This window comes from Brassica napus, chromosome A5 (genome assembly GCF_020379485.1).
Source record: "Brassica napus cultivar Da-Ae chromosome A5, Da-Ae, whole genome shotgun sequence".
Classification (NCBI taxonomy): Eukaryota; Viridiplantae; Streptophyta; class Magnoliopsida; order Brassicales; family Brassicaceae; genus Brassica; species Brassica napus.
The window spans coordinates 2,607,444-2,663,787 of NC_063438.1; the positions used below are offsets into that span (position 1 = coordinate 2,607,444).

At 33.0% G+C, this 56,344-nt stretch overlaps 6 protein-coding genes and 1 pseudogene across 10 annotated transcripts; 5 read left to right on the top strand and 2 right to left on the bottom strand.

Moving 5' to 3' along the window:
• Nucleotides 1–11,212: 11,212 nt before the first annotated feature.
• On the top strand, nt 11,213–12,600 carry LOC106450772. Of its 2 annotated transcripts, none has more exons than XM_013892528.3 (5): nt 11,213–11,388; nt 11,475–11,593; nt 11,725–11,795; nt 11,868–11,954; nt 12,036–12,600. In XM_013892528.3, the coding sequence occupies exons 2-5, from the start codon at nt 11,488–11,490 to the stop codon at nt 12,357–12,359; spliced, it is 588 nt and encodes a 195-aa protein (XP_013747982.1). In that variant the 5' UTR covers nt 11,213–11,388; nt 11,475–11,487; the 3' UTR covers nt 12,360–12,600. The 2 variants fall into 2 exon arrangements, with proteins under 2 accessions (XP_013747982.1, XP_013747981.1); XM_013892527.3 differs by having other exon boundaries at nt 11,247–11,388; nt 11,478–11,593.
• A 5,690-nt stretch (nt 12,601–18,290) lies between these two features.
• LOC106450771 (serine/threonine-protein kinase D6PKL1-like) lies at nt 18,291–21,808 on the top strand. 2 transcript variants are annotated; one of them, XM_013892524.3, is made up of 3 exons: nt 18,291–18,542; nt 18,815–20,035; nt 20,698–21,808. In XM_013892524.3, the coding sequence occupies exons 2-3, from the start codon at nt 18,858–18,860 to the stop codon at nt 21,614–21,616; spliced, it is 2,097 nt and encodes a 698-aa protein (XP_013747978.1). In that variant the 5' UTR covers nt 18,291–18,542; nt 18,815–18,857; the 3' UTR covers nt 21,617–21,808. The 2 variants fall into 2 exon arrangements, with proteins under 2 accessions (XP_013747978.1, XP_013747980.1); XM_013892526.3 differs by having other exon boundaries at nt 18,317–18,542; nt 18,823–20,035.
• A 2,003-nt stretch (nt 21,809–23,811) lies between these two features.
• LOC106454561 (ethylene-responsive transcription factor 13-like) lies at nt 23,812–25,240 on the top strand. Its single transcript, XM_013896681.3, has one exon. It carries the CDS (start codon nt 24,522–24,524, stop codon nt 25,218–25,220), a length of 699 nt encoding a protein of 232 aa, XP_013752135.1. The 5' UTR covers nt 23,812–24,521; the 3' UTR covers nt 25,221–25,240.
• Nucleotides 25,241–33,531: 8,291 nt separating this feature from the next.
• On the top strand, nt 33,532–34,732 carry LOC125609584 (pentatricopeptide repeat-containing protein At2g44880-like). Its single transcript, XM_048781102.1, has 3 exons — nt 33,532–33,808; nt 34,150–34,153; nt 34,282–34,732. The coding sequence occupies exons 1-3, from the start codon at nt 33,532–33,534 to the stop codon at nt 34,730–34,732; spliced, it is 732 nt and encodes a 243-aa protein (XP_048637059.1).
• A 4-nt stretch (nt 34,733–34,736) lies between these two features.
• Nucleotides 34,737–36,707, bottom strand: LOC106454560 (homeobox-leucine zipper protein ATHB-4). 2 transcript variants are annotated; one of them, XM_013896680.3, is made up of 4 exons: nt 36,399–36,707; nt 35,834–36,177; nt 35,663–35,742; nt 34,737–35,209 (listed from the first exon to the last, which is right to left on the bottom strand). In XM_013896680.3, the coding sequence occupies exons 1-4, from the start codon at nt 36,589–36,591 to the stop codon at nt 34,963–34,965; spliced, it is 864 nt and encodes a 287-aa protein (XP_013752134.1). In that variant the 5' UTR covers nt 36,592–36,707; the 3' UTR covers nt 34,737–34,962. The 2 variants fall into 2 exon arrangements, with proteins under 2 accessions (XP_013752134.1, XP_013752133.1); XM_013896679.3 differs by having other exon boundaries at nt 35,834–36,198.
• A 6,399-nt stretch (nt 36,708–43,106) lies between these two features.
• LOC106450770 (thylakoid lumenal 15 kDa protein 1, chloroplastic) lies at nt 43,107–44,801 on the top strand. 2 transcript variants are annotated; one of them, XM_013892522.2, is made up of 8 exons: nt 43,107–43,285; nt 43,395–43,517; nt 43,689–43,784; nt 43,880–43,952; nt 44,039–44,100; nt 44,209–44,290; nt 44,391–44,451; nt 44,559–44,801. In XM_013892522.2, exons 1-8 carry the CDS (start codon nt 43,187–43,189, stop codon nt 44,608–44,610), a joined length of 648 nt encoding a protein of 215 aa, XP_013747976.1. In that variant the 5' UTR covers nt 43,107–43,186; the 3' UTR covers nt 44,611–44,801. The 2 variants fall into 2 exon arrangements, with proteins under 2 accessions (XP_013747976.1, XP_013747977.1); XM_013892523.2 differs by having other exon boundaries at nt 43,115–43,285; nt 43,398–43,517.
• Nucleotides 44,802–48,526: 3,725 nt separating this feature from the next.
• Nucleotides 48,527–55,712, bottom strand: LOC111215976 (annotated as a pseudogene).
• Nucleotides 55,713–56,344: the final 632 nt, after the last annotated feature.

Genomic DNA, 56,344 nt, shown 5'->3' on the forward strand with positions numbered 1-56,344 from the left:
TTTATGTTTTATTAATCTAAAACCAACATATATATAAAAATTTAATATTATTGACATTCATTTTTAATTATATACAAGATTCATTAAGGATAATTTTAAATTAATATATTAATGACTCAGCTAATAACAAATAATAAATCAATGATTTATCTAAGACCTAATTAAAACTTGACAAGTAAGCAAAACTACCTAAAATAATGGAGAACATGACAAATAATCAAAATCATTTCATAAATAATAGCATATATATATATATATATATATTAAATGGACTAATTTAGATACTTAATCATTTTAAGAATATTTTAATATATTAGGACTGTTTTAATACTAATAATTTTAAAAAATATCATACACAAACATATAAATTTTTTCTTAACATATAAAAAACTGCTCCATATTTACAGAAAGATAAATAAATTATAAAGTAACATTATACCTACGGGTAAAGACCTAAGAATAAACAAATATGATTACAAAAAAAACGGACATACAAACATATGATTATAAGAAACATAGAGTATGTCGGGTCAACTTCTTAGTTGCTATTATTTTATAAAATATATTTTGATTAAAATGTATACACAAATATAATTACAAATAATAACATAAATATGATGACAAATATATATAAATTAAATTTCTAAGAAAAAAATGAAAACAAAAAGTAAACCCGCCCTTTGTCAGAATCTAGTTCCTCTGTTAAAACAAAACAAAGCATAACTTGAAAATACTGGAATTCAAACCGCCACACATCACTGACTTTTTTTTTGACAAAGGATTTTCAATCATTGAAGTTTTTTTCGCGTACAGTAAACTGTTCATCAATTTTATAATAGTTGGAGTTACATTTATCAAGTCAATAAAATATGGATTGCGTTTCCTATTTTCCTCGTTATTTGTAGAAATATTGAGTTTTTTTTAATAAGAATCTCCGACCACTTTAATTAAGTTATCCACACAAAATTTTTTTGGTTCAGTTGTGACTTTTCTTTGTTCGCGCTTATGCATTTCTTCTCAACAGTGGGTTTAAAATTTTGGCCGGACGGGATTTATAAGAAATCAAAGAAAATTACATTATTGACATGTAAGAAAATCAGGAACGTGGTAAACTAGCGTTCCTATATATATTGTTTATAAAATGTAAGCATATCACAGTTTATTGAGTAAACAAATTGAAGTTGTTGGTAGAACAAAATTAATTTACTTGCTGTATTAGTCAAGGATGATAAAAGTCAAGGTGACAAATTCAAAAACAAATAAAATAATTGTATTACCAAAAAATAACCCCTAATTTCAGATTGTGCGTGGTTCATGTGATATAACAAAAAAAATTTCCAGTATGACATGATAAAGCTTTTAGCCTAACTTTTTATGACACCTTGAAGCTTTCAGCCGATTTTTAAACAAGGACCAACAAAACAATAGTCTATGTATACGCCCTGCGGAGACCACTACAAAGTCTACAATAGTGATATGTTATTATACAGCTATATTTTTAGCCTCACTGGCATATGAAAATAATAGTATAATAGTACTATAATAGTATAGTTTCCAATATAAAACTACAAAATAGACGTTGCACAATATTTATACACACATAAATGAAAGAAAATGGTAAGAAAGAGAGAAAAAAAGAGAGGAGTATGTGTGTATGCCTTTATGCCTCCTACATCTCAACATTATGCAAAATTGCGGCTGCCCAACAACCACCCAAACGAATTAGTCAAATCATCGAAATCAGTAGATGTCGTAATCGCTCTACCCAACTCTCACCTTCATTTCAAGTCCCGTGCACTTTCACGGTCAATCAATTTATAATTATTTATTAGTATTTTGTAAATTTATTAAAAAAAAGATGTCTTGCATATTGATTTTGATGCAATGCAGAGCGTTTTGAGGAACTGTATATGTTCCAGGTGCTTGTTATGTATAAACTGAACCTAGTTAATTAAACTGGATTTTTTTTTTGTTGGGTATAAGGATCTGTTTTCTTTTGATTGAAATTGACAGTGAGACGAACCAGAAAACAAATAATTAAAAATTTAAATATAAAATTTTGCATATAAGTTATAATCAATTTAAATAAGAATCACCCAGAAAATATCTAAAACCAAACCTAGGATTAGCTAAATTTATTATTTATCAATTGATTTCTTTGAAAAGCGTATCATATATTGTTAATATGTCAAATTGTTGACAATACTTGTTTCAAATCTATTTTCACCAAAACCAAAAATAACAATCTGTACACTATGTTCAAAAACTCGTTTAAAAATATTAACCTGATTCAAAATAAGTTAACAGTCATTCCAGTATTAATCTTCTGTTATTATGGTCAATAATTAGTAGTTGTGGAGTTCCACGAGTAAGGCGAAGGTGGTCCTAAAGGATAGCGACTTTAAAAGTAGAATTTAAAATCAATAAGAAGTACGAAACGACACTATTTAACCTGATACAACATTCAACGTTCACATGTTATGGTGTTATTTACTGAAACACATATTCACTGGTCATAAACTAAATTGAATAAATAGCCATTAATGATTTCCTTCTTAATTTTCTCTTCAATTTACTTTTGATATACAGATTGTTGCACTTCCACCGCTGTGATATTTATATGTCACACAATTTGGAACTAACAAGCTACACACCTAATAAATTAATCGCTTGTGAACCAACAAATTTTTTCTAACATAAATTTACAAGACTATAATAATAGATTTTGAAAAAAATTTAAAGATATGAAAATACTGTTTTAAGGCATAGTTGCATCATTCACTAACATATGATGAAGGTCAAAGATGTTTAAAACTTTTGTTGTTTCCGTTTCTCTAGAAAATATCGATTTTGTAATGGTTAGTCCACCAATTTAGAGAGTGTTATAAAGTTTTACTAAATTAATTGACAAAAAATTAAAACGATATCCACGTAACATGAAAGAGAGTTTAATGTAAATTAATACAAATGTAGAATGTGTTTAGAAATTTTAAAACAACACTAAAGATCATAGGCTTCACTATATAGAGCATTTACCAAAAAAATAAATATTTTCATAGGGGTTAACACATAGATTTTGAGAAAAAAAATCAAAAATATGAAAATACCGTTCTAATGCATAGTTGCATCCTTCACTAACATATGATGAAGGTCAAAGAGGTTTGGAACTTTTGTTGTCTCCGTTTCTCTAGAAAATAGCGATTTTATAGTGGTTAGTCCACCAATTTTGGAAGTATTATGAAGTTTTACTAAATTAATTGACAAAAAATTAAAACGATGCCGATGTACCATGAAAGAGAGTTTAATATACATTAATACAAATGTAGAATGTGTTTAAATTTTTTAAAGCAACACTAAAGATCATAGGCTTCAGTATATAGAGCATTTACCGAAAATTTCAATATTTTCGTAGGGGTTAACACATAGATTTTGAAAAAATTTTAAAAATATGAAAATACTGTTGTAATGCATAGTTCATCATTCACTAACATATGATGAATGTCAAAGAGGTTTGGAACCTTTGTTGTCTCCGTTTTTCTAGAGAATAACAATTTTATAGTGGTTAGTCCACCAATTTAGGCAGTGCCGTGCGAAGAGTTTTAGGGGCCTAAGGCAAGTTTTAAAAATAAATTTATTTATAATTGTAATAAAAACAATTTTTTAATATGATATATTATTTTCACCAAATACACAAGTCTAATACTGTAAAAGAATAAGTTTATAACGTAAATATATTATATTATGTCATATAGAAAAAAATGCATAAATCCAAAAAGTGAGTTAATTAATTTTCGTAGAAATGTTTTTTTTAATAAGTCTAAACCACTATACTAAAAATTATTTTAAATTTTGGGGCCCTAAAAATAGTCATATTAATCGGGGGCCTGAGGCGAATGCCTTTTCCAATACACTGTAGGCACGCCTCTGAATTTAGGGAGTATTAAGAAGTTTTACTAAATTAATTGACAAAAAATTAAAACGATGCCCATGTACCATGAAAGAGAATTTAATATACATTAGTACAAATGTAGAATGTGTTTATATATTTTAAAACAACACTAAAGATCATAAGCTTCACTATATAAAACATTTATCGAAAAACTAAATATTTTTGTAGGGATTAACACATATATTTTGAGAAAACATTTTAAAATAGAAAATACTGTTTTCATGCATAGTTCATCATTCACTAACATATGATGAAGGTCAAAGAGGTTTAGAACCTTTGCTATCTCCATTTTTCAAGAGAATAACAATTTTATAGTGGTTAGTCCACTAATTTAGAAAGTATTATGAAGTTTTAATAAATTAATTGACAAAAAAATTAAAACGACGTCCATATAGAAAGAAAAAGAGTTTAATATACATTAATACAAATGCATATAGTATTTAGAAATTTTAAAACAACACTACAGATCATAGGCTTCAGTATATAGAGCATTTACCGAAAAATTCAATATTTTTGTAGGGGTTATAACACATAGATTTTGAAGAAAATTCAAAAATATGAAAATAATGTTCTCATGCATAGTTGCATCTTTCTCAAACATATGATGAAGGTCAAAGAGGTTTGCAATTTTTTTTGTCTCCGTTTCTCGAGAAAATAGCGATTTTATAGTGGTTAATCGACCAATTTAGGGAGTATTATGAACTTCTACTAAATTAATTGATAAAAAAATTAAAATGTTGCCCATGTACCATGAAAGAGAGTTTAATATATACATTAATACAAACTAGAGTTTTTCCCGGGCTACGCCCGGGTTTGAACAAATATCTTTATAGTTGATAATAATACATAAATATTATGATCATAATATAAAATTATAAACCATGATTAAAAATCAAAGTTTATTGAAAAAATCCGAAATATACGTATGGAATAGTGAGAAAAACTGAAATGAATAAAACTTAATTAAACTTAAGTTATGGTCAAATTACTTTTTTATCGTTTTTTTTATCAAAACCTTTTTATCTTATATATTTGGTTTCTCGTAAAAATAAATTGTTAATTAAAATTGATTCATATTTTGGTTTTATAATCAAATGGTGTCATTTTACTAATAATTAAGTACTTATAAAATGATATTAGAGAATAGGTTCTTAGAATCTATGTGTTGATGTTTACAATTATTATGAGAGAGTTCAAAACGTCCTATCTTTTGCGTTACTTCCTGAGAAGGGATGCATCTCTAAAATCCACACTTAAAGAGAAGACAATATTATTTAATTTCTGGGTTATAATACTAATTTTTATTACATGTCTAAAAGATAGATATGATGTGATAATATGTCTTTCTCATATATGAAAATTAGATGGGGTTTTTCTACAAATATTGACTGATTAAATTTTAAAATATATAGTACTAACTTAAAATGTATTAGTTGGTACAATATCAACTCTTTTTCTCAGTTTCTTCATTCCTTTGTTAAATCAAATTTAAGAAATTTAGTAAAGCAACACAACAAACCTGAATATACTGTTGCATACTAAAACCTTCTCCGTGAATGAAGCGTTTTGTTACTGATCTCATGTATATCGTGGCTTTTTGGGACATAGATAGTAAATATGAGAAACTATAAAATGATAGAGAGTTGCACGAATCAGATTCATCAACGTTCAATCATATATAGATTCAGATGGATCACTTTAACTAAACATAAAAGAACTATAACCCTTAAAACAATCCAAAATACTTGCTTTGGTTTTAGTGATGTTCACTATCTATTGTATAGAAGAACTCTATATCACATGACTAAGCATTTCCTCGACTCCAGTTACTCCTTGCTTTTTGTGGTTTAAGAATTCACGAAAATTGAGAGAAAGAACATATACCGAAACTGCATGACCAACCAAAAGCAACATAACTTATTAAATGAAGAATATAATTATGATCAGTCTAAAGAGAATTACTTTTAACAAATTATGAGTACTTACACTTGTCACACAGAAGCTCTGGAAACAACATCTGCTTGTAAATTCTCCTACAGAGCGTGTTGTGGAAGGCAATCCCTCTATTTTCTTGTCAAAAGCATCCCTGAATACATTGAAGACACATAAGCAGTTAAGTTATACTCAATATATGACCAAATAACAACATTCACATACTGACTAAACACAACTTTCTCTTTTGGTTTAAGAGCTGCAACTGCACCACTTGGCAATGAATAAGAGCCACCAATATGGACTTGGGGATACCAGTAGGTGGTTTAACTCTTTTAACATTGTAATTAGAGTTACCATTTGTGGGGAAATGATGAATACAATGTCCTGATACAGTGAATAAAAATTATCTTAGTACCTTTTATCTATTTACTAAAGTGTAAGAAAATTAAAGTAACTCTAAACAAAGCTGACATACCAGCGACATTACAACGATGGCAAATATACCCCGGAGGTGGAGTTTTACTTTCCATTCCAGTCAAGTAAACAAACGAATCTCAGTATCTTAAAACTTGATGCAAATAAAACAAAACAAAAGCTAATGAAAACATTGTAGAATATAATAATAAAGAATACGGAGATTACCAAAACCACATTCGTACCCTATATGTAACCTCTCCCTGCCCCAAAATTATCTTGACATTGCCTATTAAATCTAATAAGAATAAAAGGGTTGATAAATGTCTAAAAACACCAACATTTTCACGTCCACCATTTGTCAAAGATGGCTTACCTCTGCCAGTCAAGTGCCGGGGTGTCAATCGAGGCCTGAAGTTAGCTTTCTTCATATACTTTCTCTTCTGCTGGTGCAAGAACATGACATGGATTATTATGCTGTGCACCTTGGACAGCAGGGATGAAGTAAAAATCATTCCCGAACTCATATTCAATCTATAATGTGAAAATGGGTGAAAATTAGTAATTTTCTAGCTATAAAATGGGTCAAAAGGGGTGCACTCAACGCCAATATAAATGATCACTGTAATCAACTTATAATATTTTGCTGCAGGCGGCAGAGCAACATGAGAATTTCTGGTTTCAGCTTGAACATGTTCCACTTTATTCTCGATTCTAGGCCTGCAACGTTCAGATAATTGCATTATTTAACATGAAAATCCAGGTGTTTCTTCTAACCAATAGCCACACTTTCAACTTATGTTTAGTTAAACATATTTTTGTTGAGCTTACAATAAAATAGCTAAATAAGAGAACAAAGCAGATGGAATCAAAAGATCTGTGAGAACGTACTCTTGTGCAGTGATAAGTCTGACGCGAGGCCGTCCTGGGACTTGATGAATTAGAACAGAAGTGTTCTTTGGTATTAACATCGATTCATCCAAGTACTCTGAAAATTCAAAACAAAGAAAATATAAAGGCCAGGAGTGTAAACACGTTGGCACAACACAATAAGCACTCAAACCTCTTTGTTGATGAGGAGTAGCTCTAACCCAATAAAGCTCCCACCATTTGCAATGTATCTAGCCTCCCAGAAACGGTTCAACCGAAATTGTAGCTCAGATTCTGCTGGTCCTTGAAATAAACGGCGGCGGGAGACTTTCCGGTGGATTTAAAGGCCATAGCTGTTCTTTTCAGTGGATGTTTTGGATTTCGGGTGGTTTTAGGTTTAGACGAAGCGATTTATAGGAATATCAAAGTGAGGTGAAACGTTATCAAGGAGGGATTAAAGAGCTCAGATTGATCAGGTGGTGGTGGTGGTAACGACGATTACAGAACTGAGATGTAGAAGACGAAGTGGAAAAGACAGATTCAATCGATGCATTTGAGATTGGGTTTTCGGAATTGGGCTTGACTTGGTCCATGATAAATATTTAGGAGACAAAACAAAAAGCTCAGATTCTCTTTTCATACGACAAACTATGGTGACGTGGCAGCATAGTCTTCTATCATTGGTTGATTTAATTGGTTGACGTGGATAGGTTCAATGGAGCTCATATATCCCTTTTAATATTGTATAGATGTAAAATGTGTTTAGAAATTTTAAAACAACACTAAAGATCATAGGCTTCAGTATATATAACATTTACCAAAAAACTCAATATTTTCGTAGAACACATAGATTTTGAGAAAAATTTAAAAATATGAAAATACTGTTGTAATGCCATAGTTCATCATTCACTAACATATGATGAAGGACAAAGAGGTTTGAAACCTTTGTTATCTCCGTTTTTCTAGAGAATTGGGATTTTATAGTGGTTAGTCCACCAATTTAGGGAGTATTATGAAGTTTTACTAAATTAATTGAACAAAATAAACCGATGTCCATGTACCATGAAAGAGAGTTTAATATACATTAATACAAATGTAGAATGTGTTTAGAAAGTTTAAAACAACACTAAAGATCATAGGCTTCAATATATATATCATTTACAGAAAATTCAATATTTTCGTAGGGGTTAACCCACAGATTTTGAGAAAAATTATAAAATATGAAAATACTGTTTTAATGCATAGTTGCATACTTCACTAACATATGATGAATGTCAAATAGGTTTGGAACCTTTGTTGTCTCTGTTTTTTCAAGAAAATAACGATTTTATAGTGGTTAGACCACCAATTTAGGGAGTATTATGAAGTTTTACAAAATTAATTGACAAAAAGTTAAAACGATTCCCATGTACCATGATAGAGAGTTTCATATACATTAATACAAATGTAGAATGTGTTTAGAAATTTTAAAACAACATTAAAGATCATATGCTTAAGTATATAGAGCATTTACCGAAAACTCAATATTTTCGTGGGGGTACACATTGATTTTGAAAAAAATTCAAAAATATGAAAATATTTTTTTAATGCACAGTTGCATCATTCACTTACATATGATGAATGTCAAAGAGGTTTGGAACTTTTGTTGTCTCCGTTTCTCTAGAAAATAGCGATTTTATAGTGGTTAGTCTACCAATTTAGAGAGTATAATGAAGTTGTACTAAATTAATTGACAAAAAATTAAAATAATGTCCGTGTACCATGAAAGAGAGTTTAATATACATTAATACAAATGTAGAATGTGTTTAGAAATTTTAAAACAACACTAAAGATCATATGCTTCAGTATATATAACATTTACCGAAAAACACATAGATTTTGAAAAAAAAAACAAAAATATGAAAATTTTGTTTTAATACATAGTTTCCTCATTCACTAACATATGATTAAGGTTAAAGAAGTTTGAAACATTTGTTGTCTCTGTTTTTCTAGAGAATAGGATTATATATTAGGTTATTCCACCAATTTAGGGAGTATTATAAAATTTTACTAAATTAATTGACAAAAAATTATAACGATGTCTATGTACCATGAAAGAGAGTTTAATATACATCAATACAACTGTAGAATGTGTTTATAAATTTTAAAACAACACTAAAGATCATAGGCCTCATTATAGAGAGCATTTACCAAAAATTCAATATTTTAAAATAACACATATATTTTGAGAAAAAAAGTGAAAAATATGAAAATACGGTTTTAATGCATAGTTGCATCATTTGATAACATATGATAAAGTTCAAAGAGGTTTGAAACTTTTGTTTTCTCCGTTTCATTAGAATATAACCATTTTATAGTGGTTAGTCCACAAATTTAGGGAGTATTATGAAGTTACTAATTTAATTGACAAAAAATTAAAACGATGTCCATGTACCATGAAAGATAGTTTAATATACATTAATACAAATGTAAAATGTGTTTAGTAATTTCAAAACAACACTAAAGGTCATAGGTTTTAGAACATTTACCGAAAAAAACTTAATATTTTTGATGGGTTACAAAGGAACACTAGAAAGACTTTCTATTCTATCCTTTCAAGTTTTGTCTTCAATTTTTTTTTTTTTATGAAATGTTAAATTTATTAATCATCAAGAGAAAAGAATAGTTATATACAAAATGATAATTAAAGAATTATAGCCTAAGAGTGTGCATGGAACCAGAGCTGTATCAAACCCCGTAGATGAGATTTCTCCCAATATTTGACTGACAATAACCGATTTTTCACAGCTCTCCCAATTACCTTAGCCAATTGGCTAGTCTGTCTTGGTCTCTTATGGTGTTTCCTGTCATTCTTCTCTCTCCAAATCATGTAGATTGTAACTTGGAAGACTAGGCGCAGAAGGACATAGGTAAGACGATCAAACCTGTGTGTAGCAAGAAGATGAAAAACCTGTTTGGTCTTCAATTTTCTGCTCGAAGTCTCACAAGACGTGAAAACACACACACTTGAACACATTTCTCCCTTTTCTCCGTCTTATATATAAAATTTAATTATTTGTTAAGAAAATAGAAGTCTTGTACGTACAACATGACATCTCCCCCAATTTCCGACTCATGCAATGTATCATGCCTTCCAGCATATAAAAGAAAAGTATACAACACATACTGAATATATCCCGAACACTAACGGAGATGGAATTATTTGGGACTCCCGTAGTAATTTGGCTGCGCAAGATTAATAACCGTTACTTTCGCAATACTAGTAAATTCTATGAGCTGCTTCCAGTTACTTATTCAAGTTTGCACTAAAATTAACAGCATATAATAGCAAGGTTTTGATTGGGTGCAACATCAAGGAAACAGAGAGTATCATGGGTCTCATGAAAAAAAATGAAAATTATAAAGTCAGAAGAAAGAATTGCATACGTTTAAACCGTACGTGCCCTGCTAGCAAATCAAATATGGAAGCGCATATAAACAGTTCATATAGTACTAGAACAATAATGGATGCGACACGAGGAACACAACCTATTGAGATACATTGAAATTATACAATATTTTTCTTTGACTAAAATTATACAATAGTTATTGATTAAAATTGTAAATATTCCTTATTATTTTAGGGTTTTGTGTGTATGTAGTCCCAGCGATCTCTTTATAAAAGTGAACAAAAAATAATAGAGATCTTTTATTTCTTGTTCACTTTGTACTACATATAAAAAACCTTAAAAACTAATAAATAATATTTACAATCTTAGTCTATAACTATCATATAATTTCAATATATCTCAATATTTACAACCTTCATTTATGTAGCAATCTTTACTATTCGGGATAAAAAAAAATTACTGTAATATTGGAGATGATGAAAACTTAGCAGAACAGAGCTGAGATGATCTTGTTGATTACCAATAGCGTAGGTAACCAACCATCATGTCTATATCTTCATGAGATTCAATAAGCCTAATAAAGCCTAAGCGCAATAAGGCCCAAGCCCACCTCACGTAAACGAACCGAAAAATAAATAGTAAACCGATCGTAATTTTCAGCAATTAGCTGCTAATCACTCGTGTGTTTTAGGAGCTTAATATAACCAAGAAAATAGAAATTGGCAAAACCTAAAACCCTTTCCGACATAACATCATCGTCCTGCGCCGCTCTCATACATTCCTTCTTTCAAGCAAAGCTTTCTTCGAGCAGTCGTGGTTTCTCGCACTCAGGTTCGTGTCTGAATCTCTAATCTCAGGAGGAACTCCGATTGATTCAAACCAAAATCTCTAATTTTCTATTGTCTTGTCTGTTTCAGAAGTACCCAAAACATGTATAATCGCAAGCCAATGGCGAAGAACAAACAAGCCATGGATGATGATGCCGTTGATCCTAACATGAGCTTTAAGAATATTATGAAAGATGTTCAGCACTTTGGTAAACACTCTCTCTTCTCTTCTCTCTTGTCTGAACTTGTGTAGGCTGCTTGAATAAGACATTGCCATATTTAGCACTCAGACATGATGTTGTTGTTGTTATTAACTGATCTTTTTTAAATGTTTTAAAAGCTATCAAGCATATGACATGGAAGGATAAGAAGGCTTTGGAGAATCAGAAAGTCACCGAACTTGGTGGAAAGGTTTGATTTTTAATTCAAAGTTACAATTTTTACGAGATGGGTAATCTTTTTTTTTTTTTTTTGTTATCACAGCCTCAAAAGAAACAGAGGCTACCACTCAGTGTAGCGAGAGTACAGATGAAGAAGCAGAAAGAAAGAGAGGAGAAGATGGTGGAACAGGTTAAAGCAATTTTTAGATATAATCTCACATTATGAAAGTTAAAGTCTAACTCTCACTCTCTGCTACTGTGTGTTCTGCAGAATATGATTTTTGGTAGATTTGGAGGACCGCTTGGTGGTGGTGTGAGTACCAAGAAGCCTGCAGAGAAGAAGCGTAAGCCGGAGGATAGAGTCTTGAAGTCGACTTTTGGGAATTTCAGAGGTGGTGTTCTTGATGTTAAGGATTTACTACGTTCTGGTTCTTCTTCATCAAACGGAGATTTCAACTTCGGTAAGAGCAAGAGCAAGTCCAGAGGCATGGGAGGAGAGCTAGGAGGTGGAGGAGTAGGAGGAGGAGAGAAGAAAGGGAAGAAGAAGAAAGGAAAGAAAGGGAAGAAAGGAGGTGGTAAGAGGAGAAGCAAGTGATCTCTGTTAGCTTTGTAAACAAAATTTTGATGACTGGAGAAAAGAGGAAAACATAATAATGGCACAATGATCTTCATCTAATAGATGAGTTTACACATTAAGAAATGTAAGATTTTGTCATATCTCCTAGTTTCATATGCAATCTCCTGGCTATACATCTGTTCTTGAATCATGTTTTGTAATCAACTTTCCAAATTACAAAAGTTGTCATGAATCATAGTATAATCGTTTGCAAGTTTAATGTAGACATCATACATCATACGGATGATTGAATATATTGCATGATCCAATATTAGGACACTTAATTTCTAGGATACCAAAAACAAAATTTATGGGATAGTGAACTAATATATCCATCCTTGTTTATTATAATTTACTTATTTTTGCTGATTAACGATGAAAAAGATTGGCCAGCTATAGCTTCAGAATGGAATGAATTCATCCATATAGTATCATCTTTTACAGAATTTTCAATTTTAAAGGTAAGAGCGGATCTTCTTGCAAAAAGAGCTGCAAAAGAGCTCGCTTGCAAAACTCTAGCTCAAAAAGCTAACATGTTCCTTCTGAATTAATAAATCACTAGATTTTGACCCGCGCAGACGCGCAGGTGTATATTTTGAAAAATATATTGATATTTGTTTTTCATGTAATTATTAGGATTTGGAAAAATGAATCCGAGGAACATAACCGATACCGATCCAAAAATATAGTACCAAACCCGAACAAAAATTGATTAAATATTCTAATTATTCAAAATTTTGTTATTTAGAGAACCGAATCTAATCCGAACCGAAGTATTTGGGTATCCGAATTTATCTAAAAATAGATTTATATACTTATATATATTAATTATTTTTGGATTTAACGTATATAAAACATCAAAAATGATACTTTTAAATTGGTTTAAATACTTGAAAATATATATAGATAGTCAAAAGTAAATATCTGAAATAGTTAAAGTATACTCAAATCACCAAAAATACTTAAAATAATTATTGATTCCGTATCCAAAATTTTAAATCAAGCCAATTGATATGTTAAGCTTAAGTATTATGACATATGTTATTCAAATTTATACGTAATATATTATTTTATTTATACATTTTGAGAAATTTAAAATATATAATGATTTAAAACTTTAAAAATAATCTAAATTAGTTATTCAAACCCAAACCAAACCCGCAAAGATCCAAATCAAACTCAAACCAAAATTTAGAAACATTCTAATAAGGCTGAAATCTTTGACCCCGAAAACCCAAAATACAAACCGATCAGAACCAAACCCGTATGGGTACCCAAAAGCCCATCCCTAGTCATTATTATATATCGTATTTTATCATCATATAATTAATCGTATTTTATATGTATCATCATATAAGTAATCATATAATTAATAGTATTTTATACATACCATCATATAAATAATTACATATATTATATTTTTAAAACTTAATATGAAATATAAAAACCATAATTTGAGTTGGTATTTTAAATTGGGCTTTGTATTATATTTTTCTTATATATATTGACAATATTTTTTTATAATGGTTATTGAAAAATAGTTTAGTAAAAATCCATTTTTGAATATATGTATATTTTTGAATCAATTTTTGATATAAATCAAATTTAAATTATTATTTTGATTTGAAATATGTATATAAAGTTTAAATTTTGTTTTATGGTTAGTATATAAAGTTTAAATTTTGTTTTATGGTTAGTTTTAAGCAATTAGATTGACCCATTTTGGTATATTTTAAAAGTGGTCTAGATAACTTTCAATTTGTTTAAAAAACATAAGCCCATTACTTTTTTTCTTAATACTACTATCCTTGTTTTCAAACAATTTTTTTTTTTTAAAAAAAGACTGCAATCCATGTTTCCAAACACTCCAAATTTTTTAATAATCCTATTCAAGTCTCCAAACACTCCAATTTTGTACTTGAGTTTTAATAAGATAGATATGGTGTTTGCAGTAAAAAAAAATTGCTTTACTTTTAGAGATGATTGTGGAATCTGGCCAAGCATCTATAGAAAGAGTCAATTGTTATGTTAGATCATCTCATCATTGCCTTTTGATTTTATCCAATTCTCCAAACTGAAAAAATTCCAAAAAAAACTTTGCGCGTTACTTATTTTGGATTTCGGCTAAGGAAAAAGCGAGAAAATCACATGATTTTTCTCCAGTTTATAACACTTTCATGTCAATAACGTTTTTGAATTTCATTTTATCTTTAGCCAAAAAGCTGTAACGTCACACCATTGGATGGATTTGGGGTTAACATCAATAATGATTGAAGATTTGAAACTTCAAAGTCGTGAATTATTATTATTATTCAACTATTGTTCGGGCCTAATTGGATTTTTTCCTCCTCAATGGAATGATGTGATTTTACGTGAATTAGTGCTTTATGTTGAAAATTTTGAAACTTGAAAGTCGTGGACTAAAACTCAACTATTGATTTTACGTGATTGAGTGAGTGCTTTATGCTGATCGTGCCAAAGAATATGTGATGGATTATGATGACAAATCACTTTAATTCCCCATCAACGCCTCGCCGTCCATTTGTTTCCACATTGTACGTATCCTAAATTGCGACATTAGATGGTAACACTCTTGTAAGTATTTATACATCTTTTCTAAAAATAGGAGTAAAGTAGGATATGTTACCTTCTTTGTCAACTAGTTATAAGCGACACTTGTAACTACTAGTCACCGGCCACAAAGTTAGAAGATGAAAAACCAGCTACTAGACGTATGAAAATTTACCAAGTTCGATAAACGGGAGCCGTATAATCCCACATTTTAAAGTGATCAAGTCATGTTTATGTAAATTAAATTACTGGACATCTGCGCTAATAGACATATATATGTTCATGTATGTAAATGGTATATTGTTATGATGATCTTGTTCATTTTTTTGGCTGACGACAAAAGATAGTCCAAATTAAGTTAGTCATTTTGACCAATTTAATTTGTCTTAAGCGATTTGATCAGTAGTAATTAATTATTCTTAAGCGAACGACTAGTCATATCCAATATTTTTATTAGTGTGATAGCGTCTTTTCACAATAAATTAAATATACGATAATTAGAGGTTAAAATATTAAGAACAGAATGATGGATAGGCTTGAATATGAAAATAGACCAAGAACATACGGGCCAAAATAATATATAAGTATGGGCCAGATTTTGATTAAATAAAAACCCTAACCCATTTCAAATACGATGCTGGAAATGTAGAATTAATTAGTCTCGAACCCATATCAAATAGTACTGAAGTTTTCTTTGTTAATCAAGAACAAGTGAAAATCATTAGATTCTTGCGTTTTATGGCTGATTCTGAATAAAAAGTTTACAGTTACAAAATATGGATAGACATCGGTCGAATTTACAATTTTGATCTTCTTCAAACTAGACCATTGACCAGGTTATTCTGGCTTGCTTAAGTACATGGATATATATTTTGAATATGCAAATTTAATGATGTGAGGAGGAAGGAATAAAACATAATGTGATGAGAATGGAATCAGAAGAGTTCAAAAATTAAGAAACGTGTTGCTTTTTCCCTTTGTATTGTTTCGATAAGTCTATTATTTTTTGGTGTTCAAAGTTTCAAACCCTTCTTTATTTTCTTCTAAGTGCTTTTCAGTAAAGAGAAGGGCTCAGATTCAAGTCCCCACCTATAAAGATACCATAGTTAGTACCACACATTCACACCCATTTATTCCACATACCTAAATACAAAATATCTTTACCTAAGAGCTTGGTATTTAGTAAATGGTTTACTATTTGAATTATATAGAATAGTGAGGCTAATTGGAGATTCCAAAACAAAAAGAATATAATGTTCATACAAGCATTACTTATTTTATTCAAAGTTAGCTAACTGCATGTGTTTTGTAGAACCATTGGACAACTGTTCACATAGTATTTAGGTCAAAAGACTTTATAGAAATTGCGTATAATGATGAATCTGAAGAAACCTTGGACAAATATTGATCACATAGCTAGTTTTGAATTGTAACCTTGTATAAAACCCGAGGGAGAATTAAGGAGATATACTTCCTAGAGATGATTTTGAAACAGTGAACTTAATATGAAATGTATAAAATATATATTTTACTATTACTAACTGTAACGAAATTTCAAGATAACTAGCTCTATATTTTAAAACCCACTAGTCACTACCAACCATCTATAGTTATTTATTTAAGACAATCATAACAAAATTACGCAAATAGTTACAAGCTAAATGATCTAATGAACTCATGGGAGTATGAACAATGCCAGAGACCCGATCAGAGAAAAAAGTTACAAAATTTGATCCTATTATTACATAAAAAGGACGAGACACTGCATGTGTTTTGGATCGTTTGGTAAATGAGATAAAGATAAAACTGACCCAGACAGAGATCTCTTCAATCCACGCGCAATCCATATGATTCGTATTATCGATCTTACCCTTGTCTTAATAGCCTTTCAACGCCTCACTTAGTGGTCATTTTCGTCTTTAACTTTCTAAGCCGACAACTATCTCTGTCTGCTTATAATATTTTTGTTCTTACATTACTAGCAGTGTTAATCTTTTTGAATAAAAAATGCTAATAGAATTATCATCGCAGCTTTTATTTACTTTGCAGGCAAATAAAGCATCATTCACTAAGCCCACCATGATTAGAGCGTCGAGGGCCAACATTGTTTTTATAATCCAACTATATATTATTCTTATTGCTGAAATTAAGACAATAATATTGAACTAAATTATATACTATTCTTATTGCTGAAATTAAGACAAAAATACTATACTATTCTTATTGTTTAACTCACAAAACAATGTCCACTAATCATTGCTTTCAAGTATAGTGTCCATTGAACCTCAACTGTTCTACAGTATAGTGATATGGCCACCACCTGCACAAAGAGAGTAGATTCAACATAAATTAGTGGAGTTGAAGAGACATGATTAATCAAATAACCTCTTTATTATTATCAAGAATTTTGTTTTTCCATTGTCAAATACTCCTTACATGCTACTGATCATGATTATCTACCACTGTTAACATTACAATTAACAACTATAGTTATCGATGACATTCCATTGCACTTACTCCGCTTTTTTTATTCCTTATTTTCACTTGTTCTTTAAGCGGTCACCATTCAAAATGCTACGATCAAATAATGCTTCAAATAAAGACAAATATTTTGCGTAGGGGAAACAAAAAATAAAAGGAAAAGTGATGGGAAATGAAGAGAAAAATAAGAAAAAAGCTAATCAACATATGCAATGGTGGGTCAATAAAGTGTTTTCACAAATCCACAAGGTTTTGATTCCTTGTCTCTTTCTTTCGCAATTCATTTTTTTCTTATATTCTATTACACAACAAAAGGAATAGTTCCATTCTCTCACAAAATAAAGTTCGTTTTAAAACTATTCATAAATACTATATACTCTCACTATTCATTTTTCCTTTTATTTTCATTACACAACAAAAGGAATAGTCCATTCTCTCACAAAATAAAGTTCGTTTTTATAATATTCATAAATACCACATACAAACTCTTTGCTCATCCGAAAAGACTTCCCGCATATATATGTTTGATTGTAGTAATTATCAAGATTCCATAATGTATTAGAAGTGTTTTATACTCAGATTGGTAAAAACTAAACAAAGTGATTATTGCTGAAAAAACTATGATTAATATCTAGGTTTCGGGTTTTAACCTCTAAAGAAAAAAATGGAATCAATCTCACACACAAAAAGAAAGAAAGAAACATCTGATCAAAAACCATAACAAAAGAAACGTCTCAAACCAAATTGTAGGTTGAAGAAGGAACACATGTCGGTCCCACTTTAATGACTGGACCCTACAGTATACGGGTCCCACTCTCACCTCTCCTTTAATTTTTTCCTTTAAAAATAAAATAAAAAATTTCCTCCGTTACCGTCAGTCGCAGCTCTACAGCTAGAGATAGCGCCCACACACACACACATAAAGCAAAAGCCTTTCTTCACAACTCTCAATCTTCGAGCCTGAGGAGTGAGGAGTCGAGGGTTTCTTCTTCTTCTTCTTTCATCGCCTCTCTGCTTCATCGGAGAAAGAAGCATTCTCCGGTGATAAAATCTCTCTGCATTGTAACCGGAAGACTGCTTAATCTCGGGATCTTCGTCTCTTAGTTTCCGGTTAGTGACTAAAGTCTCTTTCTTTTTGTCGTTTTCTAAATGGGTTTTGTAAATGAAAAGTTAAAAATGAAATCTTCAATCCCTATGGTTGTTATCGAGCAATGGAGGGATATAATACAGACATACACAAACTCGTGTTCTGTATCTTTGTCTCGAAACCAAAAAAATTAGCCCTGAGGGTTTATTACCAAATCACGCGTTATATTTATTCTCAGACAAGATGGTCCCATATTTTGTTTGATTGATTTAGTTAAACATGTTTTTTTTATAAGGTATAAAGAGATTTGTTTTTGGAGTGTTGAAGATCTCGTATGAATGCTGGATATGGAAAGAGTTGGTGAGCTTAGTAAAGGTCCTGTCTCAAGAAGACAATACCTAGACTTTGAAAATAGAGATAACGGTATGCATCTCGAGTCTCTGAGGGAACGAGCTGCTCGTTACAAGGGAGGAGGAAGACCAGTGAATCCCACTACGACGTTAGGGAGAGAGCTAAGCCAAGTTCTCAATGTACACAGAGACGAGATGATGATGATTGGTGGTGATATGAATGATTTTCAGGAGTTTGAGCCTGTGGTGAGGCCAACAACGATGGATTCAAAGTACCCTTTGCTGGAGATCGAAGAGGTAGGTGGTGGTGGTGGTGGTGATGAAGCTGGCTCCAGCTCGTTCCGCGGTGTTAGCCATCCTCCAGAGCCTGACGACATGGATCTCATAACAACTGTTTATGTCCCTAGCTCCACTAAAGGACCTTTCCTCGAGGATCTCTCCCTCTGCGTCCCTGAGCCTGCCACATCTATGGCTCGTGCCTCTCAGAACACAGACAACTCTCTCCCACCACCGCAAGATTCAGACAAGGAATGCGTCTGGGACGCGAGCCCACACAACAGCAGCGTGGAAAGCATAAACTTCGCCAGGGCCATGAGTATGGCTAACAGCACTTCCGCTGATCACCAGAGGAACGATGTTGTGCTCAGCATGGACAAGAACTACATCGACAACAGGAGCATCAACATGGTGTTCGACTCCTTCGAGAGCAGAGCGAGTGACAGCAGCTGCTTAAGCGAAGAGAGCAGCTGGAGCAACTTCACTGGAAGCCTCAACAAGCCGCACAAAGGGAACGATCCGAGGTGGAACGCTATTTTAGCCGTCAGGACGCGTGATGGGATTCTAGGGATGAGTCACTTCAAGCTGCTGAAGCGGTTGGGGTGTGGTGATATAGGGAGTGTGTATCTGGCGGAGTTGAGTGGGACGAGGTGTCATTTCGCTGTGAAGGTGATGGATAAAGCGTCTCTTGAGAATAGGAAGAAGCTGAATAGGGCGCAGACTGAGAGGGAGATTCTGCAGCTGTTGGATCATCCGTTTCTGCCGACGTTGTATACTCATTTTGAGACGGATAGGTTCTCTTGTTTGGTTATGGAGTATTGTCCTGGTGGTGATCTGCATACTTTGAGACAGCGTCAGCCTGGGAAGCATTTCTCTGAGTATGCTGCTCGGTATGTCTTTGTCTCTCTGTTCCAACTAGGCATATAGGTTGTTTGGTTTTCAGTTTGGTTTTAGTTCAGATATTTCGGTTCTCGTTTTTTTAGTTATAGAAATTTAGGAACTGTTCGGGTATTTTGATTTTCGGTTTGGTTTTGGTTCGATTATTTTGATTTTCGGTTTGGATAGTAAAGTTGGGAACCAACTAATATCCAAAATAATAATTCAGGTCCATACCGGTTTTTTGGGTAATTTTGGATAAAATGGATGAAAAACATCAGATAATTTGGGTTGTTCGAATAAAAACATTGGGTAGTTTGGATAATTTTTAATATTTTGCATAAAAAGATATTCGGATAATTTGGTTTATAATAGGTTCTTTAAAAGATATTTGATTATTCAGAAACTTAATATAACTAATATTTTAGGTATAATAAATCTGTATTTAAAAATTTAGATATCTATTTGGTTTTCGGTTTTCGGTTTGGTTCCGGTTTAGCTTTTTTGGTTCTAGTGATACATGATCCGCATGAATATTTATGAAATTCGGTTTGGTTTCGGTTTCTCCTGTTCGGTACGGTTTGATTCCTCCGCATAAATATGTCAATACCTAGTTCCAACGTTACCAGAGCTAAGTCTCATTTACTGTGATGATCTCACGTTTCACTTTTGGCAGGTTTTACGCTGCAGAGGTGTTGCTAGCCCTCGAATATCTCCACATGCTCGGCGTTGTCTACAGAGACTTGAAACCCGAGAACGTTCTCGTCCGAGACGACGGTCACATAATGCTCTCAGACTTCGACCTCTCCCTAAGATGCGCTGTTTCACCAACCCTGATCAAAACCTTCGACTCCGACCCCTCAAAACGCGGCGCCTTCTGCGTCCAACCCGCTTGCATCGAGCCCACATCCTCTTGCATCATCCAACCCTCGTGCTTCTTACCGCGTCGCATCTTCCCTACAAAAAAGAACAAGACTCGTAAAACTCAAACAGATTTCTTCAAATCACACCACTCGGGAGGTTCCCTCCCTGAGCTGGTGGCCGAGCCTAACACGAGGTCCATGTCCTTTGTCGGAACGCACGAGTACTTAGCTCCGGAGATCATCAAGGGAGAAGGGCACGGAAGCGCGGTGGATTGGTGGACGTTTGGTATCTTTGTTCACGAGCTTTTATACGGTAAGACGCCGTTTAAAGGATCAGGGAACAGAGCTACTCTGTTTAATGTGGTGGGAGAGCAGTTGAAGTTCCCTGAGTCGCCGGCCACTAGCTACGCGGGGAGGGACTTGGTTCAGGCGTTGCTGGTGAAAGATCCGAAGAGTAGGTTGGGGACGAAGAGAGGAGCGACGGAGATTAAGCAGCATCCGTTTTTCGAAGGAGTGAACTGGGCGTTGATAAGGTGTAGTACTCCTCCTGAAGTGCCGAGGCAGATGGAGGTAGAACCGCCGCCGAAGTATGGACCGATTGATCCTGTTGGGTTTGGTAGTAACAGCAAGAGGATGATGGGACCACCACCTGTATCAGCATCAGCAGCAGGAGGAGGAGGAGGAGGAGATGCAAAAGCTGGTGGGAAGTTTCTAGACTTTGAGTTTTTCTGAAGGCTTTGTTTTTTTCCCTCAGAAGAGTTTGTGTTTGGTTGCTTAATTAGTAGTTATAGTCTTCTTATGTCAAGGGGGTTTAATAGATCAGAGTGGAGGGGGTTAGGAGGTTAAATCTGTCTTCCATTTGAACCAAAACTTTTGTAAGGACATGGAAAGCTCCAAGTCTTAAGAAAATCTCCTTTGGTACTACTACTATTACTACTGCTGTGTTTGTCGGAATCTCTTTTTCTTTTGAGTCAATGGATTGTTGTCACTGCCATGCATGTTATGGTGGTCCAAGAAGAAACCCTATGTTCTTCAGACAAAGAAGAGAAATGATCATTTTGTCAGATTAGGTGAATGGTAAATGGTCTACTTTTACTATATGCATTATTGATATATATATATATATATGTATTAATCAAATTACTGTTTTGTGCGTTTCTGTAAAAAAAAAAAATTTGAACTGATACACCCCAATTTAAATAATATATTTTCTGGACTAGTATTCAAACAATGAGTTTTCTGTTGAAAGGAATCAATGCTAAACATAGTTATAAAGATATATTGTAGGAGTACATTTTAATAGATGATTTAGTCTTTTATGGTGTGTCCCTTTCCAGTCCACTTCTTTCCAGTCCCAAACAAGTGGACTGTTGTTGTCTTTCCTCATTGTCTGTAATAAGACTACAAATTGAGCTGAACTTTGGTCCCATTCCACTCTCCTTGATTTTGACTGAACCAAGCATGACGGGCGTTTCATAAGGGGTATCAATTTATGGGCCTTTGGCCCAATATTGTATCACAGTTTGTTTAGATAGTTTGTTTCGTTCCGCCGTTCCCTGCGTAAAATGCCAACGTCTATTTAAGTAAGGAATATACTCAAATAGAATTATTTAAATGTTGTTCCTGTATAGGTATAGAGTGATGTTACAAAGAAATGAACCAGTGGATTTAAGGGTGGGCACTTTACCCGATATCCGAAGTGGCACCCGAACCCGATCCGAAAAACCCGAACCGAAATCCGAACCGAAGTAACAAAATACCCGAACGGATATTGAATTAGGAGAGATTGGATACCCGAACCCGAATGGATAATATCCGAACCCGAATGGATATCCGAAGATAACCGAACATATGTATAATTAACCTTATATTTCTAGTTTACATCTTTTATTTTATATAAAATATTTATATTAATACTACACATACTTTAAGTTCATATGATATACATGCAATTACGAAAAAAATGATTTAGTACTCACTTAAAAAGCATGTCAAGTTTTTTTATTTCAAAAGTTAACAAAAAGTTACATCCAAAATTTTAAAACAATAACTAAATTAATGCATTTTTAGTTTTAAAATGTTATGTCCAAATCTATTAACCATTTAATCTATTAAAAATAAAATAAAAGTTAAGTAAAATTTATATTCTTAAATACAAGAAATTTAAGAAATGAAAAATTTAATTTTTTTTCAAAATCTAAATATCCGAACCCGATCCAAAATAACCGAAACCGAACTAAAAATACCCGAACCCGATCCGAAGTATAAAAATACCCGAATGGGTCCTACACCTCTATACCGAAATACCCGAAAATCTGAAATACCCAATCCGAACCCGAACGGATACCCAAACGCCCACCCCTAAGTGGATTGAGTAAAACGAAAGTCAATTAACAAAACGTGTCTTTGAGGTAGGAGTATATGACTTTGCCTTTCTACGTCAGGCTTAATAGTATTATTTTACTAGAACATTCGTTGGCACGTGAAAGTTGTGTTGGTGAGTATAATATTAGTTTAAATTTTCTTTAGAGGGGTAATGATTATTATTTTAAAAACCCGGGAGCTGATGCCTTATTCCCCTTAGACCATCTTCAATAGTTTACTCTATTTTTTACTCTAAAATAGATTAACTATATAATAGAGTTTGAGTTTGCTCATATGATACCCTATTTTATAGTAGAAAATAGAATAATGAACAAAAAAAATATATATTACTCTATATTTAAAGTAAACCTATTTTTCACTCTATTATAAAATAAGAAATATAGTACTATTGAAGTATTTTTTATTCTACACTTTATTTTAAAGTAAAAAATAGAGTGGAGTTGGAGATGCTCTTAGTATAACGAAAATAAATATAAGTTTTTGGTTATTGGCACATATTTTATTCATTCCATACCTGAAAATTTTCTGCATTATGTATTTAAAATATAGTTTATTAGACCCGTCGTTGTTCTAACGAATCTAGCTATATTTCCATTGTTTTGTTGACTCACTGTTGTGTTGCGCGTTGTAACTATTTCTAATTTACAAATTAGCTTTTTCTTTTGACCATGTTGATTATTCAAAAGTGACGAACCTTGACATTGCCATTGACCAATGGTAAACGATGATCAACTGAAAAAACTATTATATATAAAATTATAAGTTAATGAATCAGTTCTGAGTTTGGGAATTACTTAAATTATAAATAAGCAGATATTCACTAAGTTATATGTTTCTAATGTTTTACACCTATGTTTGATTAAACACCTATATTGTAACTATTATCATCGCCAAATCCTAACGAAAAAATGGACGAATATTATGAACAAGATTGTTACAAAAATGATTATGAGAGTATTGAAAAAGAAAGACCAAAAAAAGACCAAACAGAATAAATAACTAATACTTTGTCGCGGTATGGCCTTTTAAACAACGAGGGATATTTAAATAGAAACAAGGAAACTTCGGACACACTATCATCCTAAAGGTAAAGACATCATCATGTATTCATGTTCAGTCTCAAAGAACATTCCATGGACCTTCTCGTTCCGTACCTTTATAAATCAAATCTCCTCCGCAGTGTTTTAAGCAACAATACGACATCTTTCATTTCACTCTCTAAACCCACTCTCAAGCCCTAACTACGCCAACAATGTCAGGTTTTGATTACAACGACTCAACAAACTCAGCTGATTCCGTCAATAACGGTGTTAACCCACCCGTTTTCTACCGGAACCCTAGTTTCAGCAACGTTATCTTAAACGATAACTGGAGCGACTTGCCGTTAAGCGTCGACGACTCTCAAGACATGGCCATCTACAACACTCTCCGCGACGCCGTTAGCTCCGGCTGGACACCCACCGTTCCTCCTGTCTCCTCTCCAGCGGAAGTTACCGTGAGAGAAGAGAAGACGGAGACGGTGGTTGTGTCGGAGGCGAGTGGTTCCAACGCTCCGCCGAGGCAAAAGGGAATGCAGTACAGGGGAGTGAGGAGGAGGCCGTGGGGGAAGTTCGCGGCGGAGATAAGGGATCCGAAGAAGAACGGAGCTAGGGTTTGGCTCGGGACTTACGAGACGCCGGAAGACGCGGCGGTGGCTTACGACCGAGCGGCGTTTCAGCTCAAGGGGTCAAAAGCTAAGCTTAACTTTCCACATTTGATTGGTACTTGTAAGTACGAGCCGGTTAGGATCAGACCTCGCCGTCGTTCGCCGGAACCGTCAGTCTCGGATTATTCATCGCCGGAGCAGAAGAGTGTAGGTCACGTTGAAGACGGTGAATCTAGCTTGGTTGTTCCGAATATGGATTTCCCTGTTGATCAATCGGCATATACGTATTTTGATTATCAGCAATGATTTAAACAAGTAAATTTTAATTGGGGTTTTTGCCAAAACTAACCCACAACTTGATTTTAATTCCAAACCTATACCCAAACTTGAATCAAATGCAAAACTAACCTAAAAAACTAGTGAAATTACAGCTCAGCCCTTTGTGACCAAACAAAAAAACATAAGCCATTTTTACGAATATAGGCCCAGTAAATCGTCTGAGATGTTGGAAGTCGTCTGGACGACTGAAGTGTAAGTCGTCTGGTACCAATTTATTTTAAAAATAATTTATAAATCTTGTAAAAAATATTTTGATGCGTAAAAAATAAAAATCAAGTAATTATAAACAGTTTTAACTGATATAAATTAAAGTATGATAAAATTGATTTGTTTTGAAGATATATGAGTGGAAGTAGTGAATCATGAAATACTTTGGTTTAGGAGTTTGACAAACATATGTTGTAGTATTGTATGTATTGTTAGGGTTAGATTTTGGAAAACTAAAATATTTTTTTCAAAAATTAGTTTTCACATATATGTGTTTATTTCTGTGTATAGTAAACACTTTTCAAGTTTGATTTGGTTTTATGAAGTGTTTAATTAGATAATTAAGTTTAGGGGTTATGTTTAGGGTGTGGACGACTTATATTTCAGTCGTCTGTTGAATAATTTACCCGGACGACGTATATTTCAGTCGTCCAGACGACTTACTTGTAAGTCGTCTGGAAAGTCTTCTATTTTAGTTTCCCGCTAAAAATATTTAATTTCCCGCTAAAAATATTAAAATCTTCTGGACGACTTACATGTAAGTCGTCTGTTTTAATTTCTTCACCAGACGACTGAAATGTAAGTCGTTCAGGAAGTCGTCTGAGTCAAAAATATTTAATCTAATTGGATTTTTTGTCTCCCTATATAAAGAAAAATTTACACATTCTCTCTCCTCCTCTCAAATGGCTGCAACAAAAATGTAATGTTCATCATTCTAAAACTCTCCAACCTCTCTCTAATCTCTTTGACTTGAAAACACCAAACTTTATATGAATTTTTCAGTTTTGTCTCATGTATTTCTTACTAATCTATCTCTTTTGCAGGTTTTTAATCAAATGGTACTCATCTTCCACTAATTTAGAGGTAGATCTATTAATTTTAGATATGTATTTTTGTGTGTTCTATAAATATAGATTTATTTAATCTTCCACTCATTTTCTCTATTTTTAAGTCATTTGAACGTTTTTGAATATGCAAGTTTTTCAGATCTGGATTTGATGTGCAGGTTTTTCAGATCTGGAAGACTTCTGGGACGACTTACCTGTTAGTCGTCTGGAAGTCGTCTGGACTTCTTGGAAGTCTTCTGACAAAGTCGTCTGGACTTCCAGGAAGTCGTCTGGACTTCCAGGAAGTCGTCTGGACTTTCAGGAAGTCGTCTGGACTTCCAGGAAGTCGTCTGGACTTCCAGGAAGTCGTCTGGATTTTTCTGAGCGTTTTGGTAAGTTTTTATGTCTGATTTTTCTTCATTTGGTAAATTCTTGTTGTATAAAGTTCTTACTTTTTTCCCAAACTAAAACTCTCCAAACCCACTCTAATCTCTTTGACTTGAAAACACCAAACTTTATATGAATTTTTCAATTTTGTCTCATGTCTTTGTTACTAATCTTTTTTTTTTTTGCAGGTTTTTAATCAAATGGTACTCATCTTCCACTAATTTAGAGGTAGATCTATTAATTTTAGATATGTATTTTTGTGTGTTCTATAAATGTAGATTTATCTAATCTTCCACTCATTTTCTCTATTTTTAAGTCATTTGAACGTTTTTGAATATGCAGGTTTTTCAGATCTGGATTTGATGTGCAGGTTTTTCAGATCTGGAAGACTTCTGGGACGACTTACCTGTTAGTCGTCTGGAAGTCGTCTGGACTTCTTGGAAGTCTTCTGACAAAGTCGTCTGGACTTCCAGGAAGTCGTCTGGACTTTCAGGAAGTCGTCTGGACTTCCAGGAAGTCGTCTGGATTTTTCTGAGCGTTTTGGTAAGTTTTTATGTCTGATTTTTCTTCATTTGGTAACTTCTTGTTGTATAAAGTTCTTACTTTTTTCCCAAACTAAAACTCTCCAAACCCACTCTAATCTCTTTGACTTGAAAACACCAAACTTTATATGAATTTTTCAATTTTGTCTCTTGTCTTTGTTACTAATCTTTTTTTTTTGCAGGTTTTTAATTATTTGGTACTCATCTTCCACTAATTTAAAGGTAGATCTATTATTTTTAGATATGTATTTTTGTGTGTTCTGTAAAGGTAGATTTATCTAATCTTCCACTCATTTTTTCTGTTTTTAAGCCATTTGAACGTTTTTGAATATGCAGGTTTTTCAGATCTGGATTTAATATGCAGGTTTTTCAGATCTGGAAGACTTCTGGGACGACTTACTTGTTAGTTGTCTGGAAGTCATCTGGAAGTCGTCTGGAAGTCGTCTGGACTTCCTAAAAGTCGTCTGAACTTCCTGTAAAGTCGTCTGGAAGTCGTCTGAACTTCCTAAAAGTCTTCTGGCAAAGTCGTCTGAACTTCCTGGAAGTCGTCTGGACTTCTTAGAAGTCGTCTGGACTTCTTAAAGTTGTCTGGTCTTGTCTACTCAAGTGGAATCCAAGCTTGTCTTTGTAGATGAATGATCTATAATAGTTTTGTTTGTGGTCTGTTTTATGAATTGCATGTATACTCTTTTAGTTGTGAATTTTTTGTAAAATCAGTAATAATGTTTTCCAAGATGTATTAAATGTGCTAACAATGTGTTTACACATTTACAAATCAATGAAATAATAGACTTCACTAGCCTTTTTCTTATCTTTGGATCTCTCATATGCAATAATAAACTCCAATAGCCTTTTTCTCATCTTAATAAACAAGAATGTTGGTAAGAGATGGAAACAAACAATAGTAACTAGTCAAAGCATATCATATTTTTTATAAGTTTGCATTGAAAAACTTAGTCAAATTTAGTAAAACTAAGGGAGAGAACATATTTTGTAAATATGAGTTTTACATATCTTGAAGTTACTTATCACTCTTAAAAATACAAGTTATTCAAAAACTAACGTAGAAGACTTAAAAACTAGTGGAGAAGACGCGGACGACTTCAATCTAAGTTGTCTAGACGACTAAACTATATGTCGTCTGGTCAACGCAGAGGTTATTTTTGCAATTGACTTTGAAATCTGTTATTTCGGACGACTGAAAGTTAAGTCGTCTACTATTGTTTGGTTAAAAAAAAAACTCCAAAAAAGCTAGACGACTTACATTTCAGTCGTCAGAGGTTAGTTTTGCATTTGACTGTATTATTTCAGAAGTTTGACTTTTTGGACGACTTACATTTCAGTCGTCTAGTGAAAATTAAAATAATAATATTTTTTTAAAAGTAGACGACTTACAGTTAAATCGTCATAGGTTAGTTTTGCAATTGAAAAAAAAAACTTCAAGATTTAATTATATACAGACGACTTATAATTCAGTCGTCCACGAGACGACTGAAATGTAAGTCGTTCAGGATTTACGAGGTTTGACCAGAATCTCGGAAAAAAATCCTGGACGACTTACAATTAAGTCGTCTGGTGGACGACTGAATTATAAGTCGTCTGTGTATAATTAAATCTTGAAGTTTTTTTTTTCAATTGCAAAACTAACATATGACTACTTAATTGTAAGTCGTTTACTTGGACAAAAATCTATTATAGACCAAATGATCAAAAACAAATCTACAACCACCTAAAAAAATCTATATGGACCAAAATGGGCGAAATGACAATTTTACCATTAATGAAAGAATGATTTAAACCATTAGATCATTTCAATTATGTTTTAATCTTGGCCACACGATTTTATTCTCTCTCTTTCTCTCTTTCTCTCTCATTCTCCCTCTTTTTTTTTTATCTCAGCCACTCACAGCCACACAATCTTCCTCATCTCATTTTCATCGACTGAGTACAACTAGTATAACTCGTACAACTAAATATGTTAAAAATTATAAAATTGGTATATAAATGTTATACATATGAAATAAATAAGTAAATATTCTAATTGTATTTGTTGACAAAATTACATCTATTTTATTTGAAGTTTTTCAAATTTTTGTTAAATTATTACATTACAATATTAATTTTACATTATATACTTTATATTTTTAGGTTTATTAACTATAGTAGCCATATTATTGTGATAAACAAACATCAAACATATTATTACAAAGCTATGAAGTGAAAATATTGGTACAATCCCTTAAACTAGATATATAAAAACAATTATATTATATATTTGACGGGTATTACTGGTACAACTAGTACAACTTTGACATCTCAGAAATTGATAAAACTAATTTGATATTCCATATGAGAAAAACAATCAAGTATCCCAATTAGTATGTACTCAGAAAGTTTTTGTTAATTTATTTGAAGTTTTGTTACAAAAAAATGAAAATTATTACACAATTCCATAAGTTTACATGATCTACCTTATACTTTTAAGGTTTGTTAACTTGTTTGTCCACGTAATTTTTGGAAAACATATATAAAATGTATTTTTACAAAATTGTTGATTTCATTGTAACCGGGCAAACATATGTAAACATAATTAAGTGGTACAACTGAGGTAAATGTATTTATTATATGGTACAACTAATAATTTTTGATTTACTACCAAAGTACAACTATGCACAAATTAGTACAACTCAAAAACTAGTACAACTATGTACAGTCGGTACAACTATAAAACTGGTACAACTACTTGTTATTTTATTTAGTATTGTTTTAAATGTGAATCACGTTTTAAATATGTATCATGTTTTAAAAATTGTGGCTGAACACTAATGTCAAGTAGTTATACTAGTACCCTTCTTAAATTTTGTGTAGTTGGACTTGTTGTATTAATTATACCAAAATACATGTACATTTAAACTAAGCTTAATTTTTTTAATAACAAATATATGTTTCATAAAGAACATAAATTCTAATAGCTTTAAAAGCTATCCAAAAAGACAAATTTAACATCAAAAGAAACATAAATTATAATACCAAAAGGATCATAAGTTTTATCACCAAAAGCAATATATATTTTCAAAGCAACACCAAAAACTGTCACTTGCACGAAAAGAGATCTGAACGGATGAGAAGGCTTATATGCGAAGTTCTGGAAAAAAAATTATTACACAATTCAATAAGTTTATATGATCTACCTTGTACTTTTAAGGTTTGTTAACTTATTTGTCTACATAATTTTTGGAAAAATTATTACACAATTCCATGATGGATTTTGTATCATCTTTTGGAGTATACTCTTTCCATCTTCTTCTATTGTAACCTTTTTCGGTTTGACAGCTGACTTCTTTGGCTAGGGAGCAAAAAAGATGAAGATAAAGTTTTTTCTTAAATAGTACAACTAGTATAACTAACATTGATATGTCAGTTGCAAAACATAAGAATAAAAAATATTTGAAATTAAATACGAAAAATACAACTGACATTAGTATGTCATTAATACGCTGAGAACAAAAACCAAATATCATCATATTAATTGTAAAGTTGAATTAGTTATACGCGTTATACTTGTACTAGGGATATTGGTTATACTCAATCTATTTGTACTAGTTATATTTGTTTTAGTTGTACCAGTTGTACTAATTTGAGTTGTATTAGTTGTACTAGTAATACTCTACGTTTTTCTTTATCTTGAATCTAGTACGTAAAAGATGAAATTTGACTCTGGGTAAGTTATAATTGATTAAATATGACTATGGACTCATCGATTTTGGATAAGAAAGAGAAAATTGGCGAATAGTTGAAGAAACTTTTTGATTTTGTTTGAAAGAGTAAGAACTATTGATGGAGAAGAAAGGGGAAGAAGAAGATCTTGGATTAGTTGGATCGGGTTTTGGGTGGGTCAGATTCTGGGTTGGATAGTAATGGCATAGGTTAGTAAATATGTTTAGATCCTTAGGTTTTTTAGTTATTTTACTTAGATTTCTATTTAAATTTAAATACAAAAGAAAAAAGAAAAGGGATAGGTCTAATTGAGATTTTTTGGATCCCAAGTGGTCCATATTAGCATTTGTTCCCGTTTACTTTTAAAAAAATATTATTATTTTAATTTTTGCCAGACGACTGAAATGTAAGTCGTCTGGGGAAGTCAAACTTCTGAAATTATCCAGTCAAATACAAAACTAACCTATGATGACTGAAATGTAAGTCGTCTAGGTTCTTTGGAATTTTTTTTGAAACCAAACAATAGTAGACGACTTAACTTTCAGTCGTCTCAGGTTACAGATTTCAAAGTCAATTGCAAAAATAACCTCTGCGTTGACCAGACGACTTCCAGGTAAGTCGTCTACAGCCAGACGACCGAAAGGTAAGTCGTCTACTGCCAGACGACTTCCCAAGTAAGTCATCTGACGAACAGATCTGAAAAAAAACTCGATGTCATACCTTAAATTGGTGAGATAAGTTCCTTATCATACATAAGGCTTCTCCAAGCACACAGAATCACAAACGGAAGTCACCCACCCATAATCGTTAGCTTCTATGACTCTATGAACCATAAAAATTTTAGAATCAAAATCTTGGTTTTTTTTAGCTCATTGTGGAGAGAAAGTGAGAGATATGTTGTGTTTAGTTCACAAGAATGGAAAAAGAAGAAGGGTAAATCGATTTTAGGAGCATTAAGAGCTTCAAATTGGTTGTTCATGGTGGTTGTGGTATTGATGACAATGGCAATCTTGTAATTACTTGAAGATGATGAGGGTGAGAGAGTAAAAATGTCATTTTCGAAAAAAAAAAAAAATTGATGGCATTTTCGTAAATTATATGAACTTGTGGGGTGAATAGGGCAAAACCAATTTTCAAAAAAAAAGGAGATTAGTTTTGTGTTTGACTTTAAGTTGTAGGTCAATTTTGCAAAAATCCCATTTTAATTTATGTATAACAGTTTGCTTTATCGATCGATGCCAAGATCAATATGTTTTGATCATATTTAATGTGATAGAAACTCTATATGGACTCTCTTTTTTCCTGATTCGGTTCTACAGTAACACTTACAAGTTTCACTTTTATCATTTCTATGTGTTTCTAGTATTAAATTTTCATTCTAAAAACAAGTAGTGTCAAATTATAATTGATTTCTTATCACTAATTTTGTTTTTATACTTCTTGTCACCAGTTCAAGCCTTACAGTTCTACTTCTTGTCAGTAGTTCAAACCTTACAATGATGAAGATGCTCATATGGAGATATAATGAGAACAGGCTCATCCATGGTATGAAAAAGTTCTAAAAATGTTATATGCTAAATATTAATCAAATAATAGATAATATTTTTCAAAACTTAAGATATTAATTCATCCATTAGTGTCTCAAATCCTCATATCATAGATGAAGTTGTTTTGACATGCAGTAACTTGTAAACTGTTTAAGCATCATTGTCGGTTGATCAAACAAATTTGACAGTTTAAAGTAGGTGGGTGGTCACATTATTTAAAAGGGATATGAAGCAATTAATTTAACCTAATAACATGCTAATTATTTATTTTCGGCACCTAACACTCTATTTTTAATAATCAGAACGATTACTGGGAATCTATTAGGTAAGTCTTACTAAATATATTGTTTATCAATGCAACATAAATAATGTCGTTAGATTTACAAACTGATAAGAAACACATGAGTTTCTTGGTTTGCATAAGTTACTTGACTTGCGCCACCATTTGTTGGTCAAGATTCTCACACAAGGGTTTTGTCAAATCACATCTTTAATCGAATTAAATCACGGAAAACGTTTTCCTTCTTTCCTTTTTTGGAGCAATCCAAGTCATAATTTTCTTGATCGTCAAACTTGTGGTCTGGCGTTTTGAAGATTCATAGTACTAGCAACTACTACAGAGTTGCAGCCACTCTGACTTTTTTATTCTTCTTAACATATCATAGTTATAAGCATTTAGTTATTCTTATAAGTTTACGAGGAACCAATAGGTTTAAAATCTTTTAGGTAAAACAAATTAAGACTCATTAAAAAATCGATAGGATTTTTCATTTGGTATAGTTTCGATTCAGTTTTTAGTATTGAAAACCGATAAATACGAGTGGTAATTATCGAAAATATAAAAAAAATTATCCATAAATTCAAAAAAGTTAAACTAACGTATCCAAAATATTGAAATTAAGTAAATAATATAATACCATCAAAAATCACTGCACACGCTCACTAAAATTGTAAAAGCCATCATGCTCGGAGATTCCTTCGATAGAAGGTTTGCTATTGTCTACCAAAGTCCTTAATTCGCATAGAGAGGTTCCTTTGGCGATCATCTGCGATGAATACGGTGGGGGAAAGATATTTGGGAACGGTGGAGATGGCTGAGGCTCCGTACATGACGGCCAAAACGTCAGTGTGGTGGGACATAGAGAGTTGTCAAATCCCAAGGGGTTTCGATGCTTATGGAATAGCTCAGAATATTGGTTCGGCGCTTGAGAAGATGAACTACTGTGGTCCAATCTCAATCTACGCATATGGGGATGTGAGTCGTATCCCTCCGACAATCCAGCATGCCCTTTACTCCACCGGAATTGCGCTTAACCATGTCCCAGCCGGTAATATTCATTTAAAACCCTCAACTTAAACAATATTTTCTGTTTCTTATGTTTAATGCTATTTATGTATCTTGATCTGCTGTGTTTGAATCATGTTAATTATTGTGTGGTATGTTTGGTGAAAACCTCAGTACTATTTTTGTCTCTACTTAATATTTTTGGGTCATTTGGATGTCTCATCGACTAACGGGCTTAGCAAGGACTTTGTTCCATCGTCTCCGGTTTACTCGATTCTGATTCGGTAACCTTTTTATTTCATGAAACCCAATAACCGGCCCACTAAGATAACTACATTGACAAAGTCTACATTAGCCAGATTCGGAGATATGGTTTTTGTGCAGATATGTAGGTTTCGACAGGAGTTGTTCATATGTAGGCTAAGTTTGGGAACATGGGATCCGCAAGGAGAGTTTTCGATGAAATTCCTCAGAGAAGTGAGGTTTCTTGGACAGCTCTAATCTGTATTCTGCTAGGCGTGGGGAGGTGGAAGTAGGGAGTACGCTCTTTGATGAGATGACTGAAGTTAAAGACGGTGTGATATATTACGTGATGAAGGATGGTTATGCTAAGTCTGGTGACATGACCTCTTCTAGAAGATTATTTAATGAGATGAGATTTAGAACTGTAGTCACTTGGACCATTATAATTCATGGTTACTGCAACAACGAAGAGGTCGCATCTTGGAACGATATGATAAATGGGTATGCTTTGAATGGGGATGTAACTGCAGCTTTGGATCTATTCTTGGCAATGCTGAGAGAAGTAAAGCCAGATGAGGTCACCATTCTCGCGGTTCTCTCAGCTTGTAATCATTGCGGTTTAGTGGAGGAAGGAAGAAAATGGTTCCATATGATGGAAGAGTGTGGCCTTAAGGCTAAGATTGAGCATTATGGCTGTATGGTTGATATACTAGGCAGAGCATGAAACCTAGAAGAAGCAGAGGATTCGATTACAAGTCTCAGATATAGTGGACTTGCACCACTAGTTGCATTATGTCAAAGAGTTAGTTTACAGTGTTAAAAGTCTCAGATCCAGCTGACGTCTTTCTCATTTTGTAATAGATAGAATTTAATCTCGCATGAAAACTTTAAGTTTCAGTTTTCATTCTTATATTTATAGTATATACTAACTAAAACTACCGAGAATACTCTTCCCTAGTGAGCTGATGAAGACGAGGGAGGAGGAGGAGCAGCCACAGTAGAGGAGGAAGCTGACACACGTTCACAAGAAGGGCACATGGTAAGAGTGGTTGGAGGAGTCATTTGCATGTAGAGATTTGGAGACAGCTTCAACGCCCTGAGCCCAGATACTTCCTTCTGCAACCTACGATTCTCCTCCGTTAGATTATCGCAACATCTCTTCAAATACTCACAATCAACCTCCGTTTGTTTCAGCTTCGTCCTGAACATGTAAGAAAATCAAATATATGATGTTATTATCCTTGCTCATGACCAAAAAAATGTTATTATCCTTGCAGAAAAATAATGGTATATATTTTTGAAGATTACGCAATTCTTTTTATTTTGACTAAACTAGCTATATAATGTTAATAATATTTTTTCTATAAAAAATTAAAATGGAGAAAATGACAAAGAAACAAAACAGAATTAGATTCTTCTTTTAATGTATACGCATGCATGCATCTCTCTGATCCCTCTTTAAAAAGGCTGTAGTGAAAAGTAGAAAACTCCATGTGACAGAAGATCCCTAAATACGATTTTCTTTTTAGGACAGTGAGATGAAAATCTATTGGGGTCATAAAAGGACAATTATATCCCCATCATAGCAATTACTAAGATTCTGTACAGTAATATTTCCCTTAATACCCCTAGAGATAATGAGGATTTACTTTACCTTGCCCTGCGGTTCTGGAACCACACTTCTACTTGCCTTGTCCTCAGATTCAACTGTTTCGCTAGTGCCAGCTTTTGCTTCTGCCCAGTCAGATGGTTCGAAAATGAAATAAGAAGACGCTGGTTTTAAATGCTTGCCCTCTAAGGTAATTTTTACGAAAATGCCACTAACCGGATTAAGAGTGCTATGTTCTTTGAAAGTCTCTTCAAGAACCAAAGCTTGTTCTTTCGATAACCGGAGTTTCTTTCTTGAACCGTCTCCGTTTCCTCCGTCTTCGTCGTCACTTCCACAGCTTCCGCCGCCGTGTGAGCAAGAAGCTCTCTCCGCCTCGGTTTCATCTCCTTCTCCTCTCGCCGCTGCAGCAAGATCCCTCTTATTTCCACTCACACTCGAAACGTTGCTGTTCGGAGACGACATGCCGGCCGTCTCTTCGTCTAAGTCAACCACCACCGCCACCGATGGAGGTCTGTTCACGTCGAAACCTCTCAGAAAAGATCCAAAGTTGGAGTTTCTCTCTGCGGTTATACGTGTGGTTCCTTTTAGATAATTAAAAGCATGGTCAACTTCAGTCTTGTAAAGCTAAAATATATATTAGAAAAAAGATCGGATCTGCAACATAGACATGTATGAAGATTTGAAACATAATCATATCTTGTACAGAAACATAATCCTCACACATTAAATGTACAATAAAATCTCAGGGAAATAAAAAGGAGAAATAAGAAAACAAATTTACCAGAAGGCTGAAATAGATGAGGCCAAGAGCTGTGATGAGTTTTCTTCGGGAGATGGTTATTCTTGTGATTTTGCATGTGAGGAAACGAAGAAGAAGTTGTAGAAGGCATTAGATTCAACCTCAGGGATGGTTCCTTTGGTTGACTAAACCCCAAGCTTAGACTCAGAGCTAACCCATCATCTCTTTCACCCATTTCTCCAAAAAAGATAATTCTTTTCTAGGATTTTCAAGATTTTCTCGAGAAAATGACGATGATTAATACGACTACTATATAATTCAAAATTTTGAGATGTTGAGAGAGAGAGAGAGAGAGAGAGAGAGAGAGAGAGAGAGAGAGAGAGAGAGAGAGAGAGAGAGGAGGAGGGGGAGGGGGGGGGGGGGGGGGGGAGGTCTATGTGGGGGCTTGGGGGTTTCAATGATGACTTGTGTCAGAGAGACCCTTGTCATTGCAATGATGATTTATACTGTTACCTGCTCATTTTTTTTATTTTGCTGTAATAAATGTTAAGAAAAGAAAACCCCATTTATTCCAATACGTTGAACTCTGAGAAAAGTTATTTTGTTTATTTTCATCCTAAAAGTCAATAGCAAACGTTAACATTTACCGAAGATTTCAGTTTCAGTTTAGCTGTGTTTTGACTATTATATACTTTATTTTATATCATTGAATTTTACTTTCCAAAATTCGTATTTAAAATTTGACTAACTGGAAGATATCCAAGCATGGTTTATTTAACAAGTTAAAAAGGTGATGTTTCACATTTGGGAAGTGATATACACAATAAAAGTCTTGACTAATCGTGCAGATCTTTGTGTGAATTGTTTTATTTCTTAAAACATGTAAGAACCATTTAAGAGGAAAAAGACATATGTATATAGGTGACGTGTGTCTGAACGTGAAATGTACTACTAGCGAGTATGTGCGGGTGGAGAAGAAGAGAATGGCGTTGGGCTCAAAATGGTATGGACGTCAGAAACGATGTTGTATTTGATAGGTTACACTAGAGGCTAACACGGTATGGGGTTGGACTTTAGAGTTACCTGTGAATGCAACATTATTTTGATTTTCCATTAAATATTCGATTCATTTATAATTCCCTTATACCAAAACACTGTCATTTAATTTGTAGTTATTTTTTGGTCAACTACTAGTAAAAGCCAAATTCAAGTTTTCCATTGATTTGTATGGTCTCAGTCGAGTATAAAACGGACATTTGGAGAAGACTAGTTGTGGTAGAGTTCGCGGCTACTTGTCGCTGAGACAACCATTAGTATTGTTTGTTGATAATGCTATCATTATCACAACTTCAGTTTCTTTGAGGGTTACAAACAAGACGGGTCAGCTTCAATTAGTACTCCACCGTTTCCGAAAATAAAATGTTTTAAATTTTTTACTTGTTTTACAAAGAAGATTTTTTATATGTTTAAGTTATTTTTTATATTTTTAAGAAACGTTAAATAAAAATATTTGAATTGATTAAATTTCATTGGTGAAAAGTTATTAGAAAATGTAAAATAAAGTAAAAAAAATTATTATAAACATTTATTAAATTCTTAATAAGCATCAACATTTTAGAAAATTTTATTTTTAGGAACATAAGAGTATTATTTTAATTTTAAAATTAAAACGTTCGACGCTTTCAACCACCCACAGTAATTAGCAAAATAAAAAACACCCACAGTATGCATGTTACTTTCCAATTTATTCTTTTTGTTAATAATTTGTATTTGACATGTTGGATATCTTCAATCAATGTGGTCATGCTTTTTTCCTTAATTTCAAATCTTTCTGCTAAATAGTACTGGTGGTGCGCTGATTACTGTTATACAATTTGTTTTATTTGGAGTATTGGGGGCTGATATGGTTTTGAGTGGTTGCTTAAAATAGAATAATTATACCAACAAACTGAGTTTTACTCCGGATTTTTCTTATTTTCCACCAATCATAGTGGAAAACAACAATAACTGTAATGTTCAACCGAGTTTATACACCTCGTTATATTAATTATTAAAGGATTTCGCATGCTAAAAATCATTACTATTATAAACTGTAATAATCTTTTTGATGTTGGGCTTAACACGCTAACTTAAATGTATTATAACAATTTATATAAAATGTCATCAATATTATTATCAACTCACGCTATAATGAATGTTGATAAAACAAAGTGCCAGTTTAAAAACTGTTGCAAGTAGCTTATTAGCCACAGTGAAGTTCATAATGAAAATCAAAGGAAGAATATATCAAATGTGCTCAGATTGTCTAACAATGTTTGAGTATATTCATGACTGTGGAACTTTTACATTACAGAGTGTTGCGTTGCGGTGGAGCGAGTGTAGAACTGAATCAAGATTTACGAACAAGTAAAAAAGTAGAAGACGTGGAGGTCACATGGGAGATGGGAAGGAGTTCACGTGCATGAACTCGTGGGAAGTCGCCAGGATGGCAGCACGTGGTCACCACCAGCGACCACACTCGTGCGGCGTAATTTCTGTTCCTCCACGACCAGACATCCATTTCTCTTCAATCATTGGATACTCTCTCTAACATCCCACGCGTTAGCTCTCTCGCGTGCAAATCACGTCTTAATTGTTCGTGGTTATGCAAGCTACATTAATAATATTCCAAAGTTATGAAAACTGTAATTGTTAAAAATACTATATGTTTGCATACAGCATAAAACAGCTAGCTTAGAAGAGGATCCGATAAGAACCGACCAAAGCAAACAAGCCCACGTTTCTGGGTTAATCATGCATGCATGTATAAATTTCAAATTTTTAATCATGGGTTAATGAGCCCCACGTGTGTGTCCATATCCATGTGCAAAAGCTCTGGCATACCATGTGTTCTCTCATTTTCCTATTCGGTTTTGAACTGACATGTATTACCTTCTCGATCTATATACTATAATTCAGATACTAATCATTTCAGTACTACTTATAAAACAATGATCAAAAACCCTAAGTGTCTCATTACGAATTAGAAGACACTTTAAGATAGTGTGGTTTTGACATTAAACTAGTGTTATGAATTAATAGACATTTTAAGTGGACCTTCTTCTTTCTTTTTAGGAACATGAAAAGATACGTCAGTATCATCTGCGCCTGTGTATTTTCTGTCCATTTCAACATATGCTATAAGCCTATAACTGATTATCATTTTTATGTTATTATGATGAATAGAATTAAAAAGATTGAATGCAAATGAATGGAAGGAAAGATATTGAATAAAAAAATGGAATTATGTTCCATATCATTCATAAACATTTTTAATCATGAATATTTTATAATCACATCCATTTATTTTCATACATTCCACCAAAAAATGTGGAATGAGATTTGTTTTTTTCACTCCATTCAAATGGTAAAATTTTGGCATCTACATAAACAAATCATTCCATATAATTTTTTTTCTATAAATTTGTAAACTAGTCGTACCTATAATGAATTTTCTCGTTTTCTAAGAAGTCATATGTACGACATTTAGAGTGTTTTTTTGTAAGAATTGATATTTACAGTCTGTTTGTTCAATAAACTTTAATTTTATGAGTGTGATTGTATATGTAGTATTAATAGAGTTAACTTTTTGGTGAAAAAGGTTTTTACTGCCAGTTCAGCTGATAATTCACCAGTCTCACTTGGTTGTCTTAGTGGAAATACATGTAAGATTGACTTTAATTTTGTTTCTTATTTTATTCATAGATTTTTTCTCTCAGTTACGCTGATATATTTCCTCTTGTTTCTTTCGATTAATTTACTTTCGGTTCCTATGGTATTTATTTACCAATCAAAACTTATATGTATATATCATTCACCACCAAATCACCAATAATGTCGAAAAGAAAGAAAACAAAAAGCAACCATATATAGAGGTTGATTGTTTACAGATTCTAAACTAGTTTTTGGTTTTTGATTTTATAAAAGCCATTATTTTACCAATCAAGATTTTATAAAAATAGATTCCCTAAAAAATAGGGAAACCAGATTTTGGGTTAACTACCTATTTTGAAGTAAAAACCAAAAACCATGTTTTGTTGCTTTTCTAAACTATGTACGTGGGTTTTGTAAACTTTTTTTTTTTGTTTCTTATTAAACTATTTCCATATTTATGTATTAATATAAGCAAATATTAATAAGAAAGGGTTAAAGTGATAAATAGTAATTATTCCAAATCATTAAAGTTAAATAAAATATTTTACATCTAGAATCTAATATGAAAAATAAAATTCTTATACAAAGTTTAAATTAACATAATTATTTATTTTTAATTTCAAAATAAACAAATGTAAATATTTTTACTGATAATATGTAGATATTTATTTTTGATTTATTAAACTAAAAGATTCTCTATATTTATTAAACATCACTTTAAGATCGAACTATTGATATTTATTTATATATTTGAATTTCGTAAATTTATTTACTTCTAGCACAATTTTTAAAATGTAATTAATTTTTATTTAGTTTGTTTTTAAAAATAATGATTAATTGTGTATTGTCATATAATATATATGAATGTAGGTTCATTCATTTATATCAGTTCAAGACAAAGAATAAAATTATTTTATTATTTTTTAAACATTTTCTAAGATAAATAAATTTATCTTACTGTGGTAAAGTATGTAATATTTCTTATTTTTATAGTAAGTCAAATTTATTAGTATTTAGTATATCTCAGCTTGAAACAAAAATAATAAATTAATATAGTTAAACCAAAAATTAAAATAAATATTTATTATTTTTAATTTTAGAAAAACCAAAAAAATTACAGAAAAATAACGATAGAAATCAATGAATAAAAAATATTTTAGTATTTAAACACAATTTTATTTTCTGTTTACAGTTTTTTTTTAAATACTATGAATAATATTTTTATTCTATTAGTTTTAAAATCAAAATCAAAAACTAAAAACTAAAATCTAAAACAACCATTCATGCTTTTCAAAAAACCAAAATCTACTGCAAAATCAAAAACCAAAAACCAAAAACAAAAATCTAAAAACTAGAAACTAAAATCCAAAAACCAGAAACTAAAATCTAAAAACCAGAAAACAATCATCACTATAGTACCACTGTTGATTATAGTGCATCCACACCAATAAATGTTCGCTAGCGAATTTAATCATTACAAAATAATTATTATATTTTTCACGTACCACATGATGGTATTGACGTATCTAGCAATTTACTCGAAAGCTTAATCACTACACATGTTCACGTGGGAAGCCCGTCACTTAATTTGTGTCCGTTTTTTTTTTTTTTGGTGTAAATGTTAAAATCATACCAAAGGTTTTTCTTTTACAACGTTATGGAGAGATCACACTTATTACACAAGAAATAGAACAGAGCAAGCAATTACAAAAAGTAAACTACATCATGGAACCGGCGGTGGCAGGCAGAAGTAGACTAGCAGGGGAGATGGCGAAGAAGCAGATGGTGGAGGAATGGAGATAAACCGATCACGCATAAGGCGATCGATACGCGCGGTGACTGCAGCTTCGGTAGTTGATTAGACTTGATTGATTCATATGACTTTATTATATCTTAACCGTGCAATTCGTATTACTAGTTTATAGAAACTTCAAAGAGATCTTTACAAAAACATACTGCTACGCTGTAAATCTTATAATACAGCTGGTCACATGCATGCATAAATTAGATAACTAAACAAAGAAAGAAGAGCATATATATATATGGGCAATTATCTCAAATATGCATTTTTAAATTTTTATCACAAAATAGCTCTCTAAAATATCAAAATAACTTTTTTTTTGTTTTGAAAATTTTCATATTTTTTTTATTTTTTAAATAATTCTAACCCTTAAACCTAGATTGGTTAACCCTAAGGTAAAAATACATTTTTATCTTTAAATAAAACTTATTTTGATTATTTTTTTCATTGAAAGATATTTTTATCCTTAAAAATGACTATCATAGAAAAATTTTCTATATATTTGGTGTGAGAAAAGCATATATATTCTGTGATATTACTAATTAAGTTTTGATTGGTTAGCATTAGTAACTGAGAGTAATTAGATTCGCTACTGAATACAGCGTACCACTTTTACTCAGTTCAAAACTACTTAAAAGATACTAAAAGAACAGCAGAACCTAACGTATTTCCGTTTAGTATGAAATCTATAAAAAAAACTTGCGAAATCTAAAAGAAAAAAGAAAAAGCAGAAAGTTTGAAGATTCAGAGAAAGTTAGCAAGGAGACAGACAGGGCGAGTGAGAGCCACGTGAGGTGTGTAAAAGAGCAAATTAAAAACCGCCAGATTTTCACGTGGGAAGTCACGTGATGGAGCATACACGTGTCAGCCTCAAAAGAGAAATAATAGAGGGAAGATAATTGGTCCCACCTTCTCACCGAACACCAATCATTTGATTCCCGCTAAGTTACATTTATGCCCCTCACCCGAAGGCCCTGTGGATGATTCAAAGCCTCGGTTCTTGTGTATTTGGGCCGGTTCTTGCGCTGTTGGGCTATCTTTTCCTTGTATAACTGTTACCACGTGACTTGCACGTGATCTCGCAATTCTAGTCGACTCGAGGTAAGTGATTCGAATCCTAAAGTAGCACTTTCATATTATATTATTTTCAAAATTGGTGTATACGGAAAAAATGATATCCAACAGCTTGGTTGGGCCTATAGTGGCCCAAGTAGAATGGGCTTTACGAACCGCAACCTGTCATGTAACAAAACATAATAAACAAACCTTATCCACAAGGCAGCAAAGCAAGTCTGTTTGGTTTTGCCTCATCCACTGAGACATTCGTGAAGAAGACATGGCAATTCTCAGCAACGTCTCGTTTCCCTGCAGCAACATCTCTCTAAAACCATCTCTCTCTTCTTCTCGTCATCATTGTCTCATTCGCTGCTCACTGGTAAGAACATCTCTCCCAAGCTCTTAAACGAAGTGTGGGCTGAAGAAACCAGAAACAGAAAAAGAGAGAGACTCTTTATTAATTTTATGATTGTGGGTTTTGTCTTTAGCAGGAAGGGAAAGAAGTGGTGAGTCCATTGGTTTGGTCATTAGGAGAAGAGGTTTCAAAGAGAAGCTTACTTGCACTTGTCTCTGCTTCTCTCTTCTTTGTTGATCCTGCTCTTGCTTTTAAGGTAACTCTCCTTAAGTGGAAGCAAATTCTTTTGTGATCTAATATGCATCTGCTTGTGATTCAGATATTATGTGTTTGTTTGATGTTTGAAACATTTTGAATTATATTTTGCTGCAAACTATTTTTTTTGAAAATTTGTTTTTATGGATTATTTAAATGAAACTAAAAAAAGGGTGGAGGTCCGTATGGACAAGGAGTCACGAGGGGACAGGACTTATCCGGCAAAGACTTCAGTGGCCAGACTCTGATCAGGCAGGACTTCAAAACGGTAATATTATCTCCCCCCTTCTAATGAGTGAATCATCATAATGTACACTAACTCTTTCGTTTAATCATCCTCTATTTGGTAACATCTTCGCGCAGTCCATCCTAAGGCAAGCCAACTTCAAGGGTGCTAAGTTGTTAGGTGCTAGCTTCTTTGATGCAGACCTAACAGGTTTGTTTGTTCTCTTTTCCTTTTGTTGAAAGCATCAGAAGAACAGTATGTAATACATAAGACTTCTGATTCATAATCATATCCAGGTGCTGATTTATCCGAAACTGATCTCCGAGGTGCAGATTTCTCCTTGGCTAACGTAACAAAGGTCATAGTTGATATTATAAATGTGTAACCATGTATGTGTTTAATGCTAAGAGAGCAAAAAAAAAAGGATCTGTGACTTTAGTGGTTAATAGTTAAAACATTGTTGCAGGTGAATTTAACAAACGCTAACTTGGAAGGAGCAACTGCTACTGGAAACACATCATTCAAGGGATCAAACATCACAGGCGCAGGTACAAAAAAGAAGAAGAAAGCTTTCATAATAATAATAGTAATAAGAACCCTCTCTTTGTTATCTTTGAGCTTTATACAAAGTTTGTAACGGGATTTTAGATTTCACTGATGTTCCTCTAAGAGATGATCAACGAGAATACCTTTGCAAAATCGCTGATGGGTAAAAACCTCTTCTCCTCTCATCTCTTGGAATCAAATCTTATTCTAAATCTGAATGTAATGTGATTTTAATGTTTGCATTTAATTATATTTTGTTTGACTCACTAGGGTTAATGCGACCACTGGGAATGCCACACGAGACACATTGCTCTGCAACTAAACTGCCAAATGTAAACCTTTGTCTTCTTCACCTGAGTTTTTGTTCAAGTTTTTTTTTGTGTGTGTGAATGATGTTGTTGCAGAGTGAGTGTGTATATAAATATGCTTACTATACTCAAATTTGACATTGAGAGATTATGTATGCTACTTTACTTTCGGCCTACAAAACAATATATAAAGTTTGGAACTGTACTTGTAAAATCACTTGTTTATTTTTCTTCAACCAACTTTCAGTTTTTTTTTTTAACATGAACCCTTTTTTTTTAAACCGTGAAAGGATGATACAAATAGTCTAATAACCACATTGGAGGAGAAACAAAGAAAACATACAAATTTGAAATTTTCACTGCTTCTTTTGATAACATGTCAGCAGCACTATTGCAGTTTATACATATGTTAAACAACAAAATTATTTGTTTTTTTTAATAAAAAAATTCTAAAAATTAAAAAAAATTACACAAGAAAACTTGGCGAAATATTTTTAAATTACACAGTCAAAAAGCATAATGGGTAAGTGGACTAAAATGATTTAAGAAAATCTTATACCATAAAAGAGAGTTGTGTTTTCTTATAATACCTAGTGTGTACATGACTATAAGCTAATCACAGTTGTATAACAACTCAGTAGTTAAGTTTTTGATATTATCCATCAAAATGAAAATATCATTCCATAAACTCCAAACAGTTTCTATCCCTACGTTCCCCCTCATCATCTATATATACACAAATTAAAACAGATAACTGACAATTGAGAGCATCTCTTGTTGTCTAAAAGAAGTGAGAAAAGAAGAGAAAGAGAGAAGCCATGTCTAAGTTGAATGCAAACGCCCTTCCTTTTCGTCCCGTTTACACCGATGAACATGCACTCTTTCTGACCTTCTCCAACGGCTTCCCCCTCACAGAAGTGCAAATATTTCATTACTTTAGCTGGCAAGTAACTAACCCTACTGCCTAACTCTCTAAATTTATAATAGTTTTTGTTTTGTGCAATGCATTGTTATCAGACCAGACCATTTACCTCGGAATTTCATGTTTTCTTCGTTACATAGAATGTTAGTTTTGTGTAAGTTAATGTCATAATCTATGAACTAACTCATACACACTCTTGCATGTTATATGACAAAGTCTTTAAATGGATACTAATTTTGGTTTAGTTTGTACAAATGTTACATCACGTAGACATATACTTGCATTTTACATGCCTCATTGCATTTCTAAAGATAAAATGCATTGAAACTTGTCTTGCTTAAAACATTTAATTTGGTGATTCATCGTATGGTTTCTGGTGATATAATATATATTTGCGATAAACAATTGGTTCTATATATATGATGATGATGATATTAATGTTGAAGTTGATGATTATCATCAGTTGTTACTACCCGTATGTTGAAGGAGTGAATGTGCACCAGCCTAAGATTGGAGACCCCTTGTTTGGAAAAATTGTGTTTAGGAAACAATGCATTCCAGCCTTACTCATGGGAAACAAAGAAAAAATATATTTTATAGTGGACGGCTGCCATCTCTACTGCAAAAGATTCGTAACCCAGAAGAGCAAACCCGAAGCCACCGAAAGTACTAGCCTCCCTGATGATGGTAACCACTCCGATGGTGATGAGTGATCTGAGTGTTTATGGAATGTAATCCCTTGGGTTGTTGTATCAATCAATGGGGTTTTAACTGGACCTATCCAGAATAAGCTTGCTGTTTTTCAATTTAATTAATAAAGGATGTAATCGTTTGATTATGTGAGATCTGTTGGGTGGAGGTTTTTCATCTCAGTTCAGATATTATTTGAAACATGTTTTTATTTTGGATTATTTTTTAATTCTTTCTTCAATTCAAAATATGGTTGAAATAAGCATGAAATCACCATTTAGAATATTTATAGAATAAAATTTAAAAGATAGGAGGAAACTATGACTGTGACAAAAAAAGGAGGAAACTATGACTAATAAACATGTAGCCAATTTTTTAAAGATTATTGATTAAATTTCGTATAAAATAAACATCAATGCAAAGAAAGGCTCTCTTTATTAGATCTGAATTAAAATTAAACAACTTTAACCTCTTACTTTTAGTTTAAAAACTGATGAAAAAGGATTTTAAATTATTAATTAATAGCATCGACTGGTATTGAAAGATTAAAAAATTAAGGTTTTTCGAACGAAGGTGATGGAGGAAGTTGCGGTTGCGGGAGTTGTGGATGCGGGCGATTGCGATTTCTAGCGGTTTTAAGAAATTTGTACGACTGGTACTGCGGTTAAAAATTAGTGTGTTTGCGGGTGACTTATGACTTGTTAACTACCTAATGCGTAGAGCTGGGTTGCGGGTCAAACCCGCCCCGCTGACCCGCCAATCCGCGGATAAACTGATTTTTTTTACTCAAAAAATTTGACCCGCTTGACCCGCAAGAAAAAAATATGAAATCCGCACCCGCCCCGCTTAAACCCGCGGATGATCCGCTAGACCCGCGGATAATATTAATAATATTAAAAATTATTAATTTAAATATTTTTTATTAAAAATAACAATAAAATTTAATATTTTAAATATTTTTTATTAAAAATAACAATAAAATTTAATAGTTTAAATAATTTTTATTAAAAATAATAAATATTAATCTATTTATAATAAAAAATAAATTATTTTTAAAAAATTTTCTATTTTAAAATAATATTTAAAAAAAAAATCTTTTTTTTTAGTTTTTGCGGGTTGGCGTGTATCCGCACTGAATTTTGGCTGATCCGCACCCGCCCCGCATAAAAATCACTCAACCCGCACCCGCATCCGCGAACCAAATTTTTCAAATCATTCGACCCGCACCCGCCCCGCAGCGGATCAAATGGGGCGGGGCCCGCGGATAATGATTCATATTCCCAGCACTACTAATGCGGTAACAGTCAAATAATAAATTAACAATATTTACATTTAATATAATTATAAAAATATCAAAAATCATAAAATTATAATAAATATAAAATTTGTATTTAGAAAGTTATAATTTTAATTTTTGAAAATTTATTGAAATTGGTTTTATCATAAAATTTTATAATATTAATTAAAATATAATAGATATATTTTAATATTTTCATAATTTCAATTTTAAAATTTTTATTAAATATTTTTATTTTTGTATATATATTGTTTAAAAAAAAGAAATTTTTTTTACCCTCCCGCAACCGCCCGCAACCGCAAACGTTGGCTGGAACCAGCTTTTGAATTTATGAGATTCGGAGCGGTTTGAAGCGGTTTAGAGTGATTTGAGTGATTGTTTCAAACCGCCGACAACCGCTACCAACCGCAAAAGCTGCGTTTGCGGGTGGTAGCGAGAAAACCAGTCGCCCTCTTAGTGGGATGATTATTTTTGCGTCACTTGGAGAACGGACCCCACCGTATCAATCAAAGTTAACACGAGGAGAAAGAAGGCGACGACGTAGGCAGTTCCGGTCCAAAGGTATTTGTAACCCGTGTAATATGTAAGAATGTACTAGGAATCTCTCGATCCAATTATTTTTTACAAAAAATGTGTCGAATTTTCTTGATTTAAAAACACACTTCCTTTTCGACGCCAAAAAAAAACACTTCTTTTTCATATCGTCGATCGAAACAAATAATATTTAATATTCACCCAACCATTATTTATCACTAAATAGTGGAAAACCCACAAATTTTTTGTCAAGAAAAAAACCTAAAATTAACCGACAGCTAGACTGGGAGCCCTAAGTAAAAGCATTTACAATTCTTATTAGTAATGAGGTTAGGAGCTTCTGAAAATCTAGGAGAGGAATTATATATCTTTTTTTTTTTGTGCACCAGAGGAATCATATATCTTAATTGTATTTTAAACTGTCGCTAGCGAAGCTCGAGTCAATGCTGGTACAAAAATATTGAACGTTCAATTATAAATTACAAAATCGAGAAAATTAGTACATTCATAACTATAGAGATTTGTTACAAAAAACAAAATATAGAGATAATGATATGAATTATAGAGATAACGATAAAGTTTATGTTGTAGTTATCTAAATACATAGTCCTCATACGATAAGGACATTGTCTCTTGTATATATACTTGTACACTTTGATCAATACATACACACAGTTTATACACTATTTCAATAACTTTCAAGTTATTTTCCAAATTAGCTATTCGAAGTGAGTAAGATAAAGAGGAAAACAAGGTTAAATATAGTTGTGCAGAAAAGAAGTTTTGTTTCTCTTCCTCGGGGCGGAAGCAATGATTAAATATGTATAATTAAATAAGAGAAATTTTATAAGAACAATAAAATATGTATGATTCGTTTCTTCCGGTGGCAAGAACGTATTTACAAGTCCCGGGAAGGAGGGGGTGGAAGCAGTGACTTAGTGGGATCACTGTCGTCCTGAGTCACTTGGAGAACGGAAGTCACCGTCCCAATCAAAGTCAAGACCAGAATTATAACTGCTGCGATGGTGGCAGTTCCAGTCCAAAGGTCTTTGAAGTAGACTCGCCGGAGAGTTGCGAGGAATCTGTTGAGACGGTTGTCGTAGTATTTGTTAAGTCTCTCGGCTATATCGTAATAGTAAAAGCCATTATCAGCGAGCCCTAAGCACATCTTGTTCACCATTTCCACCACTGATTCGGAATGTCCCAACAAATTCTTTATAACCCCTTATTTTGGATGTAACTGAAAGCATTAGTTTTCGAAAATGAAAACATATAGACAATTTTTTTAAAAATAAGTTGTCTGATTTTCCTTATATAAAAAAGAAATATTTTATTTTCCCTACGATTATGAAAACCAAATCTATGCGAACACTAGACTAGATACTTAATATTCATATGTGTAATGCTTATATATCAATATATCATGTATGAGCGTGGATGAAGCTTTTTTAAATGCAATATATATACCTTTGTTGACGAGTAATTCAACGTCTTGCTCGGTGTCGATGAGGAAGTCCAAGAAAGCGATGTAGTGACAAACATAGGCTGCGTAAGTATAATGACACTGCTCTAGTGCCATTATGTTCCTCCACAACCTTTCCGTGTGACCACGTGCTGTGAATCAAGGCATTGTCAAAACACCACGTTCGAATTTGATCGCAAACGATGTGCCCCTCTCTACTTTATTCCCTACAATATCAACTCCTGCACTGTCTAGCTCGTCTGCGTTGTGAAGATTTTTTATTAGGAATTTCTTCGAATATTGTTCGTAAATCTGATCTTTTTTTGTCAGACCAAGCTTCTCGACACGGACACACCGAAACATATCTGTAATATGAATGAAATTCACTTCTGGTTTGATCTTATTTATAAAGCCAAAATTTCCAAGGATAAAGTCACGGAACGTCAAGTTATCTCCAAACTTTATGAAGAAGGGTCCAAAGAGGTTTTCCAAAAGGGAAAATGGAAGTTGGTTCTCGAGCAAGAGTAGGTCTTCAAAGATAGTGTCTCGGTGGCAAGACTCGTCGAAAAGAAAATATCCTGTTTTGTCGATGTATCTACGTCCGGTCTGCTTTAAAAACACTAGTATGAACACCGAGTCGACGAGCATCATTTCAACGAAGTCTTCAGAGCTTATCTAGTCTGTTGATTCTGCATAGCATGTTCTTACGATTTGCTCATCTCTTACGATGATTCTTATGAACTCCTCAACTGTTTGATTCCCATACATAAGTGCAAAATTCTCAAGGTACTTCTTCTTGTGCTGCTCCATCTTCTCATATTCCAAATGCCTGCGGAAAGTTCAGAAGCAACAATACGGATAAGCTAGGAATGGGTTAAGGTAGAATATCAAAGTTGCCAAACTATAATTTAACCCCAAAAAAAATATTTGTATAGCTCAATAAATATTTGACCAAAAAAACTATAGCTCAATAAATGAATAAATAAGCAATTTTTTTTTAAAAAAAGTATTAAGTAGGCAACAATTTATATTTACAGTATATAACATATATTGTATATTATAATTGTAATCCAAAGACCAAACCTGAACACAAAATCCATTTTTGGTCCTACGTACTATTTTTACATAAACCAAAAAGAAAAGGGTAGAAAAACTAAACGTGATACACATGTATGCTAATTGAGTTTGTGTTGTATACCTCGAATCGTTTTTGGAGAGCTCCATGATTTGAGGTTTCTTAGAAAGAGGACCGATGAGAAGCATTTGAGGAGTGTAAGCATCTGGTCTCACATTTCGTAATCGGCATGGCACTCTCTTGGGTAGAAATTTGCTTGGTTGCATCTTTAGATCCAGGTTTACTTGTATCTCCAAGCCATTTCAAATGAAATGAATTCACATTTTGGCAAAAAAAAACATCTAGTCTTTCCATAGAGATATGGGGAGCTTCCGAAAATCTAGGAGAGTAATCGAATATCTTAATTATATTTTAAACTTTTAAGATAAAGAGGACACCAAAGTTATATATAGTTCTGTGTGGAAAAGAAAAACAATGCAAGTTTTTTTTTTTTTTTAAGTTTTGTTTCTAGGTATACAAGAAACCGTCTACTTTCCTCGGGGAGGAGCTTGAGGTGGTGGTGACTTGGGGTCGCTCTGCGTCACTTGGAGAACAGAAGCCACCGTCTGAACTAAAGCCAAAATAAGGAGAACAACGGCTGCCACGGTGGCAGTTCCGGTCCAAATATCTTTGAAGTAGACTCGTCGGAGCGTGGCCACGGATCTGTGGAGACTGCTATTGTAGTGCTTTTTGAGTTTTTCAGCTATAGGCTCATAGTAAGATCCAAAGTCCACAAGCCCTAAACACAGCTTATTCACCATTTCTGCCACCGATCCTTGATGCCCTAACCAGTTCTTATTCTTCTTTATAACGTCTTTTGACGTAAAATGTGAAGATATGCTAGGCACCCTCATAATATTATTGAAAAAGGTGTCGGTCTTACGTAATACAGGAATGTTCAACATAGTTTAACCATTCCCTAAAACAATCTGAATTTGAAATCTAAACAATGTCGAAAAACGTGTTTTGGTAGCATTTTTTGTTGATAAAATATTAGGACAAAGAAACCTAATATAAGGTAACCTGACTAAATAACTTGATTTGTTTCTGAAAATCTTCAAAACTAAAATTACAGTTTTCTAAAATCCTGAGTCCTAAACGTATACCAGACGAGTATATCTTCGTTCCTTTGATACTTTTGAGTTCCGGTCTGAAGGAAGAACCCTAGTAAGAAAACAGCGTCGCGTACGATCATTTCCACGAACTCTGCAGATTTGATCCACTCTGTTGATTCGGCATAGCTTGCTCTTATGATATGTTCATCTCTCTCAATGATTCTGCTGAACTCTATGATGGTTTCAGTCCCATATCTATGTGCAATTTCCATAAGATACTTCTTCTTGTGACGTTCCATGTTCATATAGTTCATATATCTGGAATAATCCAATCCAAATGCATTAAACTATTTATAGAAAAAATCTGAATGTTCTCAACACAAATAATACTATTTAAAGGATACTTTATTAATTTCCGAATCGTTAACGGACAAAACTTAAAACAAAATATTCTTACGTATAGCACTTTTACATACAATTTATAATACTATGAATTTTAATATTTTATTAACATATAAACACAAATACACTAATTAAGATGTTAACATAAGCGAAAACAAACATGAAATCAAACAACAAAAACAGTTGTTAACAATCTCTTGTCCGTTTGCATTCTACAAATTTTAAAATAGTATTTGAATATACCAAAAGACACTAAAATGCTATAGTGATTTAAAAGATAAATGTGATTAAAAACAAACACAAAAAGAGCTTTTAGTTCGCATGATGATATATGTGTATGTATGATGATAAGTACCTTAAATCGGTTTTGGAAAGCTCAAGAGCTTCAGCTTTCTTAGAATGTTGAAGTGGACCGAGTAGAAGCATCTGAGGAGTGTAAGCCTCTGGGTTAACTCGGCGTAACCAGTTAGGCACTCTATAGATGCAACAATACTCTTTGCTAAACGAAGAAGACCATAAACCGGGAATCTCAGGTTGGGAGCCAGATGCCGGTTTAGTGTTGGCCGATATTGCCTTAGAGCATCTGTATTGGAAGGTTCTTAGAGCATCATTAACCCTAAAACCCTCATTTGGGTTCTTAACTTTTTTTTTTTTTTAATAACTAATTGCGGACCACCACGTGTCAGTGGGGCCCGCAAATACTATAAGAACCCACCAAACTTGCCTCTTGCAGAAGAGAAGGAAGAGGTGGTTTTTAATAAAGTTGTGGGACCCACCTCCTAAGAACCCACTTAAGAGGTGGGGTTAATGGTGCTCTTAAGACATCCCTTAGGGGAAGGGGGTGGGAACCAAGGAAGAAAAAGAAGGGAAAAGCCCTTAATTAAGGGCTGTCCCTTACTCTCCTATGACCAAAAAAAAAAAGAAAAAAAAAAAGAAGCAGAACAAGGGACTTTCTCTCCCTTTCTCTTCATCCCACCAATACAGATGCTCTTAGGCCATGCACATTAGAGGTTTAAAGGAGAGTATCACACGTTTTACGAGGAAAAAAATATATTAAAAAAAACAAAAGCGGTGAACTCGGTTCGTCTCGCCTCTCCTGGGTGATACCCTCTCTCCTAAAGTTCATCACTGTAGCGCGGACCCCACGACACGTGGCGGCCCGCGATTGGTCAGTTTTTTTTTCTTTTTTAAAAGAAAAAATTTAATAATAAAAAATTAAGAAGATGAATCCCAAAAGGGGTTCACTGATGCTCTTGCTCTTAGCTTTCTCAGGTTTTTTGAGGTTAAGAGCCGATGGATCACGAAATCCTTCGCTCCATTTACCCACGTTATCAGTTCCGGTTACATTCTCCATGGTTGGATCCTCGATCGCCTTTTGCTTTTGTGATTCTTCAACTTCACCTAGCGTTGCAATCTGATAAGGAGCATCCCATGGACCACGAGAACCTTCGCTCCATTTAGTTACATAACCAGATCCGGTTATATTCGTCTTATCCAAGATCATCTTTGGTGGTTCATTGTCAGTAAAACTGGTTAGCTTTATTCCTTGCTCCAGATCCATTAGTGGTTGCTTCTCCTACAAGTAAGCATTTAATTTTTATATGTGCATATTGAAACTTCATTAAACTAAGATTAATGAGGAAGTACGTGATTATTACTATGATTAAAAAACAGACGAGACCAAAAAGATAATCAGTATATACAAAATATTTTGTTTTACTCGAACCTTGGCCATGTAACATGCTGATTAGGACACCCTTTGTTATGTGAATATATTTAATTGTGCATGGATTATATTACGAGGATAGGGGTTCTTATAAGATTACAAAAGGCCAGAGGTTCAAAAAATACGTGAAGGTGAAGCTATTTAAATCAAGCATTTTTATATTGCTTCTGTCTTCAGGAAATCATCCCAGTTTTTCTATTCCTTTATTTGTTTTATTTATTCGTCGGGCAAAGAATTATGCTGTCAGGATTGAAAAAAATAAAGTTCCAACGCATAACACATTTGGACCATCTGAAATTCTAACACAAGTTTCCCGCGTTTTTGCTTTACAATTACTGAAACCCATCATAAGATTCGACCATTGGGCTTTAGTTCCAGCCAAACATTTCATTTGGATCAGAGCTAGAATAAGATTAGCCCATTGGGCTTTCATTCCAGCCCATATTTCATATTCACAAAAGTTGTACTAATAATAATTATGCAGTTATATTATTTGTTTTCAATATTCCAACAATTTCAAATATCATAAACTACAAAGTCATTTTACGGGTTGTTGGATTAGTTTGGTGGAAAATATTTTCCAAGACTTAAGCTTACAAATCTCTCTCATTAAGGTGTGGTCTAAAAGCAAATGTGACAAAATAGCATTTAAATAACTTAATCCATTATAACCATCGTATCTATGAAGACAACTCGCTAATTATCTATAGCGTTTAGTGTTCATTGACTCTTTAAATTATTTTTCCAAGAAGAAAAACAGCAAAAGATACAATAGTGAGCATATAATCCAAATAAAGATGATCATATAATAATAAAAAGTAAATAAAGAAGCAGAAACTTCAAGAATTATTCGGGGTGGAAAATAGGAGAGAACAAAAGTTGATCATTATCAAATTTTGTCTCTTTTATGATGAAAGTTAATATGATACATAAACTATGGAGGTTTAAACAAAAAAAAAAAACTATGGAGACAAAGACAATTGTAGGGCAGCCACTAATATATATACAAATGATGTGATGTAGATTTGTTTCTTTCTTAATTTGTTCTTCCTATATGTTGAATCTTTCCCTTTCATGATTGGATTTGTTTATAAATTTAAATCTTATTCTAATCTTCACCCTGATAAAAAGATATTCGAAAGGTATTAACCCCAAACTTTTATAAAAGAGTGTGAGTGCTATTTTCTCAGTGGTTTTTCTCTTCCCTCTCCGACTCTCCCTATCAACTAATCACACGCGAACTCTTTATCTATATATTTGAAAATACTGATGTTGATATTACCTGCGTTTTTAATCACTTGTTTGTAATTATATAGCACGATTTATATATATAAATACAATCCGTGATGAATAACATTTTATAATGGTTTCTTCCAATTGCACATACCAAAGTGAGAAGAATTTATAGTAACCATTATGTGTATGAATCACTTAAGCATTCATTTTCCATGACTATATAGAAGAATCGCTTGTGTTTGTATACATTTGTAATATAAAGTACTTCGAAACCTTTTCTATTGATTTCACAAATGTTGCATTTGAAACAATGACTCCTCTTGATTTCAAGTAGAATACACGTTTTCTCACAAAAGGTATGCAATCACAATACGTATTAATATGTTAATTATGAGCGGTGTTATTATTTTATGTATAATGATATTCAGTCTGACCAAAAGCAAGATTTGGAGGATCTGATTTGGTGTGGCCCAAGAGATGTTACCACTCAACGAACTTCCACCATTACAAAAGAAAACCTTGTGATACATACATCATACATGAATGATTTAAACGGCTTACAAAGAATCACATACACATATAGTTTAGATTAAGCTGACAAAGTTTTTCTTAATCATCAAATTTTACACATCCAATAAACGATTCACTAAGCATAATGGCTTAAAAGTAATTAATTATTGGAAAACTAAAATGTAATGTAGCAAATACAGGTAGCTGTTTTTTGATCAACTATGCAAGTAGCTGTTATAATACAAAATAAAAACAACCTAGATCTACGAGAAAGTAGTACATATCTCATGACTCTCGCGCATCGACCGTCGCTTAATGAAAAATATTTGATCTTCTATTTCATTTTATTATTTTTAGTACTTGTTACCTCTTTTATGGGGAAACAGAGAATTGAATGAACAAAAAGAGTTAAAGGGAACATCATATTTAAGTTTCTGAACCGCTCCCATTGTCTTTTTCAATATTTATATATGCAATTATATGCGTATGTATTACATGTGTACGTAGCTATAAAATATACACACTGAAGAAATACAAAGTTTTTCTTTATCAAATAATACAAAGTCTTTTAGTTTCCACGATATAGAAGGCAATTTAGATTCAAGAACTAGGACCACATTTTTGCTATCTTTACCGTAGGATTTTACTTTCACAAAATTTTACTACCTTTTATCATACGGAACTGTCAGTATCTTAACAAGTCACCTAATACTCCAGATGGCATTACGTTTCTGGCTCCTGATTACTACCTGTTTGGTCCACTTGCTGACGCCGTCTTTGCTCGTGTCTACTAAATAAAT

What these genes read in the sequence shown, in the direction of transcription:
- LOC106450772 (XM_013892528.3), top strand. Translation starts at nt 11,488, where the DNA reads ATGTATAATCGCAAGCCAATGGCGAAGAACAAACAAGCCATGGATGAT. An exon ending in GAAAGATGTTCAGCACTTTG is followed by an intron (nt 11,594 to 11,724) that starts GTAAACACTCTC and finishes ATGTTTTAAAAG; the next exon opens with CTATCAAGCATATGACATGG. An exon ending in AGGAGAAGATGGTGGAACAG is followed by an intron (nt 11,955 to 12,035) that starts GTTAAAGCAATT and finishes TGTGTTCTGCAG; the next exon opens with AATATGATTTTTGGTAGATT.
- LOC106450771 (XM_013892524.3), top strand. Translation starts at nt 18,858, where the DNA reads ATGCTGGATATGGAAAGAGTTGGTGAGCTTAGTAAAGGTCCTGTCTCA. An exon ending in TTCTCTGAGTATGCTGCTCG is followed by an intron (nt 20,036 to 20,697) that starts GTATGTCTTTGT and finishes CACTTTTGGCAG; the next exon opens with GTTTTACGCTGCAGAGGTGT.
- LOC106454561 (XM_013896681.3), top strand. Translation starts at nt 24,522, where the DNA reads ATGTCAGGTTTTGATTACAACGACTCAACAAACTCAGCTGATTCCGTC.
- LOC125609584 (XM_048781102.1), top strand. Translation starts at nt 33,532, where the DNA reads ATGAATACGGTGGGGGAAAGATATTTGGGAACGGTGGAGATGGCTGAG.
- LOC106454560 (XM_013896679.3), bottom strand. Translation starts at nt 36,591, where the DNA reads ATGGGTGAAAGAGATGATGGGTTAGCTCTGAGTCTAAGCTTGGGGTTT. An exon ending in TCATCTATTTCAGCCTTCTG is followed by an intron (nt 36,199 to 36,398) that starts GTAAATTTGTTT and finishes ATTATCTAAAAG; the next exon opens with GAACCACACGTATAACCGCA. An exon ending in AACATAGCACTCTTAATCCG is followed by an intron (nt 35,743 to 35,833) that starts GTTAGTGGCATT and finishes CTGACTGGGCAG; the next exon opens with AAGCAAAAGCTGGCACTAGC.
- LOC106450770 (XM_013892522.2), top strand. Translation starts at nt 43,187, where the DNA reads ATGGCAATTCTCAGCAACGTCTCGTTTCCCTGCAGCAACATCTCTCTA. An exon ending in ATCCTGCTCTTGCTTTTAAG is followed by an intron (nt 43,518 to 43,688) that starts GTAACTCTCCTT and finishes AACTAAAAAAAG; the next exon opens with GGTGGAGGTCCGTATGGACA. An exon ending in ATCAAACATCACAGGCGCAG is followed by an intron (nt 44,291 to 44,390) that starts GTACAAAAAAGA and finishes ACGGGATTTTAG; the next exon opens with ATTTCACTGATGTTCCTCTA.